The sequence below is a fragment of the Dermochelys coriacea genome, chromosome 8 (genome assembly GCF_009764565.3).
Source record: "Dermochelys coriacea isolate rDerCor1 chromosome 8, rDerCor1.pri.v4, whole genome shotgun sequence".
Classification (NCBI taxonomy): Eukaryota; Metazoa; Chordata; order Testudines; family Dermochelyidae; genus Dermochelys; species Dermochelys coriacea.
Genome location: NC_050075.1, coordinates 55,352,296 through 55,424,384, shown reverse-complemented (window position 1 = coordinate 55,424,384; position 72,089 = coordinate 55,352,296). Strand labels below are relative to the sequence as shown.

At 42.7% G+C, this 72,089-nt stretch overlaps 1 protein-coding gene across 3 annotated transcripts; it reads right to left on the bottom strand.

The window, feature by feature from the left end:
- Nucleotides 1-36,985: 36,985 nt before the first annotated feature.
- Nucleotides 36,986-71,855, bottom strand: TSEN15 (tRNA splicing endonuclease subunit 15). Of its 3 annotated transcripts, none has more exons than XM_038414497.2 (4): nucleotides 71,711-71,855; nucleotides 69,043-69,124; nucleotides 67,942-68,077; nucleotides 36,986-44,118 (listed from the first exon to the last, which is right to left on the bottom strand). In XM_038414497.2, exons 1-4 carry the CDS (start codon nucleotides 71,810-71,812, stop codon nucleotides 43,974-43,976), a joined length of 465 nt encoding a protein of 154 aa, XP_038270425.1. In that variant the 5' UTR covers nucleotides 71,813-71,855; the 3' UTR covers nucleotides 36,986-43,973. The 3 variants fall into 3 exon arrangements, with proteins under 3 accessions (XP_038270425.1, XP_043346427.1, XP_043346426.1); XM_043490492.1 differs by lacking the exon at nucleotides 36,986-44,118 and adding an exon at nucleotides 47,990-49,242; XM_043490491.1 differs by lacking the exon at nucleotides 36,986-44,118 and adding an exon at nucleotides 64,936-65,840.
- Between the last annotated feature and the right edge of the window lie 234 nt (nucleotides 71,856-72,089).

The following is a 72,089-nucleotide window of genomic DNA, read 5'->3' as shown; positions in this document are numbered from 1 at the left end:
TCTCCGTAGCTGTAGCATCTTGGGTGGAATGCTCATCCTGAATCACTTACAGAATGTCTACACTGTAGTGTAAGCCCAGGATTAATAGAACTCAAGTTAGCAGACCCTAGGTTTGTTAACCTAGGGCTTGTGTCTACACTCATTTGTAACCCCAGGTTAGGAAATATTGAACCCCCAACCTGAGGGTCCAGCATCTACACTGCATTATGTGGGATTGAGTCCAACCACCCATGTCCTAGACTTCTTAGCACCCTCCCAAAATGTGGCTGCTCTTGCCCTTTGTTCATGGTACAGTGTGGAAAAACTTGACTGTCCACCAACTTGACTATCCTGAGGACAAAGAAAGTCAGCCCTTGGGATTGTGGGATACCCTTGGCAGACTCAGCGCATAAGTCCCACGGAGCAGTCTATGCTGCAAAGCAATAGGGCTTGAATGTTGGGTCCCAGCTTGACTCAGGCTCGGACCCTCCACCTTTGTGCAGTCCTGGACCCTGGCTTAGCACGATTTTTGTGTAGACAGAAGGGTGGTTAGGCTTGAGTCTGAGTTCAAACCCTGGACTTACATTGCAATGTAGACATAGCCTAAATTAGCCAGATATACTTAATGCATGTGCTGCAGACAAATGATGTAGGTAAGCTGTAGTGAGCCATTGCTGCAGCATGGTGCACAGGATTTCTGTGCTGCTGGAGGTGCAATCTTTCAAGTTGTATGTAAATTCAAAGGCTCTGGACAAGTTTGGACATAAATGGCACCTTTTTATGCCGGCTCTCAGTTAGGATGAAAGACTACTTTGTCAAAAGATATACTGCTGGCAATACTCTATATTCATTAGAACTTAACAGTAATCACAGTACTAATAAATATGCCAGGGAAGAGGTTCTGGGAAGGTGACCTTTGTGTACTGCCGTCTGCAGTGTACATGCTATACACTTTAGCCAGCAAACATCTACCTCAAACCTGGAGATGTTTTGCCCTCATGCAAGCAGGAGAAGAGCACCCAAAAGTTCTACTTTAAACTCTAGGCACTAGCACATCAATATTTTAACTGCTTATTTCATTGCTCAAAACTAAGCAGGTCGGTATCCCATTTCTCTGAAAAGGAGAAATTTGTCAGTGAAGCATGACTGTAAGGTTAGCATGTGCATGTTGCTCCAGTCTGAGTACTCAGGTTAGATCACAATGTTGTGTACATTAGTGCATGCCAGAGACCAGCCTAGGCAGTACACATGTGTTGATCAAAGGTGATTATTTTGGAATATTTCTGGGATTTCCAGGATACATTTCTGAAAAAGGAACACGGTGTCCAGACTACTACGTAATGGAGACTATTTTTGTATAGCATCCTCCATATAAAATGCCTCACTTGAGAACCAGGTATAATGCATTCATAGAACTGGATTCTGTGGGCCTGAGTTTATTCCCCCCTCCACCCCCATTTCTGGTGATGCACGTCAGGAGAAACTACACCAGGGGTCGGCAACCTTTCAGAAGTGCTGTGCCAAGTCTTCATTTATTAACTCTAATGTAAGGTTTTGCATGCCAGTAATATATTTTAACGTTTTTAGAAGGTGTCTCTCTATAATATATAACTAAACTATTGTTGTATGTAAAGTAAATAAGGTTTTAAAATGTTTAAGAAGCTTCATTTAAAATTAAATTAAAATGCAGATCTTACACTTTATGTGATCCTTGTCCTTGCTTTTCCTTGCTGAGTTTTCCAATGTTTGGCATGTATTTATAGATTCATAGATACTAAGGTCAGAAGGGACCATTCTGATCATCTAGTCAGACCTCCTGCACAGCTCAGGCCACAGAATCTCACCCACCCACTCCTACGAAAAACTTCACCTATGTCTGAGCTATTGAAGTCCTCAAATCGTGGTTTAAAGACTTTAAGGAGCAGAGAAGCCTCCCTCAAGTCACCCATGCCCCATGCTACAGAGGAAGGCGAAAAACCTCCAGGCCCTCTCCAATCTGCCCTGGAGGAAAATTCCTTCCCGACCCCAAATATGGCGATCAGCTAAACCCTGAGCATATGGGCAAGATTCACCAGCCAGATACTACAGAAAATTCTTTCCTGGGTAACTCGGATCCCATCCATCTAATATCCCATCTCAGGGGATTAGTCCTATTTACCCTGAATATTTAAAGATCAATTACTTACCAAAATCCCATTATCCCATCATACCATCTCCTCCATAAACTTATCGAGTAGAATCTTAAAACCAGATAGATCTTTTGCCCCCACTGCTTCCCTTGGAAGGCTATTCCAAAACTTCACTCCTCTGATGGTTAGAAACCTTCGTCTAATTTCAAGTCTAAACTTCCTGGTGGCAAGTTTATACCTATTTGTTCTTGTGTCCACATTGGTGCTGAGCTTAAATAATTCCTCTCCCTCTCCTGTATTTATCCCTCTGATATATTTATAGAGAGCAACCATATCTCCCCTCAACCTTCTTTTAGTTAGGCTAAACAAGCCAAGCTCCTTAAGTCTCCTTTCATAAGACAAGTTTTCCATTCCTCAGACCATCCTAGTAGCCCTTCTCTGTACCTGCTCCAGTTTGAATTCATGCTTTTTAAACATGGGAGACCAGAACTGCATACAGTATTCTAGGTGAGGTCTCACCAGTGCCTTGTATAACGGTACTAAAACCTCCTTATCCCTACTGGAAATGCCTCTCCTGATGCATCCCAAAACCGCATTAGCTTTTTTCACAGCCATATCACATTGGCAGCTCATAGTCATCCTATGATCAACCAATACTCCAAGGTCCTTCTCCTCTTCCGTTACTTCTAATTGATGCGTCCCCAACTTATAACTAAAATTCTTGTTATTAATCCCTAAATGCATAACCTTACACTTCTCACTATTAAATTTCATCCTATTACTATTACTCCAGTTTACAAGGTCATCCAAATCCTCCTGTATGATATCCCGATCCTTCTCTGAATTGGCAATACCTCCCAGCTTTGTATCATCTGCAAACTTTATGAGCACACTCCCACTTTTTGTGCCAAGGTCAGTAATAAAAAGATTAAATAAGATTGGTCCCAAAACCGATCCCTGAGGAACTCCACTGGTAACCTCCCTCCAACCTGACAGTTCGCCTTTCAGTAGGACCCGTCTATAAGTTCTTCAGTCCAATCCACTTCCCTAACTAATTTCCTTAATTTTTAAAAGTCAGCCCTTTTGAAATCAAAAGCTCTAGTTGCAGATTTATTTTTGTTAATCCTTCCATTTAGTTTGAACTGAATTAGCTCATGATCACTTGAGCCAAGATTGTCCCCTACAACCATTTCTTCTATGAGGTCCTCGCTACTCACCAAAATTAAATCTAAAATGGCATCCGCTCTAGTTGGTTCAGCAACTACTTGATGAAGGAATCCATCTGCTATCGCATCTAGGAAAATCTGAGCCCTATTATTATTACTAGCACTGGTCCTCCAGTCTATATCTGGGAAGTTAAAGTCTCCCATGATCATGCAGTTTCCATTAGTATTTACTTTATTAAAAACATTAAAAAGGGCTCTATCCATATCCAAATTAGATCCCGGAGGTCTATAGCACACCGCAAGCACTATCGTAGGAGAGGCTCTACTAGTTATCTTCCCCAATGTAATTTTTGCCCAGACGGACTCTGTCTTATCCATTGCATCGCTTCTTATTTCTTTACATTCTACCTCATCATTGATATACAATGCTACTCCACCACCTTTACCTTTATTTCTGTCTTTCCTAAACAGCACATACCCTTCAATACCTGTAGCCCAGTCATGACTACTATTCCACCATGTTTTTGTTATCCCCGATAATATCTGGTTTCATTCCTGCACCAGTAGCTCTAGTTCCTCCATTTTGTTACCTAGGCTCCTCGCATTGGTGTACAAACATCTTAATTTTTGCTGTTTGGCCTCGCTCGCATTTTGCACCCTATTAGGCACAGTCATTCTACAGCCAGTATAACTATTAGACTAGTATCCACACCGCCCTCGCTCCTTATATACATTCTCCTACGCACGGCTGTATCCTTCTTACTTTGTCGTCTTCCCTCTCAATGCTAAAATCTGGCATGGAGATTAACTGGACATCTCCCAACCATCTCCCCCAAATTACTAGTTTAAAGATCTCTTTATCAGTTGTGCCAGCATCCATCCTAGAAGTCTATTTCCTTCCCTACTCAGATGAAGTCCATCCCGAGAGAACAGTCCTCTGTCTGTGAATGCCTCCCAGTGGCCATACATCCCAAAGCCCTCCTTATAGCACCACTGCCTAAGCCATATGTTGACAGTCATAATCTTGTACACCTTGTTGCCCTTCTCTAGGAACAGGAAGAATCCCACTAAAGATCACCTGAGCCTCAATTTCCTTAAGCGTCTTCCCCAGCCTAGCATAATCTCCCTTAATACTTTCCAGCGAGAATCTAGCCGTATCATTTGTTCCCACATGAAGGATAATTAGGGATTTTTTCCCGTCCCTTTAGGATCCTTTTCAACCTCAGTCTACATCCCGTATCTTAGCACCCGGAAGTCAGCACACTTCTATTCTCAGGATCAGCTCTAGTTACAGGCCTGTCTATTCTTCTCAATAAAGAGTCCCCTATCACATAGACCTGTCTTTTCCTGGTGACAGTGCTATTCTCCAGTCTCCCCCCTGTTTCCTCTGGCTGCAAGTTCTTTCCATTCCTATTTTCCCTTATAATCCTCTTCAACCCATCCTGTATCCTCCTGGGGCTCATATTTGGTGTAGTCTCCCTTGACTCTTCCGCTTTTCCTATAGGACTAGCCTCTGTCCTCTTCTTCCTTACCCTTCCACCTTCAACAAGTACCTCCTGAGCCCCTTCTTCATTTTCCAACTCTGCAAACCTGTTCCTAAGCTCTATTTCTCCTTCACTAGCCCGTCTTTTCCTCTGCCTGGTCCTTTTAGTCACATGCTTGCACTGACCACTTTCCCCCCAGTCTCCCCTCAAAATTCCCAGCCCTGCTTCCATCTGTGAGTCTGAGCTTTTCCCTTCAGATACCTCATATCTTTGCTCCATCTGCTCAAACCCCTTCCTAAACTCAACCAGACTTTCCACCTGCATCTCCAAACCTCGGATCTTTTCCTCCATCAGCTCTATCAGATGGCATTTCATGCAGAAAAAACTCTTACGAGGTCCCCCCTCCAGGATCATGTACATACCACAGCTTCTGCATCCCATCCTCAATGTGTTTTCCACTACAGGAGTCACTCCCACTGCTGCCTCTGTATCTGTCATCGCCTTCCCACCTAAATCCTGTAATCTGGGAGACACAAGCCACACCAAAAAGACCACCCCCCCAGCAAAAGCAAACCCCAAAGAAGCACAATACAAACTCCCACTCAAACTCCCCTGTTTAGAGCTCTGTTTGCTAGCTCCTGTGCCGCTGCAGCTGTCTGGCTATTTGGATAGTTTAAGCTGCACACAGACTTCTGAGTGATCAGTTGTTAATCGGTTCCGAGAGGCACAGAGGACAGATTTCATGTATGAAAATACCGGTTCACACAGGTAGGTGGATCCAAATGCTGAAAGCATTGCAAATGCAATTTTCTTCAAACAGTTAAATTTCACTGGCAGGGACGTCCAGCAAGTCAGAATAGAGGCCCCAAGATCTCTCTCGGTAGTTTTAAGTGCACTCCGCAGATCTCCAAAGTTTGATGCCCACCATTCTGAGCTTTTAAACTGAATGAGCTGCATTTCGAAGTGTTCAACACCCATCCACTGAAATACAGACAAGTCCAAGTCACTTTTGTTGAACTTTTCAGGTTTAATTAGAAAAGAAAGCATTGGGCCAAATCGCTGGAAATCTTGAAATCTGTCAGAAAATTCTGATTCCAGTTCTTGCATGTACATTCCAATCTCATCGACACTGACGTGCAACGTGTCGATGGCTCTTTTATGTGTTGGAAGTAGCAGAAAGACAAAGTTTGAATATCCCGAGAAAAAACTGCTAGTTTTACAACAAATGTCTTCCAGGTTTCATAAAGATCCATAACGGTTTGCCCTGCACTCTGGAGATGGAGGTTGAGTTCGTTTAGGTGAGCGGAGATGTTAGTTAGAAACATGAGCTTACACAGCCATTTGTCATCATCCAGTTTGGGGTAGTTTTGTCCTTTTACCGACAAAAACACCTTGATTGCATCAAAACAGTTTACAAAGCGCACCAAAACCTTGCCACGACTTAGCTACCAAATGTTGCTCTGAAGTGAAATGAATGGACAGCTAACTTTGCTTTCTTAGGAGCTGACATTTTGTCAAATGTACCCCTCAACTTACAGTGAGGAAAAAAATCGCGACAGACGGCATGCACAATGTCAAATGCAATGTGCTATTCCATGTGACATGATAGTGATGTAGGCAGCAAATCAGGACTTAAAAATATCCCAGTACAGTAGCGCTGGAGCAATTTTTAAGGTGGGGGTGCTGAGCTGCTCCCCTCCTTGCCCCAGGCTGGGGCCAGTGGGCCACAGCTGGGGTGGCTGCAGAGCCCCAGGCCAGTGGCCGGGACCCCAGGATGGCAGCAGAGCATCCGGGGCCAGTGGCTGGGACCCAGGGCCGGCAGCAGGCTGAGTGGGGGGCTGGCAGATGGGATCCCAGGTGGCAGGGGGCCGGCAGTAGGACCACAGGCCGGCAGCAGAGCCCCCGGGACCAGTGGCCAGGACCCGGGCAGTGTGACTACCACTCAAAATCATCTCGCATGCCACCTTTGGTATGCGTACCATAGGTTGCTGACCCATGAACTACACCAATATCAATAGTTACAACATGTGAGAGGAAAATCATAGAATATCAGAGTTGGAAGGGACCTCAGGAGGTTATCTAGTCCAACCCCCTGCTCTAAGCAGGCCCAATCCCCAATTTTTGTTCTAGAGGCCCCTTCAAGGATTGAACTCACAACCCTGGGTTCAGCAGGCCAATTCTCAAACCACTGAGCTATCCCTCACCCAGTTAAATCATGCCCTTGACTTCTATACTGGTACAAAGGTGGGATTAAAAGCCAACAACAATAGGTGGAGTAGAGAAAAAATTAAAAGAAGGGCAAGTCTTAAGCCATTAAAGATGTAAGCAAGGATTTATTGCAGACCAATTACAATGGAGGTTGAATAGAAGGAAGCTGAATCAAGCAGCATTTGGAGCTCATCATGGGCTATTGTTAACAGGAAATATTAAGCAGAGATGGAGCTTAATATAGAACAAAAGCCTTAGTTATTTCAGCTGTAATAATTGGTTTTTTAAAAGTTACGTTAACTTAGGATGTTTTTCACTCATTTATTTCCCCCCCTTGACTTGGACACTAATACACAAGTCAACATTATATTTGTGTTCACCATAGTCTATTTCTAGTCAATCCTGCAGTCCCTACTCAGTCAATGGGACTTTTCTCTGACTGCACTGTATTATTATTATTAATTTATTATCAACCTCATTTTTTTCAGAATCTCATGCTATAGCCCAACAGTATCTCACTATCGGTTGCTTTTTATGGACCTTCTCAGCAAAATGCAATGATTTTGTTACAAGAGAATGGTTATTTAAAAAAAGTCACTAGACTTTCAAAAGTATTTTTTACAAAACTAAATTTTGACTCAAATTTGACATTTTAGTAGCACAACTACAATCCAAGGCTTCGGTATCTTAAAAGCACGAACCTCCTTCAGTTATCTGAGAACTGCAAAATGTCTATAAAGACTGTAGGATAAGTACCTAAAGACTCAATGGTTTGGATGTAAAAAGGCCATTTGCCCTCGATGCTGAACCCTGGCTCTGATTTGTTGATCCAAGTTGCTTTGTGTGTCTCTCAGAATGTCTAGTTGTCTTTTAAATTCCATCACTTGCGCTATCTGCTTCAATGGCTTTTTACTTGGTAAATTATTCCATAGGTTTACTGTTCTTCCAGGGAAATATCTTAGCCCAAATTAAACAGTAACATTCAGAGGTGGGAACCAGCCTCGGAGCAGCATCTAATCCCTGGTGTGTGCACCCTGAAATGGACTATGCTCTTATTTGCATAGTCCTGGCTTCAGCTTTTCTCATTCACACAGACCTATCCAGTCTCATACTTGTCTCATGCAGGAGAGGCTGACTCATGATGAGACTGCATTATCTGACTATGGCTGTGGGCACTGGTTGTCCTAATTTATTATTTCTATATCATGCTTTAAGTTTGCATGGCACTTTACTGAGATAATAAAGACCTAGTCCCTACCCCAAGGATCTTACAACTTAGAGCCCTGAATTTTTTGCAAAGATTTGTCACCTGTACACTGAACTTGAAACATACGTATAATCCCATCTAACTCAATGGGTCTACTCATGTATAACTGTGACTGTTTGTTTGGGGGAACAGTCTATTTACAACTTATGACTTTAGGAACTCTGTATAAGCCTCAGTGTGTACTGAATCAGCCATTTGGTGATAAGGACTCTGTCACATATCTCGCACCTTGTCTGGAAGCAGCAACAGGGCAATCAAAGAAGTTGTTGTATGCAGTGTTGTTGTAGCTGTGTCGGTCCCAGGATATTAGAATGATGAGGTGGGTGAGGTAATATCTCTTATTGGACCAACTCCTGTTTGGTGAGAGAGACAAGCTTTCGAGCTTACACAGAGCTCTTCTTCTGTGAAAGCTCGAAAGCTTGTCTCTCTCACCGACAGAAGTAGGTCCAAATCAAAGAAGTTGTTAACCTGGAATGACTTTATTTATTATTTGCAATTCATTGGCAAGGCATATTGGCCAAGCTGAAGGAAAATGGCTTCTTCCCAGGTGTTTTTTGCAGGTAGAGAGATGAGAGCAGTGGAAATTCCCCAGAAGAAAAGACGGAACAAAGAATCAAGGTGTTAGAACTGGCTTTTAGAAACAGACTCTGGGAGGTTCAGGGAACACAAAGGGACTGTTTTCTGAGGGGGAACCTGCTGACTGCCTGGGCTGAACAAACTAAGGGAAGCTTGTTGCAGCAGCAGGGCAGGAGAAGAGGAGGGTCTTGGAATCTTGAAAAGTACTGAGTGAAACCCAGTGGACTCTTGGAGTAGTGAGGAAGTAATGGGAGGGTTTTGCATATAAGTTCTGTTATTTTTGTGTGGATCCGTAAGTCTCTCCCTGTGCTTTCTCTTGGAATAAAGTTGTGTGTATTTTAATAAGTTACTCTGCAAAGCCTCTCAGTTCCTTGATGTAATTGCCATGTGTTCCCCCCGAACAGTTAAATTGTAACCTGGAGTGCTCTGGGAAAGGCTGCGTTTAAGCTACTGGGGACTCAGACTTGGGAAAGGGGGTTCAGCATTGGTCTTGGGGCCCGGGACAGCAGTATCACAAGGTCTCACTTCTGAGAAGGGGTGCTAGACAGAAAATCTGGCCCCTGGGAGTGAGCCTGAGAGGCCAGAGCAAGTGCCTGGATACTGCTCAGACTCAGTGGGCTTAGAGGCATGCATGTTGCAGGATCTAATGGGTTGGGGCCCAATACAGCAGCCTTGTCAGCATCCAGCTTGGGGAGCTCCACCAGGTCTGTCACAGTCAATCACATGTATAACTTTTTCCAGGATCAGGGCATAGGAGTATACAATCTGATTGGTTGGTGCATCGCTGTGACCTCCTTAAGCTAAAGAGATGGATGAGGGTTTGGGTAGTGGGGGTAGAAAAACAAAGACACTGGGTCAGGCTAGGAAGGGAAATAGGGAAAGGCTGGAGAATAAGGTGATGACTTTTACAATCATGTTTAAAAGGGGCTCTTTAAAAGGACAGGTTGGGAGTTAAAAACAAACAACAAACTCCCAAAGGGCCCAATTGTACAGACACAGTAGAGGGCTGGAAGTTTGGCTGTTGACTTGAATGGGAGCAGAATTGGGCCTTAAAGTGAGAACTGATCAATATCACAAATGTAGTACAAAATGGGTGCTGGGGCATAATCCCCTGCAGAAAGGGCAGCTAAGCTTCTGGGGACTGGGAAAGGATAATCAGAAGATGGGTGGGGGGAGGAGAAAGGAAGGAATAAGTGAACATCTCTTCCATCCTATTCTGAATATTTCAGGGTTGTGGCCTTGGTTTTCATATCTTTTCTTTCCATTAGGGGCTATTTTTCATAGCTGAAAACTCTATATGAGCCACACTCTTTATAGTAGTAAGACACACAAGGGCTTGAGTTAGGAAGCCAGTAATGTGCTGCTTGGGGGGCCTGAACTCACTAGGCTGAATGCAGCTGAGTAACATGCTACTATTAAGCTTGTTGAGGCTTATTGCTATATTAGGATTTTGAATGACATTAATCTTTTATTCCAGTTCCTCTTTCTGCTTCATTTACCATAGCAGTCTGTACAAGACTCCTGTATTCAGCCCTCTAAAGTGTTCTCATTTTACCCCTCACTGTAAAACATTTGAAATGCTTTGCATGAAAGATACTATGTGTTAAAAAAATTGAATATTGAGGTACCTGATAACCTCAAAGGATAGCCAAGTGTGTTGTGCTGATCTGTAATTCAGGGCTGTTTTACCCTAACAAACTGCAGGCTTATAAAAGGGCTCTTTCCTTCACACTACATAAAATTCTGTTGTCATAGTTACTGTCCTGGGAGAAAGATGTCGTGCCAAAGGCAAAATTGGCTTTGGTAAGTAGTGGGAACATGCCCAGAGGGTAGACAGATGCCTTACTGTTATACTTGATTAAGTTTTCTGAGTTCTGCCTTGATCTAGTTATGTCAGTGCTAGCAAAGTTATGTTAATGTGTCGTAATCTCGAGGTGAAATCAATACTGATGGATGTTTTTGATGAATATGGGATATAACCACTCCCCCTCTCTGAGAGTCTCTGTCCATGGCCATCGTAATAGCAACTGCTCTCCCCGAAACTGACTCGTCTGATTTTCAGGAATCTGTTCCCTCTCTTTTTTCATGCTTATTATGGGGTATGCAAAGCCCTGCTTTTCATTTGCTCGCTGCTGTGATATCTGAGGCTACAGACACCAAACAGATGAAAAACTGCTCCTCTCCTCCAGTTACTGAGCAGGCCGGGCGCAGGCTGCTCTTCCCAGGAAGCACTATTGACTCATTTTAAGTGGGTGACAAGTCACCACACATAAGGCAAAATCCTTATGATTCAAGCCATTGATTAGGCTTCATAAAATAGGTTGGGAGGCCAAGGAGAAATCTGACCAATGAAGGCCCCCAAAGGATGCTTTTGCTGAATGTATGGTAGCAATGTCAGGACTCTCAGTTAAGAGTCTAGGATAGGCACCTCTGGCAACTGTCCAATATGGTGTCTCAAAATCAGTGGTAGAAGCCCCATTTCTTGACATATTTAAGATAAGTCTGGAAAAACTATTAGCAAATGTCCAGTGGGGAAAATCCCTTCACTGACAGATGTTTAGATTTAGCGAAATACTAAAGCAGGGCATCTATTGATAACTTTTAAAAAATATATCCTAAATTATGCTGTTGTGCTTAACATAACTCGCTACCAGAAAGCCAGGTAAGTCAAAATCTCAAAGCTCCAGCTACTCCCAACTTTTACAGTCTCTTAACTCTTCCCCTTTTCAAATGCATGATGGCCTAACACGGCTCTTTCATATTTAGATTCTATTATCCCCATTGCTCTAGCTAAAGTACTTACATGGCTCCATTGCTATCTCTCTGAGTGCCCCACAATCTCCAAGGCATTTTCCTCACAACATCCCTATGAGCAGAACAGTGCTATTATCCCCATTTTAGAGATGGGAAACTGAGGCATAGAGATACTGTGACTTGCCTGAGGACACATAGGAAGCCTGGGATGCAGCTGTGAATTGAATCCAGTTTTTCTGAGTCTCAGGGTAGTGCCCTAATCACTGAACTAACCTTCTTTTCCTCCTCACTACTGGAATGATAAAAACATGGAATGAACATGCCTTATGCATTTTAATAATGAACTTGAGGGAAAAGTTGACTGAAGTCCTGTCTTCCAAGCAGGTACCATACTGATCATCATCTGCTAGGAAAAGGCCACTACTGTAAGTAGAACACTGTATCCCTGGTAACTTAGAGTTCAGCTCTTAATACACGAAAAAGGCCATGCTCACAATCTACTTTCTGTAGGGCTAATTTTGTTTTGCACAATGTATATTTCATTTTCTTATACACACTTATGGTTTTTAATGACTAATGCCGATGGTGTTTTCAGGCAGGTAATAACCAAACTGATGGGGCACTGGTGTAAGTGAGGGTCCTTAACCCAGCTGCTTATCACCTGACAGCATGCCATCTCCTTTGGTCATGATTGCTTAAATAGGCATGGCCTCAGCACAGTCTAGAAGAGCTTGATCAACTCCCAGGGGAATCCAATGGAAAGAATCCCAGGGACTTCAATGGGAGTTGGATCAAGTTCATCCAGAGCACCTTGCTTATGCATAGGCTATCTGAGTTCAAAGAGGCATGGTCCAATGAACTGAGCATGGGACCAAGTGCTGGGAACCTTCTGAGTTCTTATCCTAGCTCTGAAACCAATTCATTATCTCTGTTTCCATAGACAAGTCTCTGGCCCTCTGTGTCTGTTTTCCCATCTGTAAAATGGGACTGTTGTTAGAATTAATTAGATAATGTGTGTAATATGCTTTGAACATAAGAGAGCTATACACATGCTAAGTATTCTCATAACTAGGGTAATGCCACCATGCAAGAATGTTACTATCAGCAACACGACCAGGCACTGTAGCTGAAAATGAGGGATTGCCTGAGAGCATCATGGTGAATACTAATGATAGACTAAGGACTGGTTTAAATAAAAATAAAGCAGAGCTCCTGCATCCAGGGAGGATGTGTATGTGCGCGCACATGTGGGAATGTGTGCATCAAAATGTCATGGTTAGGATAAACCCCTTTGATTATTGTTTGTCTGGCAACACTGAGCAAGATGATAGAGGAGTGCCAGAGGGCCTTGAGAAGTTTAATAGGGAGGAAGGTTGCAGTTATTGTATATGCATCTGAAGGGTGTAAACACAAAGGAGCTGCATGGGATACACTGAGGAATCATGAAATGAAGTTAAGCAAAGGGAAATGGGAACCCTATTGTTAGTCACACTTAAAACTGGACTGGATGAAACACTATATGGAACAATCCTGCATTGACAAGGAGATAGCCTACATAACCAGATCAAAAGGCCTGAAGGATCACCCACTCCATCTACGCTTATCTACACTACTTCACCGTTTGGACTACGAGGGTGTGAATAGCAGTGATTCCCAAAGTGCTGCACTGTAACTCCCCCATCCAGATGCTGTGGGCTAGAACTAAAAGGTTCCTAGTTTGTGTTAACATAGTTCTCTTCAAACAGGACTACATTTAGTGCAAACTAGGAACTTTTTAGTTCATGCTTGCAGTGTCTGCATGGGGGAGGTGCAGTGCAGCACTTTTTGGTATTTGCACCCGTGTAGTCCGAACTGTGGGCCAGTGTGCTGTCTTTGGCTATGTCTACAAAGTGTGTAATAGAATGATTGGATAAATTCTGCTGAATATCTGCAATATCCAAACCATACAGAAGTCATACACTACTGACAGCAATTGACTATCCTGAGAAAATCTTTCAGTAACATTTTGTGGCTTTTGAGTACACCTCGCGTTTAAGCACAATGTTGGGCCTAATCCAGTTTCCTTTAAAACTGAATAGAGTTGGGGTCCTTCTGATATATCCTTGTTGACTTATTTTTTAGGTTGGACTGAAGTTAGGAAGAGTTGCCATCACTTCCAGATTAAGGCAGCATAGGGCTGTTTATCCATGTATTAGTATAATAATGCTGTTGAAAACTGGAGGTAGATCAGCTTCATTAGCATGAAGTGCCATTTACAAAAATAGAAGTCTTTAAATATCTCTGCAGAGGGAGCTAAATTCAGTAGTAACAACAGATTGGCCCCCCAAAGCATAGCAGTTTGTCTTCTGAGAAGAGAAAGTAAATGCAACAAAAGCGGAGGATCAGTTCCTCAGTTAGGTCAATTCATTGCTACATGGGCGTGAAAGTGAACACTGGGAACACTGCCCCCATAGGGAATGGAGGGGAAACTGGATTTAGGGACTGCCAGTGCTATTATGTGGAGAATGCTAGCTGCTAGTATGAATTATAGAAGTAGCATCCGATGAAGTGAGCTGTAGCTCACGAAAGCTTATGCTCAAATAAATTTATTAGTCTCTAAGGTGCCACAAGTCCTCCTTTTCTTTTTGTGAATACAGACTAACACGGCTGCTACTCTGAAAGAAGTAGAAGTAGCTCACGAAAGCTTATGCTCAAATAAATTTGTTAGTCTCTAAGGTGCCACAAGTACTCCTTTTCTTTTTGAGAAGTAGAACAGCTGGTTGAAAAATGAAACTCCATTTCTGTCTCCCCATCCCCAAAATATCTAAATTTCAGCTTTTCATTTAACTCCTTTTTCCAAATCATTTCCCTAAGTCCAACTACCCCAAATCTAATCAAATACGATTGAAAACATTATGGATTTATTTTTCATGAAAACCCAGTTTTTGTTAAACAAACTGAACTTTGATGCTTTTTTAAAAAAAATTACAATTTTTTATGAAACTTCACTTTTAAAAAGGTCAAAATTTATTCATTTAAAAAAATTAACTTGGAAAATTGTGACCAGCTTTAACAAACTGTTAAGGGCCAATCCTACTCCCATTGACATCAGTGGATGTGAGTTTAGATGGCAAAGGGAGAGATGGTATTATAAAGGGGAAAATGGTAGCCCAGCATGAAGAGAGGGAGGGGAATGGCTTGCAACATTGCCCTGAGTAGCCTATCATGATGCTCTTCACCAAAATGGGAGGGGCAAAGCAATTCAAATAACCAGGTTCCTTTCATAACGATAAGTCTCACTTGACCAAGGATTTAATGCTAGGAGAAGACCCAAACTCTTCATCTATCTTTACCCAAACAGGAAGTCTAATTTCGGTTACCAGACTGGAGACTTTTACATGGTTGCATCAGGCACTTGATTATTTTAGTCTGGGGCAAAGTACATTATGAAAGATGACTAGATAATCATTTGTTTCAGCAATAATTTAGATGCTCGCAAACTCTTTCATAATGTTGGAAGACTTTTGCTAATCACCCCTGTATTGAAATTGAAGACAACACTATGTGGAGGAATAAAGGATTTCCTATCTTAACATTCTAAAGATAAGAATGTACTAGGAGCTGGAATTCTGTAACATCAGATTCTGGTTAAAAGAGACAAGAGAACAGTTATAAGGTTAAACAGTTTTATAATAGGCAAAGTTGATATTGTTGCTTGTGGTTATATTCCCCAACACTTCCCATTATATGACCCTGTTCAACTGCATATAGCTTTGCCAGACATTAACTGATTGGATTGGAATGTTCCATGCCAGGTGTCTGCCTCAGGCTGGACTTTTTTGGCAAGCTTTTCAGCTAAAAAGGCTCAGACATATCTGAGAACAAAAGCAGGGGAAAAATAAAGATTTTTTTGGTCCATGTTAAATTCTTAAAACATTTGCATTTGGAAACTCTGAAGTGCCTATAAGTTTTGGAGCAGGGACTTGAATTTTGGCAGGGGAGGGTCACGTTGGTATCAGCATTTGCCTTTTGCCATATTTGAAAAATTCACCCAAATGTGACCAGATTATAAATCCCTCAAAAATTCAATTCGTACATGCTAAGTGAAGAATTTGGCAGCTACATTATCAGAAGATTTCACTTGTATTGAGCATGCCCCAACCCACTCCTGCCAGACCAGGTAGTACTTTTCCTGAAATGGCTCCTCCTGCCTGCCAGATGCCACTGTAGCAATGCGCACAGGAACCGAGAGTAGGGAGACACTCCCCTGTGTTCTCAGTGCCCTCTCAGTTGATGCCCAGGCAATGAGGAGGAGAAAGCAGCCACAAAGAATGCAAGGGGTGCGAAATGGAGGGCGAGGGCTTGAGGAGCCAGGAGGGGGTGGGGGTGGGGGTGGAGGAGAGGGGGCTGGATTAGAGCAGAGGGGAATAGTCATGGTAGGAGCAGAAGGGTCTAAACACTGGGTTTCACAGCTGTTTGTTAAGTATGTGTCTCATTCACACCATCTCTAGTCCACACAGAGGATAACAGCCTACTACTGCTGCCAGGGACATCTTTAGTTTTTAGTGCTAGAGGTAAGTGTTGTGGCTCGAAAGGCTCTATATCTGCTGATGATCCAAGTTTGTACTCAACATGGTTCCATGTGATGGAATTTGTTTTAGTTTGTTTTTTAATTAGGAAATTACATCCAAAATAAACTACATTAAAAGAAGGCTAAGGTTGCAAAGTCAAGCACTTTGCCCATGTAACCTTAATCCAGACCCTTGTAATTAAAGGCTGTATGATAATGCATATGCCTATGATCACATACTATTTTTCCCCAGGACTCAGGTCTCTTTCAGTGAATGGATAAGTGTTAAATTTCTTGTTATTCTCCTCATTCTATATGTAACCCAATGCATTATTTACTGCACACCATCCAAACCCTGCAGTGAATACAAAATTATTAATTTCTTCCTGGTTGTTTCTGTGGTGCCCTCACCGGACTATCCAACTGTTTCATAAACATTTAACTCTTATCTGCACAGTGGCACTGGGAGGTTAGATGGTGATATTATCCACATTTTACTGCTGGGGAAGTGAGGCACAGAGATTAAGGCCAAAAGCTTTCACTAATTTTGGCCACCCAATTTGAGACTTTTCAGACTTGGCAATTAAGCATCACTTTACTAGTTCAAGGTGCTGTAGAAAAGCTACCTAAACTATGCATATTAGCATCCCTATTAGTTAAGGAGTATTATTCCCAATTAAGAAGACAAAACTGAGGAGGCTCAGAGTGGTCAAGTGACTTGTCTAAGGCTAATATACATTCCTACACCATCTTCAAATTAAATGCACCATATCATTAAAACCTTTTGCTTATATGTTTATTCACCAAGCCATCTTCAGAGCAAACAAAGACCTCAGACTGCTCAGAATGGCATTTTGTTTCCTTCTGTTGCTCTCACTTGAAAGTATGTGTATTTTTTTTTGTGTCCATTTAAAAAACTTGAATAGATGGGCACTTTTATGAAGGGGAGACTGTTGTATCACAACTGGCATGGAGAAATAGCAGCTTTTGGAATACTATTCTATCATACAGCATCTTGTCAGTGGATCATCAGCAGGGATGGAACCCCCAATCTGCAGCTTCAAGGCACCTTCTCTCCCATTTGAACTAAAGTAGTAAAACCAGTAGATTCTTATCCTGTGTGGACTCAAAATCCCTCCCTATTTATTTGAACAGAAATCTCTGTACCCCAACTCACTTAGCTGGGGTGTTAAATTTCTACTATAAATCACAACTCCCAGAAATGTCTTTATAAATATATACTATCTCCATTTTGTTTTTTTAATTCTCTGAAAAGTGAGGGAAGCGGAGAGTGAGTTGGCTGTTTCTTTCCTGGCTGGTAAAAGTTTTATATTCCAAAAGCCATCCTAACTTGCACTTTGTTCTCTGTGTATTGCTGATGCCATTTAAAGACCTTTCTAGTTACATTATTTTCAGTCTGACACAGAGAGAGTTAACATCATGCCTGTTTTTTTTGCAGGCTTAAAGATTTTGCTAGGATCTGTTATCCCTCCCACTCTAAGAAATCTGCAGTGAGGTTACATCACTAAAGCCTTTTATGTCCCCACTGAGGCAAGCCCTAGTTCCTTTCATCTTTCCTTCTGTCAAAACTGTCCAGTGTAATATTCTATTTCCCTGCTCTGTGCTCCTCCAAGGTACGTAAGATGGTCTAAAGGGAGGGGAAAGTACCACCTACTTTGAGATGGGCCCAAACCAAAACCCATATCTGAACAGTGAACACTCCCAAATCTAGGATTTATGAAAACAGAACTGGAACCAAATCTGAATTTTGCAAAGGATACGTGTGTTATTTTTATGTATATATTCTAAAATAAACTGACCAAAAATCTGAATCCAAACTCCCCTGAACCATGGAGGCTTAATCTGATCTGATTTTTTGAGACTTGGATTCATCTCTAAAAACAATGTAACTTGCTTTAATACCTCCTACAGTAGCAAGCTGTTTCTCTTTTTCCAGTGTCTCCAGATGGCAATGAAACCTTCAGGGATTGTTTTTTATTTGTTGTTTGTTTTTGAATAATTTCCCACACTTCTTCCCTAATCAGTATGTTTCTGTGTCTTTCCACTTAAAAATATATTCTCTCTAGTTCTCATTTTTAGGCCATCGTTCTGAATGTGCCTGCACATGTGTGTCATTTATTATTAATGTCACTGCTGAAGTTATCTGAGGTTTTCTGGATCTGTCCTCATTCCTCCTATTCCCACTATAATTTTCAAATATGCAAAGTCTCTGAGTCAGTATTATGATCTCAGTTGCATGCATGTAGAACCAACCCCAAGAACGACTTATTTTAGTGCTAACCTCTTTCCCTTTGGAAAATATTTTAGTGATTTAATTATCAATCTAATGCATTTCATGTCTATATTTTTAGAATTTTTTATTCATTTTAGGCTCCTTATTCTTAAAAGATATGTAATCCCATATCTTTGACAATGGGTTCAATGGGGTTTGTCTCAACTAGGGATGAACGTGAATCAAAACCCAGATTCTAGCATTTTTGAAATTTAGGAAAAATAGGAGTCAGCGCTGAATTCTGGGAGTTAGGACAGTCTCTGATCTCTGCATCTGGTCCAGGTGCATTATTAATTAGCAGTGGTAACCATTCCATAGTTAAGATTGAAGCTACCTTCCCATTTAAAAATCCATTTTTAACCCTCTTCCAAACAGAAATGTTCCTCCAATCTCTCATGCTACATTTCATTCAGGCTGGAAATGTTCTCAGAAGTTTGGTAAAAAAAAAAAAATAAAAATGAGAAAAGCCTTTTTTTCAAAGTGAGTTCAGGTAAATTTTCAAACCACCATAATTTAAAAATGTCTCCTTTCTGATTTATCTCCTAAACGGCTTGGCCTGGAAACTCTCACTTGTTTTTTGGCCTTGTTGAGAAGTGCTTGTCAGTGATTTTAGGGTGTTAATGGTAAAATTACAAAGATTATTTGGAGAATCCAAATCTCTTGGTTCTGGGAAAAACAACAACCAGGGCTGGACATCTTGTAAGAATGGGCTTCATTGCAACATTTCAGGTAATTCCTGCTTCCAGTCTGACTGGAAATAGTGCAAGAACAACCTTCCTCATGGTATGTCAGTGCTTAGGGTCTGTCCCAGACAGTGTAAAGCCCACAAGAAAAGGTAACGTTTTTCACGGGTGCTTGAACCTCCAAAATGTGATTAAGTTAGAGACTTTGGTTAAGGTTCAGGAACTGAGTCTTATTTGATCTGAATCACTTTGCCTCTCCCTGTTCCTTATTCATTTCAGGGGCAAGATGTGCCTTCTAGCAGTTAAACCACAGGACTGAAGATCCGTTATTCTGGATTCTAATATCATCTGTCACTGATGCACTGCATATCCTTGAGCAAGTCACATAATTTCTCTGAGTCTCTGCTACCCATTTGTAGAGATGTAACAGGGCAAAACGCTTGCTCTTCTGAGGAGCACTTTGGGGTCCTTGGCTGGAAGATGCCTTAGCAGTATCAAGTATAACTTCCTAAGAATCTGGGGTGAAATCCTGGCTCTATTCAAATTACTGGCAAAACTCTGACTGACTTCAATGGGGCCAGGATTTCACCCTTGGTTTTTATGTAGAACATAATCTCCCCTTCACTTGTAAAAGCAAGTATAAAAGAGTTGCTCATAAATATCCTCCTTCCCTCCATATTCCACCTTCTGCTGTTTTGTGGCATGTTATCTATCTTAGGAGAGATAATCCTTTCCTGGAATAGCCCACTAATATTTTTTTAAGCACTGAGTTGGCTCTGATTTTTTTGTATGTATATCTTGATTTTAGTAAGGCTTTTGACACAGTTCCACATGATACTCTCATAAGGAAACTAAGATAATGTGGTCAAAATGAAATTACTATTTTTGTTGTTCCTGTGTGTATCTGTTTGCTCTGTGTGCTGCATTGATGCCCAGTGCGGGGAAGGGGAATGTTAGCTCTCAGGGCAGGCTGGGAGACGTAGGCATCACCTAGCTGTGTCTGGGCCTTAGAATCCCATATCATTGGAGCATCTGAGAAAGCATGGGCATCTATCAACCAATGACTCAGAGGGATAAAGATTTCCCCATCTCTCAGCAGGGAAGCTGAGCAACATTTCCTGGCTTGAGAACAAAGGATGGGAGGTGTGAGGTGGGGAATAAGAGTTGGATGCTGGAAGGAGTCAGGGCTCTCACCTGGAGTCTGACCAAGGAGGTCAGACTGAAAGAGACAGAGAGCTTGAACAGTGGGGTTTACTATAATGGCTGGGCTCTGGGCTAACCAGAATGTTCTGTGCTTTAACCTTCAGTTCTCTGTGCTAGCCTAAGGACTTCCAAGGCTGTGGTCCAGCTGACTAATAAACAATGCTGCCAAACAATAGGGTTTTAGTGTCACTGCAAGTGCAAATGCTTGTCGAAGTGTATTAATCACTGAAGAGTGTACGAGTCTCCACCAGGAGCCTATATCAGTTGTACTCGTTGAACAGAGCTCATCATGTGAAGCAGGAGTGCTGAAGACCCAGAGATGCAGTTTAAGGAGGTGGTGAAGTCACATGGCTTACTCTGGAGGAAGAATGAGACCTCTAGGAAGTATGGCACACTGAAGGGGTTCCTCCTAGAGACTGTTCCAAAGCTGAGGTCATAGCACCAGTCCCATGGATCTGTGACAGTGGGTGCACAACTGGTTGAAAGACCATAACCAAAGCATATTATCCGTTGTTCACTATCAAACTGGGAGGGTATATCTAGTGAGGTCCTTTAGGAGTCAGTCCTGGGTCTGAATTACTTCGATAATGAAGTGGAGAGTATGCTTATAAAATTTGCAGAAGACACTAAGCTGGGAGGGATTGCTAGCACTTCCCCTCCCAGCTTGAATTTCATGTTGTTGATTTCAGACCAAATCAACACATGAAATTCAATAAAAACAAAGGCATATTACTTCACTTAGGAACACAAAATCAAACGCACAACTACAAAATATAGAATAACTGGCTAGGAGCTTGTATTGCAGAATAGGATATGGGGTTTTAGTGGATCACAAATTGAATGAGTCAAGAATGTGATGCAGTTGCAAAAAGGCTAATATTCTGGGGTGTATTAACAGGAGCATTTTATGTAAGACATGGGAGGCAATTGTCACATTCTTCTTGGCACTGGTCAGGCCTCTGTACTGTACCCAATTCTGAGTGCCACACTTTAGGAAAGATGTGGGCAATGGAGAGAGCTCAGAGAAGAGCAACAAAAATAATAAAGTGTAGAAAGCCTGACCTATGAGGAAAGGTTAAAAAAAAACCTGGGCATGTTTAGTCTTAAGAAAACTGTGTGGGGAACCTGATAAGTCTTCAGATATGTTAAGGGCTGTTTAAGGAGGATGCTCAATTGTTCTCCATCTCCACTGAAGGTAGGAGAAGAAGTAATGGACTTAATCTGCAGCAAGGGAGAGTTAGGTTAAATATTAGGGAAAACTTTCTAATTAGAAGGGTCTTTAAGCTCTGGAATAGGCTTCCAAGGGATGCTGCAGAATCCCAATCATTGGACGTTTAAGAACAGTTTGGACAAACATCTGTCAGGGTTAGTCTATGTTTACGTGATTCTACCTCAGTGCAGGGGACTGGACTTGATGACTTCTTGAGGTCCCTTCTGTCCCTATGCTTGATTTAGGGCTTTGGAGCTCCATGCTTCTAATTCCTCCATACGCAGATCTTTATGAAGGCATCCTTCCTTCCCCCTGCCTTTCTGCACCAACCCTCTGTTTGCTCCCTCATTGCTTGGGAACCTTCCAGAGCAACTCTGACAGAATTCTCTAGGGCTGGGGTTCCACGATCTTTGGGGTTGGAGCCAAGAAAAGCTGTTCACTGAATCATTGTTCCTGATGTATTAACTACTGCTGAATCCCATCTGCATCTCTCCTAACATAGCTGGAGGACTTGGGGAGGTGAATGTCAGATGATGGTAAGAAAGCTTAATGCATAATTCATATATATACCATTGGGAAGGAAGGCAGAGCCAAATCTCTCAAAGCCATAATGTTTGTTTCTTGGTTTTAACTACAATCAGCAGCTTGCAAGCCACTGTGTAGTGTCACGTTTCCATGGAGAAGAACAGAGGGACAGTCCCTTTGTGTTCCCTCTTCTGCAGATCCCAGGGATCTACAGGGGATGGCTCTTCTGTGGTCTTCCTCACCCTTTTCAATCTCGGGGTAGAGTGTACAAGGTTGCCTTTGTAGTATGTGTACTTTTTTCATGAGCACCTCCCTGGGAGTGAGACCCTCTGACCAAGCAGTCCTAAGCAATCCTGTCACTATGGGAAGTGTATGTTTAAGCAGGGTATACTTAACGTATATTAAAAGTCAAATGCTTTTTCATAATGCAGTGCAGAGGTGGCATTCTCAGAGCTGTTTGCAGCACTGTGCTGGGGACCAAGGAGAGATGGGTTGGGAACCTGAATGTGTGGTTTAAAATTAAAAAAAAAATGGTGGCTATTTTTTTGGCTGTTATTGAATAGACATGGTCTAGCAGGTGCCAAATATTAGCATGCCCAAATGAAAGATCAAGTATATGGGGATAGGAACAAGTGTGAGTAAGGAAAACTACAAAGAAGCAGCTGCAAAGAGGCAAGTAAAATATAAGTTACTGTAGGAGTGCTCCCAGCAAGAGGATTAAAACTAAGCAAACTAATCTAGGAGGCAGGGTAGAAAACTCAGAATGATCAAATAATGTGACTCCAAGGAATTCTGTGCAACATCTTTGTGTCGGAGAAAAGAATGATTGATTATTCAAATGTCCTAGCAGTTATAAGAATCAACAGGAGTTTTGCCTGAGAGAGGAATGCAGGATTTAACTCTGTGGGAATAAAGGAACACACCCAAATATCACTATCCCAAATGGAATTTCTATATTCTGAAAGGTGAGAAGAGCCAGAGACTCAAGTTCATTAGGGACCTTGCTATTGTCAGTTTGTTGTACATGAGAAACCTCAGATTTTGTGATTTATTCATAGATTATAAACCCAGAAGGGAACATTGTGACAGTCTAGTCTGACCTCTTGTATAACATAAGCCATAGAACTGCCCCAAAATAAGTCAGAGAGCACATCTTTTAGAAAAACAGCCAATCTTGATTTAAAAAATTCAGTGATGGAGAATCCACCACAATTCTTGGTAAATTGTTCCAATGGTTAATTACTCAGCATTAAAAATGTACACCTTATTTCCATTCTGAATTTGTCTTAACTTCTAGCCATTGGATCATGTTATACCTTTCTCTGCTAGATTGAAGAGCCTATTATTAAACATTTGTTCCTCACATAGGTACTTAGAGACTGTAATAAAGTCACCCCTTAACCTTCTTAGATTGAGCTCCTTGAGTCTATCACTATAAGACATGTTTTCTAACCCTTTAATCATTCTTGTGGCTCTTCTCTGAACCCTCTCCTGTTTATCAACAACATTCTTCTTGTGGGCAGCAGAACTGGACACAGTATTCCAGCAGCAGTCATACCAGTGCCAATTATTGAGGTAAAATAACCTCTCTCTATGCCTACTTGATATTCCACAGTTTATGCATCACAGGATTTCAATAGTTCTTTTGGCCACAGCATCTCACTGGAAGCTCACTGGGAGCAGAATTCCTAAAGTGTGGCGCTCACATTCAGCTGATTATCCACCACAGTCCCCAAATCTTTTTCAGAGTCACTGCTGCCCAGGATAAAGTTCCCAATCCTATAAGTATTGGCTATGTTCTTTGTTCCCAGATGTATAGATTTACATTCAACCGAATCAAAATGCATATTGTTTGCTTGTACCCAGTTTACCAGGCAGTCTAGATCGTTCTGAATCAGTGACCTGTCCTCTTCATTATTTACCATTCCCCCAATTTTTGTGTCATCTGCAAACTTTATCAGTGGTTTTTTTCTTTCAGGTTAAATAAATAGCATAGAGCCAAGAATAGATCCCTGCACAATCCTACTAGAAACACATCCACTCAATGACTATTCCCGTTTACAGTTACATTTTTAGACCTACATTTTAGACCTGATAGTCACTTTTTAATCCATTTAGTCTGTGCCATGTTAATTTTATATGCTAGTTTTTAATCAAAATGTCATGCAGCACCAAGTCAAATGCTTTACAGAACTCTAAATATATTACTCCAACAGTTACCTTCATCAACCAAACTTGTAATCTTGTCAATAAAAAAACAATCAAGTTAGTTTGACAGATCTATTTTCCATAAACCCATGTTGATTTGTGCTAATGACATTACCCTCTTTTAATTCTTTATTCTTTGAGTCCTGTATCAGCTGCTCCATTAACTTGCCCAGGATCAATGTCAGGCTGACAGTCTTATAAGTACCCAGGTCATCCTGTTTACCCTGTTTTAATAATTGGCACATTAGCTTTCTTTCAGGCTTCTGGAACTTCCCCCGTGCTCCAAGACTTATTGAAAATCAACATGAATGGTTCAGAGAGCTCCTCACCCAGCTCTTTTAAAACTTTTGCATGCATGTTATCTAGACCTGCTGATTTTAAAGTGTCTAACTTTAGTAGCTTCGTTGAACATCCTCCAGAGATACTCGTGGAATTGAAAGAGTGTTACCACCATATGATGAGACTGCATCATCTGTGTTTTTTCAACTCTAGAAATGAAATATTTATCAAATACCTCTGTCTTTTTTGCATCATTATTGATAATTCTACCATTTCCATCTAGTAATGGACCAATACCATCATTAGGATTCTTTTTGTTCCTAATATATCTTTAAAAAACTTTTTATTGTCCTTAACTCTGCTGGCCATTAGACATTTCCTTGTGTCCCTTGGCTTCCCTTAGCAATTTCTTACAATTCCTAATTTTATTTATATTCATTACTATCAACTTCTCATTTTTTCCAAATTATTTTTTACAGCTGCTTTTGCTTCCCCTCTAAACCATGTTGTTTTTTTAGTGCAGCCTTCTTCCTCAGTTGTGGGATTGTGGCTTTTGGGGCATCCAATTCTTAAGAGGTATTCTTAAGTGATTCACAATGATCATCCACATTTTTCTGATTATATTCTTCCTCCCACCTGATATGGCTCATAATTGTTTTCAGCTTTGTGAAATTGGCCCTATTAAAGCACTATGTATGTGTGTGTTTGTGTATAATATTACATATTACTAGTCCGGACTTTATTCTGCTTGTACATTATAAATGTGATCAAGTCTTGATCACTTGTAGCTAAGCTACCATTAACTTTTTAACTTGATCAGTTCCTCTTTGTCTGTTAGGACAACGTCTAATATAGAATTTCCCCGGATTGGCTGCAACACTTTGAGTTAAGAAATTGTTATCTATAATGTTTAGAAATTCCAACGATGCTTTGGTATTGGCAACATGAGACCTCCAGAATACATCACTCAAATTTAAGTCCCCCATGATCAGAGAGTTTTGTTATTTTTGTTTTGTTGTCTCCCCCTCCCCCCCCCCGCAATGTTGTATATAGGCAGCGGTCGTTTTGTTCCCTAGTGAGATTTGGTGCCCTGTAGCAGACACCAGCTAGTGCCCCATCTTGTACTCTATCTGTTAGGAGATTGATCCATAAGCATTCAGGATCACTCTCTTTCAAGTTATCAGTGACTCGGAAACAGGTAATGCCATTTTTGACATGGCGAGCCACTCGCTCTCCTCTTTTGTCCACTGATCCTTCCTAAATAGGTTATAACCTTTGATTTTAACATTCCACGTGTGTGAATCATTCCACCAGGTTTCAGTAGTACCAAATAGATTGGGGTGGCTAACCTGTGGCTCTGGAGCCATATGTGGCTCTTAAGAAGTTAATATGCGGCTCCTTGTATAGGCACCGACCCCGGGGCTGGAGCGACAGGCGCCAACTTTCCAATGTGCCGGGGGGTGCTCACTGCTCAACCCCTGCCCCCATTCCACCCCTTCCCCCCCTCCCTTGAGCCTGCCATGCCCTCGCTCCTTCCCTTCTCCCCCAGAGCCTCCTGCATGCCACGAAACAGCTGATCAGGAGGTGCAGGGAGGGAGGGAGAAGCACCGATTGGCGGGACTGCTGGTGGGTGGGAGGTGCTGGGAGCAGGGACGAGGAGCTGATGTGGGGCTGCTGATATATTACTGTGGCTCTTTGACAAAGAACATTGGTAAATTCTGGCTCCTTCTCAGGCTCAGGTTGGCCACCCCTGAAGTAGATTGAATTTATGCTCATAAATAAGCAATGCCAATTCCTCTCATTTGTTACATCAATGTTAGGAACCTGGGTATAGGCAATTCAATGATTTCTTCTCTTCATGTCCTTTGGTTCCTTGATTTATTTTGTTTTCAACATCTGAATTTTCTGCTGAGTGCTCATATCTTCCCTCATTTTACCCTCCTCCTCCTGACTACTCTAGCCAGACTATCCCATGGAGATTGGTTGCCCTACTGAGGAGGAGGTGGCCATCCAAAGCATACAGCTCCCTCTCCCCAGAGAAGGTGGACCAAAACCAAAGGTGGTACCACAAAACTAAAGCTCTACACCACTCACTTAGCCAGCAGTTCATTTCCAGAATCTTCTGCCTTCCTTTGCTTGTGGGACAAAAGCATCTCAGAGAAGATGGCTTGGGTGGGCAGCAGTACAAGGCCCTAAGATAGAGAGAAATGAATGTCTATGCATTCAGAGGAAATCTTTTCCTCCTTATATGGAGCATAGGCCCTTAAATTCATCAGAAGTAATGCAGTTCCACTGAATGGGAGAGTGTGGGCAGACCATTGAGTGGGCAGGCAGGGGTGAGGACCTCCTCTGTGTACTGCACCTTACCATGGGTTGGGGATGGCTGTGAGAGGGCATGGTTAGTGAGTCCATGAACTGCCTGCAGCCACTGCCAAAAGCCCTCTGTCAGGTGAGCATAATTGGAGGAGGCTGAGGCTATAGTATGACCAAGTAGTTGCTTATAGGTGCTCTGTAAACTGGGAGAAGGATTCTGTCCTCCCCACCACCTGTATCCATCAGGTCAACAGCACAAAACCCATGAACTTAGGCTGTGCCTGGCCGTCACTCCTGGATGTCTCCACCAAACAGAAGTCTGGAATGATACACTAGCAGGGGAAGTTCATGGCGTCTTTTGCAGCCTGGAGTCTACTCAGGATAATTGGTCTATTCATTACATAATTCCATCAGTCACTGGTGCTGTAGGCTTTTACTAAGACAAGGTGGATTTCAGGTTAGCTATAGAATGAATAACATAGTGCTTAAAAAAAAGAGAGAGAAGATTTGGCATCTCTACCAGTCTGAAGGAATTACGCAAAGAGCTAGTATCACTGCCACCAAGTTGTGCTGTGGTTTAGCTAGTACCTCTGGAGTAATTTCAAATCCTGCCTTATGATTGCCAAAGGAAATGAGCTGGGTTCCATCCTAACCCTCTTTTCCCCAGTTGATCAGTCTCACATATCTATCACATGATTTCTCAAGTGGCTAATAGATGCTCAAGAGATGTCCAGGTTGGAATAATTGGAAGCATGAGAGCTCAGCCTTGAAATAGTAAGGGATGTTGCACTGGGAGTCTCGCTGAAGTCAGAGTGCATCTGCCGAGCATCACTTGGAATAGCTTGTTAAATAGTTTTGGTTTGTTTTTAATCTTTTTTGTGAAATCAAAAAATGTCATTGAAATCAAATTGTTTTTGCAAAAAAAAAAATTTGGGCAACTATATTTGTGATGGACAACGTTCTTTGGTCAAAATTTCAACCAGCTCCGCTCCCAGCATGCAATACCAGTCTGTCTCTCTATCTTTCTGTTTTCCATGTGGAACATAGGACTTTCTCCTTCCATCTTTATCAGTCTCCTGCTGCAGTCTTTGATTCTTCCCTTGTAATTTTGATCACTTTCAATTCTGTTTCTATTGTGTATTTCCATGTTATCCTTGGCCTACCTCGTTACCTCTTGCTGTAGGGGTTCCAGTCTAACTCTTATCTTGTTATGTTATTCATAGGACCCTACCAAATTCACGGCCATGAAAAACACATCACAAACTGTGAAATCTGGTCTTTTGTGTGCTTTTAGCCTATACTATACAGATTTCACAGCGGAAACAAGTGTTTCTCAAATTGGGGATCCTGACCCAAAAGGGTTATTTTAGGGGAATCGTGGTATTGTCACCCTTACTTCTGGGCTGCCTTCAGAACTGGGTGGCCAGAGAGCAATGGCCATTGGACGGGCGCCCAGCTCTGAAGCCAATGCCCTGCCAGCAGCAGTGCAGAAGTAAGGGTGGCAATAGCAAACTATGCCACTCTTGCTGGTGGCTCTGCCTTCAGAGCTGGGATCCCGGCCAGCAGCTGCTGCTCTCCAGCTGCCCAGCTCTGAAGGCAACACCGCCACCAGCAGCAGCACAGAAGTAAGGGTAGCAGTACCAGAACCCCCCCTACAGTAACCTTGAGATTCCCTCCCACGCCCGTTCCCCCCCCCCCACCACCACTCCTGCTTGGATCAGGATCCCTACAGTTACAACACTGTGAAATTTCAGATTTAAATAGCTGAAATCATAAAATCTATGATTTTTTTAAATCCTATGACCGTGAAACTGATCAAAATAGACCATGAATTTGGTAAGGCCCGAGCTATTCAGGACTTTCCTCCATGTATATCTTAGCCAGCTCCATTTTTTATCCATAATTTCCTGTCCTATTGGTACAATACCAATGGTGAGATTTTAAAGCAAGCAACCCAGAAATGTAAAATTTCATGACTTGAAGGTTTGCAGCTGGGCCTTCAGTTTTAGCTCATCCACAACACTCCCACTTGTCGTTCATGTAGAATTCCAAATGACAGGCACAAGTCAATAGCATAAAACACCTGCCTGATTTATTCACATACTTCAGCAATTCATCTCCCTTTAAAAACAACCCCCTAATACCAACATACCTGCCTATGAGTGGGAACTTGATTCCTTCATCCTTGCCACCAAAAAAGAGGAGTGTGTGTGTGTGTGTGTGTGTGAAAGAGAGAGTGAGTGTGTAGCTATTACCTCTACCCTAGTCATAGAGGTCCCTCTGCAGACTCTGGCTTGCCATGCACTGAGCCATGCTGAATAGCCACTCACTGTTATGCTGCTATTTTAGGTTTCAGAGTAGCAGCCGTGTTAGTCTGTATCCGCAAAAAGAAAAGGAGAACTTGTGGCACCTTAGAGACTAGCAAATTTATTTGAGCATAAGCTTTCGTGAGCTACAGCTCACTTCATCGGATGTATACAATGGAAAATACAGTGGGGAGATTTTATATACACAGAGAACATGAAAGAATGGGTATTACCATATAGACTGTAACAAGAGACCTGCGTATATAAAATCTGTGTATATAAAATCTCCCCACTGTATTTCCACTGTATCATTTGATGAAGTGAGCTGTAGCTCACGAAAGCTTATGCTCAAATAAAGTTATTAGTCTCTAAGGTGCTACAAGTACTCCTTTTCTCTCTGCTATTTTAGGCTCTTCTTGTAAATCCAGGGAGTACGACATCTTTGCATCTTGATTTCCTTCATGGAGTCCAGAGAGGGATGGCTTTGACTGCCTGTTTAGTAAATGCTTTGGGAAAATGTTCTGTCTGCCAAGTGATTTAGTTGATGGTGGATGCCCCTTTGGAGGAGTTTATGCCTCTTCCGTCTCCTCTTATTACAACGATCTTAACAGTGGGAGATGAAGCAATTGTAAACTTTCAGCCCAAAAGATGAAGTCAAACTTGGCCTTGAGGGTGAATTTTTCTGGAAAATTCAAGCAAATACAGTTTGGCTCCTTTTGAGAACAAGAAGGGAGCGGGGAGGAGTGGAATTACTTTCCCCCTTTAAAAAAACAATCTTGTGGATTAAAAATTCAGTGCTGAAGTGGCTAGGAATATAAACATGATGTTTTGCATGGAAATAATCCTAACTAAGAATGATTTTACGTGTTTCAGAGAAAATTGGTTTTGATTTGACAATTAGAGCCTCTGAAAGAAAAAAAATCACTCTGCCTATGCATAGAACACATTTGCATGGAGTTCTCTCATTTGTGTGGTCAGAAGGGATTTGCCTGTGTGGATGGGGGATTTGAAGAACCCCACACTTACCCTCACAAGTTTTGGCGATGTGGGAAAGGAGGGAAGAGAGGAAGATGGCAAAATGGTACCTTGGAACAAAATGATATAGTTCCAGTATCCAATACCAGGACTAGTGTTTAAAAAACCAAAACCCCTTCTACATACCACTGAAAAGTTTGGGAAGAAGGACTACTTAGCTTTCCTATGTTGTAGATCACTAGTTTCTATCCCACAAGCTGGCATGTCTTAAAATGGATACTGGTTCTTTAGCGTTTTCATTCTCTTCCTGTGTGCTTGAGTAATATCTGTAGATCTGTGCAAAGTAAGTTTTGGATAGCATGAGTTTAGATAACCTTTTTGCCATTTCACATTGTATGGATTTTATTTTGAACATTGCTCAGTTTAAGATTGCAGTTTAATCAAACTCAACAAAAAACTATTTTGTGGCAGTGGTCGCATATTTTCCACCCCAAACCATACATGGGTCCAACTTTGTTTAAACCTTGGCTTAGGTTCCTTCAAATGAAACTTGCTGAAAAGGTGTGTTTGTTTTGTGTTTTCTTGGAACCTCTGTAAACCTGGCCTAGGTTCCAGGTCTATGAAAAGCTGAAACCAGGTCAGTTTTCTCTGGACTTGGATTTCATCATGAGTTTTGCACAGCTTTCATCCAGATGTAAGTAAGCTTGCTAGTTGTCATCCTGCTCCCTGGTAGATACATTCTCCACATAGTTTGATGCAACTGGGTGTTTTATGAAGAAAGAGCTAGGACTGCAAAAGCATTAATGTTGCTAGTAAGGACTGAGGTGTATTGATGGAGTTGCAAGAGGAAAATTAGGGCCAGCTTTGTATTTTTTTTTATTTTATTTTCTTCTCAGGGGATATTTAGTGTAAATGAGAGCTTTCCATTAAATGCATGTGTCTAGCAATCTTATTACAGACCAGAAGGATTCTATGCCAAAACCAGATACACTTTCTTCATGTTATAGTCAACACATCCAATAACACATTGCTCTCAAGATTATTATATTGTGCAGGGGTTTAATGAAGATGTATAGACATCATCCTTGCTGTAATAAATAGGGACGCCACTGTGAACAACGGCACTGCCATTTCACATGAATGGAATTGTGCTTGCTTATAACAAATGTGGAATTTGGCCCCAAACATCTATACACCCTCTTGCTTACAGCACATAAGTGGCTCTTTTTTTGGAAGATTTTTAAGGGAAGGGGGTACCTATTGGAAAGAATTCACTGTCTTGGCTATTTGTTTAGAGGATCCCACAGGATCGAAGAGGTGATATGTGCTTTGCTGGATAAAAGGATCTTTTGTGGAGCTTAGCTGTAAAGCTTGCCAAGGCCTCCCTTGCTGCATACTCTGTATCCCTCGCAGAGATGCTGCAATGGAAAAATCTACGTGGGACAGTAGAGAGTTTGGAGGACTCTAAACATTACACAGGTTTGTTTTATACATTCTAAGACGTGGAAGAGTCTCCTGTACTCAGTGTCCTGAACACTGTGTTATTCAGCCTAAGATAGGCATGTTCCGCTGTTCCAAGCTTCAACAAGGCTTTGGTTCTTGAGATTACATGATTGCATTATTTAAAATTAAGCAGTGATTGGAAGTCACTACTCCACTCACTCTGTAGTGACATCTGTGAAATGGTAATATTAGTCCAGCTCTGAGAGGGAGAGACCCTCATTCATCACAGAAGTCAAGAATTGAAGGGAAATATGGCTTGTCTACACAGAGACGTAGTGCACAGCAAGCCAGCATGCATGTATGTTTGCACTAGCTGGCTGCACACTAAGTCAGCATATAGACCTGGCTTGCCATGCACTAAGTCTCTGTGTAGACAAGCCCATAGACACTCTCAAAGCTGGTCTCAATCAGGTTTGAGGCACATTAGCAAGGTGGGGGTGGGGAAGCTTGCCATGCTGCTGCCCTTGTTGTATCTGTTCTGTGGATGAACACAAGTCTTTAGTATGCTGGACTGTCAGTCTTGCATGTTTCAAAAGCAAACATCACTTAAAGCTGCAGATTTCAAAGTTATAGGACTCTTACACTCATCTAGTCTGGCTTCTTGCATTACACAGGCTGTAGAATTTCCCCTAGTGAGTCACCATTTCATCAGGATTGGGACAGACCCCGCATCCTGCTGTGTAGACCATGGCCTGACCATAGCACCTGAGCCTGTTCAGCCTCCAGCCAGAGCATGATATACTAGAATCTATTCAGGATTTTAGAAGGCACAGGACTAAACTTAAAAGCAACCTGTAGAATGAAGCAAACACATTCCATTCTGAAAACTAGTAACCATGACTCAACATCTTTTTAATATGAACAGGGACAGTAATTCTATAGCTACATTCCAACAACAGAGAAAGAAGGGAAACAATCACTTCACAGCATAATACCGCTTTTTTCATTTTTGTGTATATATTGGAGATTCCAAAAAATTAAATTAGATTGGAAAATAGACTTTTACAACATGCCAAAACCCCCACAAGTTGGCTCTTGTGCTCTGTTAGCAGAAAGCGCCCTCTGGTGTTGATACGGGGTCAGTACTGTGCAGTTTGATGTAATGAGTTCTTGTTGCTCTGAAAAATCTCGGCAGGTATGCTTGATTTGACTATTTGTAGACCATGTAGTATTAGAACTACCATGTAGTATTAAAGCAAAAACTACCAGACACCATGTGTGGAACAAACTCCAATAGAGATAAGCAATCCTCTGAAGATAACAGACTGGCTTTCTACTCTTGGGTCTTTTGCTTCTAAGCCAAGTGTAAACTGTATTGAGGCAGCTGGCATTTTCAGTGGGGCCTCAAGGTGGTAGGCACCAACCTCTCACTTGATTTCAATGGGAAATGACATCAGTCCAGGGCAATCGTGGTTTCAACGAAGGCCCACAGTTGGAAGGAGCAGAAAATTCATAGATACTAAGGTCAGAAGGGACCATTCTGATCATCTAGTCCGACCTCCTGCACAACGCAGGCCACAGAATCTCACCCACCCACTCCTACGAAAAACCTCACCTATGTCTGAGCTATTGAAGTCTTTAAACCATGATTTGAGGACTTCAAGGAGCAGAGAAGCCTCCCTCAAGTCAACCATGCCCCATGCTACAGAGGAAGGCGAAAAACCTCCAGGTCCTCTCCAATCTGCCCTGGAGGAAAATTCCTTCCCGACCCCAAATATGGCAATCAGCTAACCCCTGAGCATATGGGCAAGATTCACCAGCCAGATACTACAGAAATTCTTTCCTGGGTAACTCGGATCCATCCATCTAATATCCCATTTCAGGGGATTAGTCCTATTTACCCTGAATATTTAAAGATCAATTACTTACCAAAATCCCATTATCCCATCATACCATCTCCTCCATAAACTTATCGAGTAGAATCTTAAACCAGATAGCTCTTTTGCCCCATGCTTCCCTTGGAAGGCTATTCCAAAACTTCACTCCTCATGGTTAAAAACCTTCGTCTGATTTCAAGTCTAAACTTCCTGGTGGCAAGTTTATACCCATTTGTTCTTGTGTCCACATTGGTGCTGAGCTGAAATAATTCCTCTCCCTCTCCTGTATTTATCCTCCGATATATTTATAGAGAGCAACCATATCTCCCCTCAACCTTCTTTTAGTTAGGCTAAACAAGCCAAGCTCCTTAAGTCTCCTTTCATAAGACAAGTTTTCCATTCCTCGGATCATCCTCTTAGCCCTTCTCTGTACCTGCTCCAGTTTGAATTCATCCTTTTTAAACATGGGAGACCAGAACTGCACACAGTATTCTAGGTGAGGTCTCACCAGTGCCTTGTATAATGGTTCTAAAACCTCCTTATCCCTACTGGAAATGCCTCTCCTGATGCATCCCAAAACCGCATTAGCTTTTTCACAGCCATATCACATTGGCAGCTCATAGTCATCTTATGATCAACCAATACTCCAAGGTCCTTCTCCTCTTCCGTTACTTCTAATTGCATCCCCAACTTATAACTAAAATTCTTGTTATTAATCCCTAAATGCATAACCTTACACTTCTCACTATTAAATTTCATCCTATTACTATTACTCCAGTTTACAAGGTCATCCAGATCCTCCTGTATAATATCCCGATCCTTCTCTGAATTGGCAATACCTCCCAGCTTTGTATCATCTGCAAACTTTATTAGCACACTCCCACTTTTTGTGCCAAGGTCAGTAATAAAAAGATTAAATAAGATTGGTCCCAAAACCGATCCCTGAGGAACTCCACTGGTAACCTCCCTCCAACCTGACAGTTCACCTTTCAGTAGGACCCATTGCAGTCTCCCCTTCAACCAATTCCTTATCCACCTTTTGATGTTCATATTGATCCCATCTTCTCCAATTTAACTAATAATTCCCCATGTGGCACGGTATCAAATGCCTTACTGAAATCTAGGTAAATTAGATCCACTGCCTTTCCTTTATCTAAAAAATCTGTTACTTTTCAAAAAGATTAGGCTGGTTTGGCACGATCTACCTTTTGTAAAACCATGTTTGTCCCATTTACCATTGACTTCAATGTCCTTAACTAATTTCTCCTTCAAAATTTTTTCCAGGACCTTGCATACTACAGATGTCAAACTAACTGGCCTGTGTTACCTGGATCACTTTTTTTTCCTTTCCTAAAAATAGGAACTATATTAGCAATTCTCCAATCATTCGGTACTACTCCTGAGTTTACAGATTCATTAAAAATTCTTGCTAATGGGCTTGCAATTTCAGGTGCCAATTCCTTTAATATTCTTGGATGAAGATTATCTGGGCTCCCCGATTTAGTCCCATTAAGCTGTTTGAGTTTTGCTTCTACCTCAGATATGGCAATATCTACCTCCATATCCTCATTCCCATTTGTCATGCTACCATTATCCCTAAGATCCTCTTTAGCGTTATTAAAGACTGAGGCAAAGTATTTGTTTAGATATTGGGCCATGCCTAGATTATCTTTAACTTCCACTCCATCCTCAGTGTTTAGTGGCCCCACTTCTTCTTTCTTAGTTTTCTTCTTATTTATATGGCTATATGGCTATAGAATCTTTTACTATTGGTTTAATTCCCTTTGCAAGGTCCAACTCTACTCGACTTTTAGCCTGTCTCACTTTATCCCTACATGTTCTGACCTCAATTAGGTAGCTTTCGTTGCTGATCCCTCCCATCTTCCACTCCCTGTATGCTTTCTGCTTCTTCTTAATCACCTCTCTAAGATGCTTGCTCATCCAGCTTGGTCTACAACTCCTTCCTATGAATTTTTCCCCTTTCTTGGGATACAGGCTTCCGATAGCTTCTGCAGCTTTGATTTAAAGTAATCCCAGGCCTCCTCTACCTTTAGATCCATAAATTCTTCAGTCCAATCCACTTCCCTACCTAATTTCCTTAATTTTTGAAAGTCAGCCCTTTTGAAATCAAAACCCTAGTTGCAGATTTATTTTTGTTAATCCTTCCATTTAGTTTGAACTGAATTAGCTCATGATCACTTGAGCCAAGATTGTCCCCTACAACCCTTTCTTCTATGAGGTCCTCTACTCACCAAAATTAAAACTAAAATGGCATCCCCTCTAGTCGGTTCAGCAACTACTGATGAAGGAATCCATCTGCTATCGCATCTAGGAAAATCTGAGCCCTATTATTATTACTAGCACTGGTCCTCCAGTCTATATCTGGAAAGTTAAAGTCTCCCATGATCACACAGTTTCCATTAGTATCTACTTTATTAAAAACATTAAAAAGGGCTCTATCCATATCCAAATTAGATCCCGGAGGTCTATAGCACACCCCAAGCACTATCGTTACAATATCATGGATGATCGTGGCCTTTTTAGTGAATGGGCATTCCAGAGGGAGCAGCAGAAGGGGAGGCAAGTTGGAAAGTAAGAAGCCTAAAGCGATATAATGGCTGGTGAGGAAAGGTATGGTTAAAGATGAGGGCAGAGAGGGGAGGGAATAAAGAGAGGAAAGGTGTTAAGGAAAATTACTCCAAAGAGAAGGGGTGGGAGGGTGGAGGATGGGGAGGCAGGAACAGTTGGAATGGAGCAAGGAGACAGGGAAATCCGGAAGGTTAGTGAGCTGAACACCATGGCCAGATGAGCAGGGAAGGAGTAGGAGGCTGACTGATGATGATTAATTAGGTGGCAAATGAACAAGGCAATAAATTACATAAATTAACTGTAGAGTTCACACTAAACATCATGTAGATAACCAGGAGTTATGCAATTCATCCATTCAGCTGAGAAGCACATGGGCTGTCATTTAGCATGGCTCAAGTTATTGTTTGCCATCTGCATTCCTCAGGCATGGGGCCAGCCCAGCCAAAGTGGGGAGGCTCTGAGAAACAGGGGAGATAAAGGGAAAAGACATCCTGGGGCTGGGAAATTTTGAAATACCAGGTGCAGTTACATGCGTTTTAAAAGATGTAAGTAAATACATCGCTGGCATTTTACCTGAGTTTCTGTACTCTGGTAACTGGCCAGCATGGTGAGGGAGTTTGTTAAAATGTCATTCGGGGGCTCCTATGTGCTCTTCCTTACCCCTGCAATCCTGCTCCACACTGCTTCACCACCTGGGACCTTCTGTGGTGATGAGGCAAGGCCAGGAGTTGCCCCTAAGTCTAAACCAAACTCATCTAACCACGGAAGCCCCACCAGTGCCTGAGTCCATCTCCTATTGATGCTCATGGAAAGCCCATGCACTTAGTGATTCTAGCTTTGACTATCTTAAAACATGCACCATAGGATATTTCCTTCCCTATACACAGGAACAGTTGGCTCCCCTTTACAACTGGATTGGCCAGTCCGGAGCCTCCTATTCCATAGAATCATAGGAGGGTGTCCCTTGAGTCATTATATCCTTATAACTTTGAGTCTTGACATTATGCACATGATATATACACACATAGACCAAGGCATTACACTTTGGTGACTTCACGTGGAGCAGCACAAATTACAAATCCACATGCAAACATTTTTGCTTGCTCAGCATTTAGAAGAGATTGTGTAGTTGTTAGGCAGCTTGCTGTCTGCTCCAGGGCATATTTCTCAACCACATGTAGCAAGTGCAGCCCCGCTGTGCATTTAAATAAAAAGGTAGAAAAATAGGGCTGTCTATTAATTGCAGTTAACTCACACAATTAACCCCAAAAAATTGACTGTGATTAAATAAATTAACCGTGATTAATTGCAGTTTTAATCGCATTGTTAAAGAATAGAATACCAATTGAAATTTATTAAATATTTTGGATGTTTTTCTGTATTATCAAATAATTGATTTCAGTTACAATACAGAATACAAAGTATACACTGCTCACTTTATTTTATTTTTGATTATCATTTTTACAGTGCAAATATTTGTAATCAAAATAATATTCTTCAATTCACCTCATAAAGAGATTGCACTACAGTACTTATATCGTGAAAGTGAAAATTACAAATGTAGATTTTTGTTACATAAGTGCACTCAAAAACAAACAATGCAAAACTTTAGAGCCTACAAGTCCACTCAGTCCTACTTTCTCGTTCAACCAATCGCTAAGACAAACAGGTTTTTTTTTTTTTTTTTTTTTTTTTTTTTTTGTTTTTTTATTTACATTTATAGGAGATAATACTGCTCACTTATTTACAATGTCACCAGAAAGTGAGAACAGGCATTTGCAAGGGACTTTTGTAGTTGGCACTGCAAGGTATTTACATACCAGATATGCTAAACATTCGTGTGCCCCTTCAAGCTTCGGCCACCATTCCAGAGGACATGCTTCCTGCTCATGATGCTCGTTAAAAAATGTGTTAATTAAATTTGTGACTGAATTCCTTGGGGGAGAATTGTATGTCTCTGGCTCTATTTTACCCATATTCTGCCATATATCTCATGTTATAGTAGTCTCAGATGACTCAGATGTTCATTTTAAGAACACTTTCACTGCATATTTGACAAAATGCAAAGAAAGTACCAATGTGAGCTTTCTAAAGATAGCTACAACACTCGACCCAAGGTTTAAGAATCTTAAGTGCATTCCAAAATCTAAGAGGGATGAGGTGTGGAGCATGCTTTCAGAAGTCTTAAAAGAGCAACACTCTGATGCGGAAACTACAGAATCCAAACCACCAAAAAAAGAAAATCAATTTTCAGCTTGTGGCATCTGACTCAGATGATGAAAATGAACACTACTTTGGATCGTTATTGAGCAGAATCTGTCAGCATGGACGCACGTCCTCTGGAATGGTGGATGAAGCATGAAGAGACATATGAATCTTTAGCGCATCTGGCTTGTAAATATCTTGCGACACCCGGCTGCAACAGTGCCATGGGAACACCTGTTCTCACTTTCAGGTGACAATGTGAACAAGAAGCAGGCAGCATTATCTCCTGAAAATGTACACAAACGTGTTTGTCTGTGTGATTGGCTGAACAAGAAATAGGACTGAATGGACTTGTAGTCTCTAAAGATTTACAGATGTTTTATTTTTGAATGCAGTTTTTTTTGTACATAATTCTACAATTGTAAATTCAACTTTCATGATACAGAGATTGCAGTACAGTACTTAGGTGAATTGAAAAATTTTTTTTTTTTTTTTTACAGTGCAAGTATTTGTAATCAATAATAAATACAAAGTGAGCACTGTACACTTTGTATTCTGTTATAATTGAAATCAGTATATTTGAAAATGTAGAAAATATCCAGAAATATTTAAATGGTATTCTATTATTGTTTAACAGTGCAATTAATCACAATTAATTTTAATCGCACAATTAATCATGATTTTTTTACTTGCTAGACAGCCATTGTAGAAAACAAATAGCATTTTCACATAAGTTGCTGTACACAAGACAGCTGCATTCCATAGTCATGTAAAGTACACAATTTGGGAGGTGAAGCCAACAACTCCTGAAAGAACCAGACACTCCCTAAACCAGAATCGATACTTACATTAATGGACATCTGATTACAATGACAAACCTGAAGAAAAATTATAACATCTCACAGTTCTGAGTAGGCCTGAATACACACATCCCCCTGAAGAGAGGCATGAATTGATACAATAATTTAGTGAAAAAGTGTACTTTTGCTCCAGAACATCTCTATACATTAAAAGTAGCTGGTTAAACTGTACTTAGTCTATAAAAGTAGTTTTTAAGAGAGCAAGGTGTAGACTGTGAAACTTATCTTGATGCCTATTAAAGGTGAACTTGAAAAGCTGCTGACCCAAACTAGCGCTCAAGGTTCAGAGTTTCTTGTGCAGCTATAGATATTCTCTCACTTACAGTAAAGCAAGTAATGAAACATTTTAATGCAGCATGTATAAACAATGTTTTGGGACTTTAAAATACTAATGGCCTGATCCTCAGCAACTGTCAGTCAATGCTGTTTGAGGGGCAGTCTTGTCATTCTGTATTGGTACAGTACCAATGGGGTCCAGGTCTGCAATGGGGCTGCATATGACATCAATGCAGATAGACTTTCAGTGGCGCTAAACCAAATAAGGATCTAAACTTATTTTTTTCTAAATGACCCTTTGCTTACCTTTAAGCCAGGGTTGGGGAACTTTTTTTTTCTATCAGGGGCCACTGACCCACAGAAAAAAAATCGGTCGCAGGCCACATAAAGCCCCGCAGGATGGGGGTTCAGAGGCTCCGGGTTTCCCCTAGGCTCAAGGGTGGGGACAGAAAGGAGGGGTTCAGGGCGCAAGAGAGGACTACAGTCTGGAGCAGAGGGTTGGGGTGCAGATGAGGGCTCTGGCTGGGGATGCAGGCTCTGGTGTGGGGCTGGGGACAGGAGTTTGGGGTGCAGGAGAAGGCTCCAGGCTGGGGTCAAGGGGTTTGGAGTGTGGGAGTGGGTTCAGGGCTGGGGGTTGGGGTGCAGGAGGTTCAGGATATGAGTTCCAGGAGACGGTTTGGGTGCGGGAGGGGGCTGGGGCAGGGGGTTGGGGTATGGGAGTTAGGGTGCAGGAGGGGGTTCTGACTTTGGGCAGGGGGGGTTCAGGGTGCAGGCTCCGGCTGGGTGGTACTTACCTCAGGTGGCTACCGTTTGGGGGGTGCAGTGGGGCTAAGGCAGGCTCCCTGCCTGATGCGGCTCTGCACTGCTCCCAAAAGCGGCCGCCATGTCCAACCCCTAGGCAGAGGCCAAGGGGCTGTGTGCGGCATGTGCTGCCTGTGCATGCAGCTCCCATTGGCCACCATTCTGGGCCAATGGGAGCTGTGGAGCTGGTGCTGGGGGCTGCAGGGCCATGCCAGGAGCTGACCTGACTTCTGGCAACCCAGCACTTGCGGCTCCAGCCCTGCGGGGGGGGGGAGGGGCAGCGCATGCCAGGGCTTCTGGCCTGAGGCGCGGAGACTTGCTGCAGGCTGGATGAAATGAAGCAGTGGGCTGGATCCAGACCACAGGCCGGAGATTCCCCACCCCTGCTTTAACTGTTATATGGAGAATGGAAAGTACAGCGATGTTTAAGAAAAAAACCCATTAACTCGGAAATGCAAAAGCAAGCTCTATATAGAGAGTCTGGATAAAGACCTCTACAGTCATGCTTTAACAGACATGAAACATCTTTTGGTTTTGATTTTTTTGGTGGTGGGGGGTAGTAACTACTGAGGTCAAAGAAATACAGTTTGTTGCTCTAAGTCAATTTCTGGAGCTGGGTACTTTTCTATATACAGAAAGAATTATGCTTCGTTTAATAATTTTTAGCTAAAGAAAAAAAGTCATGCTAATGTATCAGTTCTGCAGCAAACAACAAAATACAAATGCTTCCCTGAGAGCAGGGCAAAGGCAAGAGAAATTGCTATGGCATTAGTAGCATACAGCACAAGTATAAATTCTGCATTGTATAGAGTATTTTACAAGCTTCTTTACATAAAACTAAAACTTTTTTTCAGTACATACCTACACTGGGGTTTAAGTATTTTACTGCTTATATGAGGGCAGTTTAGCTGGTGGTATGTAGCCAAATGAAGTGTGAGATGTACTTTATGGACTAAACAGCAGAGTTCATAAAATATGGGTGTCATGGCCAGATTCAGCATATCAGGAATCAATACAGAGCTACCTTTTAAGGCATTATGGCTTCAGTCCAAAAAGAGACAGATTGCTTTTTCCTCATGAGCGGAGCAAGCTTTAGAATGATAGAAATTCTTCTCTCTCAATTTCCACATGACTAAACACAGGAGCTTTTCTGTAAGGAGAGGTCAGAAGAGACTGTATAAAAAGCAACCATTTTGTTTGTGTGTGTGAAAACGTACGTAAAGGCACATAATATAATCCCCAGACACATTGCCTGGCTATGCGCTCTGTTCAGTTACCCAAACAGATCAGGACACTTACCCATCTGTTTTATCCCATCCTCCTAATTCAGTTTGAAACAGGCAATGGTTAATAGCAAAGGAGCAAACCTTTAAGTATGAGAAGTAGGTATTCATGTGCTACAGGAAGCTGCTCTAAATTGCTGTAACTCCAGTAACGCCAATGGAATTACATTGATTTCCACCTTATGAGGATCTGGCCCTAAAACGCTGTGTAGTAAGAATGCACATAAGTGATGGATATTACAACCAGGGACAGGATTAAATTTATATTTGCACTTAGTACCACTTTATAGCCAAGGTTTACATTAAAGATTGTGAGGTGCTCTGATACTGTACAATATACAGGTATCTTGGATAGACAGACAAGTAGTAGTAGCTCCATTTTAGAAGTTGGAGTTGCAGAGTTTAAGGCTCTTATTCAATTAAGGACTTAAGCATGTACTTAAGTCTATCTCTACACAGCAGAGCATGTGCTGAAGTGCACCTAAGTCCCATTGACTTCAGTAGGGCTTCAGCACCTGTTTAAGTGCTTTGCTAAATTGGGACCTAACTGCAGTGCCCAGGGTCGCACAGCAAGACCTTGGTGAAGGCAGGGCTAGTATCATACTGTACATATTGCCACCTGCTTTTCTCACTAGACGCTGCTGTCCCAGCCTGTTTGACTACATGAAACTAAAAATCTTTAACTCTGAAATCACCAAGGATTTCTAGTCTGTCCTATCGAGGAGCGACTAAAGATTTTAACTATCATTTCATTCTGAGCCTGAAATTGGATCCTCCTCTGTTCCTGAACCGAACAAAAATAGGCCTTTTGCTTGAAATTTTCCATATGTGATCCTTGACCCTAGGTGAATTTTTACATGTACTTTAAAAGCCATTTCTGAGATATGGAACTTACATTAGAAAGCCAAAAATTCCAAGTTAAAGTTAAACTTAAAGAAAACTATTGAATGAAAGCATGGAAAATTCCCATGGCAGTACCACCAACAATTTAAACTTTGTTCCCCTTCCCCTATAACCAGATGAAATATCATTCAGGCAACTAGTTTAACTCATAGAGGCTACATTGGAGAGAGAAATAATGTGGGTTACACTCACATTAGGGGCCCTATTGTACTAGGTGCTGTTTAAACACATAGAAGGACATGGTCCCTACCCCCAGGAGGTAATGGTCAGACTGTGTTGAGAGTGGCTGACTGGTGCACAAATTGGTACATCAGCTGCAGCAGTCTATGTGGTATAGAAAAAAATGTGTAATTAGTAGCTCCTAGGCATTGTCTTCAGTTTCAAAAGACTCTAAAGATTAGCCAATTAAAAATAGGTAATAGAACCCATATTTAAAATGGGGTAACTGAGGCAAGAGAATAAGGAGCCCTTCACACACAAAAATTTACTATGTTGAGAGATCATGTTATAACACAAGAGGTCTCTGAATTTTTCATCAAATGGTTTGTTCTTGGACTGTATAGATAGGGCTGGACACAGTTAACACCACGTTACTGAACCCTGGATCTTCATCCTGCTTCCCCTCCCGTTTTCATTCACATGGGTAACAAACAGTGTTTAACTTTGTGGTATAATAAGCTAGTCCTCCAAGTATCTACTGACATGTACATTTGCTTACGTAGATTGGACCTTAGTGACTGGCCACTAGGGTTACATTGCACGAGTGGCTGAACCTTATCTTGGGCCAGTGGTTCTCAACCTAGTTATCACTGTGGGCCGCATCCAGTACTATCTGTATGCCCTGAAGATGTCACATGGGCTGCAGCTGTGTGCTGACTGGGTCACAAGCAGCCCACGGGCCGCAGGTTGAGAACCACTGTCTTGGGCTTTAATCACTGGACCATGCCTCTTTCTAGTAGCCTTGGGAATTATCATAGTCATGTCATTTTTCCAGTTGTAAAACGTTTAAACGAAAAGAAAATATTCCTGGACAAAACCTACTCTATTTTGCTCTACATATAGCAGTAAGAGACCCAAAAGTGAAGGAGTAGGTGAAATTTATATTTTAAATGATCTTGGTGCCATGAGTAGGACAAACTACTGCCTTTTTAACTTACGCAGAAGTGTATGTTTGAAGACCTTTACTCCAACCACACTACACTAAAGAACAGCTTATTTATTTCAATTTTACCTTTAAAATTATGCCATAGGTCTGACTGTTAAGTCTGTTACATTCCCACAAGAGTAGGAGTGTGTGTGAAGAAGGGGACAGTTTTGAACACTTCTGCTCCCCCCAACAAAGACAGGAGGAAGGAGTAACTTGCCTTGTTACAAAAGTCAGGCCTTGAAACATGTTACAAACCATTTTACTTTGAGGCATGCTGCAGAATAGTCCCGAGTTCTGCAGAGCAAGTGAAGATTTTTCATGCAGCAGTTAGCCATTGTACTTTCTAATTTACATACACAAATTACTGACTTTGTTTAGATTTGAAAATAAGGGGCCAGAAACAGTTCATCTTTGTCTTAAAGTCATCTCAAAAGTTTCCTTCTTTTCTTTCTCCACTGTTATTGTCCATGTCTTCAGTATCATCAGGAGGGTCTGGCATTATGAAACCGATCTGTCAGCTTATAATAGACTACTGTGGAATCTGACTCAACTATAGCCAGGATAACAGACAGTGGGGAATCTGTTTCATCTTGTGGAATACATGCTTTCTTCATGATCTCTCTGAGCCTGAAAGAAAGACAGTCAGTTAGGAATCTATTCACAATCATTTCAACATAGCATCAAGCTAAAACTGCAATATCACTTATTTCCCAGGATGTATAGGGTTGAGGACATCCAGCAGTAAATCGTGAACACTTCTGCTGTCTGGTGAATTCTCTACCTTTAAAAGACCTTCCCACAGATGTACTGCAGTGTCAATACTGCTCATTGCCTAATCTATACCACCATCCTGCTTAGAGAACCCATTTCTCCCTGCAGCAAAAAGCTGAAAGCTAAGAGAACAGAAAAGAGGAACAGTGGGAACAAAGTATTACATTTTCAACATAGCGCTCTCTCTTTCACCAGCTGTGTTTACGCTTTTCTCTTTACAAAGCTTTCAGAGCCTATAGTATTTCATTTAACTTATCCTTAAAGTTACTAGAGCCATGATCCATTATAAACAGTCATTTTTATGCTGTAAAGCACGACTATTTGCCTTCACTACACACGCATGTTCAACACCATGATTAGCATTAGTTCACGGTAAGCGACAAAGTCCTATGATCCAGTCCCACTAGTCAGCCCTGTTAAGGGTTATATTTCTGGAGTTAACGAAATGCATTTAAATGTCTGAGAAAAAGTTAGCCTTCGTTTTGATTTTAAAATTCTCCAGTTGCACAGACCCTGCTGGAACTGAATTGTCAAATATTAACAGGTATGGCACTCACCTTATATACAGTACAGTATATACAGCTGACTACATTGCCCCACCTTATTAACCATTTATAGTATGGTAGCCCCAAGGGGCCCCATCCAAAATTGGGGGCCAAATTGTGCCAGACATGGTACACACACAAGACAGCCCCTGAACTGAAAAGCTTCAATCTAAATAGATGAGATGGACGAAGTATTAAATGGAGCATTATCTCCATCTTGCACATGGATGAACTGAAGCACAGAGAAATTGAGTGAGTCTGTGACAGAGCCAGAAAATGAAGTAAGATCTCCTGCCACCCAACCCAGTCTATTATCCTCAAAGGTAGCTTTCAGGGAGAGGAAGACAAATAGTTAACTAACACTCGCTGAAAACTACTTTCCTGCTTCCTATTTTTTAAATCCAGGACAATACAGAGAAGAAATGCTTCCATCTCAGTTCATTTTAGGAATAATATGTCGACTATTTACTTGTCTACTAATTGAATCAAGGGTCCCCAACAAAAAAAAAAAAAAAAAAAAAAAGGAAGATAAATTTAGGATCCAAAAAACACAGCACAAATATACAGGGTTTTAAGAGAGACTATTTAGTCCAAGAGTGTTGAGGATGTTAGAGTGGTGACATGTAACAAGTAAGAGTGCATAATGGCTTAAATCAGCAGTTCTCAAACTGTGGATCAGGACCCCCAAAGTGTGTGTCAACCCCATTTGCAATAAAGTTTGAGAACCCCTGGCTTAAATGATTGATGTGGCAACATCTGTATACGACCATCACTGAAAACCATTGTGTTTTCTAATAAGCCTCGTGTGGAGAGTTTGTCCAGGATATTGCTACAGAGCCTACCTGTCCCTACAGTATGCATACTCGCCCCCTCCCCCCCCATCACTTGATGTACCTTTGAGTCACCCCCACAAGAGATGTAGATCCTGCAAGTCAGACACTGGCTCAAAATGAGTGTTTCCAATGCACCTGTTCTCAAGCTCTAATTATCTTCCTCCACCCCATTTTAAAAATTAGAGGATCACAGAGGAATCAAATGGGAAGTGGCAGAGAATAAAGCAGCAGCCTGGAAGCCCAACTGATGTTTTAAGCACATGATCTTCCCAGTGCTCTATTAGCAGTCTCAGAGTTTTGCAGAAATCAGTCATACTTCAGTTTCACTAAAGAAGAAAACAAAGATTTCCTTGCAGGTTTTCAGTTGGGCCCCATTCACAGAAGGTGTCATGCAAAGGGAGGTCTACCAGCCATTTCACACAGCATAGACATTAAAACAATCATAAGCTATATTTTCACACTCCTATGTTACTATATATGCTGCTGGTGACAAAGCAGAGATCAAGCAAGCAAGGAGATGCTGTATGTGTAGAGCAGAAGGGGCTGCCTCCAAAATGCTTAAAGATAAAACACCTTAAATTAGCTCTCCTCCTACCCCAGTACTATTTTGATTGCCAAGTGGCTTTCAGTTTGGGATCTCCCTGCCAGGGTGCATGGTGGTGCAGCTGCACATCACTGGTCCAGGGACACCAGCTAAAGTGCCGATTTCGAGCACAGTTCAGCATGTAGGGAGAAAATATCTGCCCATCACTCTAGATTGAATTGCTCTTTTTTTTTTTTTTTAACCCAAAGGCAGCTCATTTATGATTTGAAGTGGGTTGGAACAGTGTGGAAATAAGTTCCACTATAAGCGATACCTTCAGAACTACAGGCTTCTACTCTTCTCTGGCCTTCCACAGCGTGATGAGCAATTTTCCATAAGACACACCAAACGGCCTTAAGTAGGGGTGACAAGTGTCCTTTTCACAGAAGCACACTGAATAATAAAGTGTGTGAGAGTGAGTGAAGAGTGTTCTAGAACTAAGGAAGGATACTATGGGGGCTCCCTGGCTTCTGCAACATTATAATTTTGCACATAACAGCAAGTGCCACATTCTCTCATCTTTGCTGCAGATATTTGTCCTAAAAGTAGTGCACAACTCATGAAACTGCCCTGCCAATTAAGAATTCAACAGCAGGTCAGAAGGTAGACAGAAGCCTAGTCTAAACTAGAGTTAGGGGGACACAAGGCAGCCTACATCAACCTATGTGTCTACACTAAAATTTCGCTCCTGACAACATAACTGCCTCACTACGCCAACTTAATAACTCCACCTCCATGAGAGGCACACAGTCAATGTTGATGTAGTTAGGTCAACACAGTGTAGACTGTGACATTGCACCCCATAATGCTTTATAGAAATATGCTTATGAGTGTAAATATGACATAACTGGGATATATTTTACGCTAGATTTGCCATGTAACATATCTTTGCAAAGGTTATGATCTACTGAATATATTCATCCTATTTGTAGGCATGTATCATTTTTATATCTGAAGTTATGAGCGTTGGCTCTATGCTTGTATTTAAAAAGTGTTTGCTGTAGGAAGACATAAGACAGATTTGGTCAACATAGTGTGAAGGGGTTATTCAAGTAATTGGGAGTACTTAACTAACAATGAACTTTGGAAGATGCCAATCCACATCTGAGCTTTCCTAGGAAACTTCAAACTAACATGTAAACAATGGCGTCGGCCTGTAAAGAACTGAATCATGCATGAACATGTGACTTGTCCAGGTGACTGCAAAACTCCATCTTGTTGAGAGGATTTTACACAGGAGAAGAGGGGTTTCCACCCACAAGAGAAAGACTATATAAGGCCCTGGAAGTCCCTCCATTTTGTCTTCAGCTGGTTCAATGGATGGCATCTTCACCCCCAAGAGATGCCTGAAAAAAACTGGAACAAAGGACAGTAACTACAGAGGTGTGAGTGATTGCTGGACCCAGACTCAGAAAGAGTCTAGTCTGTCAAAAAAGCTTATTGAAACATCTCTGAGGGTGAGATTTACCTGCATTTAGTTTCCTAATGTATTAGGCTTAGACTTGTGTGTTTTGTTTTATTTTGCTTGGTAATTTACTTTGTTCTGTCTGTTATCACTTGAAACCACTTAAATCCTACTTTTTATATTTAATAAAATCACTTTTTACTTATTAATTAACCCAGAGCAAGTATTAATACCTGAGGGAATAAACAGCTGTGCATATCTCTCTATCAGTGTTATAGAGGGCAAACAATTTATGAGCTTAGCCTCTATAAGCTTTATACAGAGTAAAACAGATTTATTTGGGGTTTGGATCCCATTGGGAACTGGGTATCTGGATGTTGGAGACAGGAGCACTTCTTAAGCGATTTTTAGTTAAGCCTGCAGCTTTTGGGGGACGTGGTTCAGACCTGGGTCTATGTTTGTAGCAGGCTAGCGTGTCTGGCACAACTGGGCAAGGTACTGAAGTTCCAAGCTCCCAGGGAAAATGGGCTTAGAGATAGTCTTAGACATCAGGTCGCAGTACCACGGTGGTTTCTATGACCCACCCGTCACACAGATACCAACTGTAATTGGCTTTCAGAAGCCGTCCTCCAATGCCCACACTTGACAGTACAGTGGTACAAGTGCTCCTGGTGAGGACACACACCGCCACACAAGGAGTGTAGTGTGAACATGCAAAAGCAATTTAACTATGGCGATGGCTGTATGCTGACAGAACTTAGGTTAACATAATTTGTAGTGCGCGGAGTCCTGTTAGAGAGAGAGAGAGAAACACCATCCCGGCAAGACTTATAGGGTGGTCTCCCTCCTGAGAATATACATTATGCAGGATGGTGGTAGATGGCTGCAAGAGGAATTTCAAGACCCATATAATTTAAACTCATACTCATTTTAAGAATAGCCCTGGGACTAGTTTGAAGCATGTGCTGTTGGTTGGAGTGGTCTTTACTTAGCTCCAAACACAGAAGGAGCTCCTTAATGTTTATTCTTGGGTAGTCTGAATCATTTAAAACTACATTAGACAATCCGTGGGCCTGTCACCATCCAACTCCATAGGGAGGATATTCCTCATCCTAACAGGCCTTAGTGTTAGCATTCCCACCCCCCACACCGATTGTCTAAGACCCCCTTTGCTCAATTTCATGACATTTTCAGCAACTGGGCCATTCTTCAACACAATCAATATTACCAGACAAACCATTTCAATCATGGCTTAAGATGCTCCAGGGGGGCCCATCGTTGGAACAGGTCGTTTTCCTAATGCAGACAGGGCCAAAGGAGCCTGTTGAATCTTGTGGAAGATACATCTAGTTGCTATACACTGTAATGCAATGCAGCACTGTTGGAGATTATCTGGAGGAGAGCTTTTAAAAGAAATAAGTCCCTGGAATTCAGGAAGTCTGCAGACGCATGTGTTTCCTGTTTCCCTTCAAGGCATCATTGTTGGGATCACATACAGCATTTTTTATTAAGTTCCTTTTCAGCCGTAGTCATTCATCAGAGCAGGTAGGAAGATAATCAGACTGCGATAGATGTTTATCTGGATTTGCACTGTGAATATACTGTACATCAGATCTGCAATGAACAAAGACTGATAAACACTGCACTATTTTTTTTTAATAATGTAGATACAACAAAAAAGGATTTTCTACTTCAAAAGGATCGTTGGCCCCAAGTAAAGAAATGCCAAAAACTGACGCAGCCTCTCTCCAGATGTCCTTTCTGCATTTTGGCCTTCTGAAATATTACTAGATATTTGTTTGCCAGATCTGGCAGAGCTAATAAACCTTCATTTCAATAAACTTAAGAGCCTATGAAAAGATAGCCGTATGAACTAATCCACTTATTCAAAGAATGTGACTACAGCTTAGATAATAGAAAAAGACAAACCACTACCTCCCCTGTTAAGGTTTCGCTGATATGAGGAGTTTCTGCTCCCATAAACATCTCTAACTGAAACCACTTGTATATAGATGGCCTCTTCTTCTAGGAAAAGTAGAATATTGCCAGCATGGGGGATAAAGGAGCTCAATTATCCACAGCATAGCCTATGGTGGTGCAGGCTTCCCCCTGTAGGTCTTCCAATGTGCCTCCAACTTCACCTGAAAAACCACACACGGGATTGAAAGCATAGCTCAGTACCTGTATCCAGTTCATTCTCGACTCCTAGCAGGGAAGATTCACAGATTTTAATGCCAGAACGGTCCATTATCATAACCTATTCAGACCTTTTGCACAATACAGGCCAGAGAACATCACCCAGTAACTTCATAGGGAGGAACTGTTTCCCATATTTTCATTTTGCTTATTTCCCATGTCCTTCTCCTCTGATGAAAAGAGCAAACAGTAGTCCCAACTTAATAGCCAGAAATACTCCTTCCCCAAGGATTGTTGATGGGTGCTCAAGATATACCCTCATCTCTCTCCAGGGCCTGGTAACATTAAACAATTCTTGAAGAATGGAAAATTAAATTCTGAAGTATTACTCTCTGCTCTACCTCATCAGAGCAGTTTCAACTGCCTCCATTTCTCAACATTCTCAGCAGCAGAGACCAGTCTTGTGAAGTACTGAGCAGCCTCAAAAGGTTGTTCCCAGTGAGACTGAAGGAAACCGAGGATGCTCAGCTCCTCAAGACGAGGGCCCAAACTTTAAAGCTAATGGTTTAATTCCTTAGCGCTGAATCCTGCATTGCTTATTTGGGTACCCCAAGAAATGATCCATCCCCCAGGACCAACAGGGCCCAGAATGTTGACTACTCTACTATTTTAATCTGAACCAGTGCCAAAAGGCTGTCTTCATTTCCACTGTATTCCTGATTCCCCCTTCCTCATGCATCAGTCATCATGCAGATTGTGTGTTATAATATCCAGTCTTTCTATCTTTACTGATCAACTAAGTATACATCAGTATCAATGGTACAATGCTGATGGCATGCACTGTGTATAGCTGGTCATTACCTACAGCTATTATTTCTCATTGTTATCTTCTTCAAAGGACATAAGAGTTAACAGACCCCGTGCACTGAGCCTCACAGCCTTCAGATGTCCTGGCTGTTTTGGACCAAACTCTCCACCCAAAAATAAAGCTCACTTACTTTTGGACACACAAGTTACTTGCATAATGACAGATGTTGCAAAGGAACACAGAAATTCCTACTCATTAAAGTTAACATAACAGTCTGACAGAAGTTGTAAAAGTCAGTCACTTCTCTCCAATAGAGCTGCAGAAGCACCTTTTGTCAACCTCATTTTTAAACTTTAAAAAGCTCAATATAATCCACTACCAGATATTAATAAGGTGTAGTTAAAAGTTCAAAGCCAACAGAGCTGTGGTTAACCTGCAGCAAGAGGGAAGCTGAATTTTTTGCTCTTTGTGAGCAACTTTAGCTGGTGCCTGTTGTCGTCACTGTTGACATGTCAGCATTAAAAACTTCAAACATCAGGCTTGAATACCAAGAAACTTAACTCAAGATGGGGACATCCTGTGATGGTTTTTGAAGAAGTTAGAATCATAGATCATGACTTCTGTTTTGCTCTGAAGCATGCATTGTCCTAATAAACGCCACTTATTAGTGAATGCAGTCTTGTAAATGAAGCACATATACAATAGCAAAATCATTACAGTGTTTTACACCGTCTTGCCAAAATGAAATTGTGGACTACAATACATAATTAACTTGGTGCCTGAGGCTCCAGAATAGCCCTGTTCATCCAGAGGTTCAGCGACAACAGATACCCTTACACATGCCACCTTCAAGGGATTCATGCCAGTGACTGCCTAGTAAAACTGAAAGGCAGTTGGAGCCCCAAGAGAGCTTATAGAACAATCAAGCATTTGTGCTGCCGAGAGCACAGTGAGAAGTCTGCTGAGCTAAAATATCCTGCAAGTTTCTTCTTTTTTTTTTTTAAGTGAGGAAAAAAGTCATTGAATGTTAAAACAGAGGCTGCTAAGGTTTGGGGTTTCACCAGCAACAGATCTCAATTTCAGTAGAAGCACTGGGATGGGAAAAATCCAGGGACAGAAAAACTAGGAGAACCTGAAGCACTGCAAGAGTGAAGATGTACTGAAAATTCACTCTCATGCAAATAATCCCACAAAGCAATAAAGATAATCCCACAAATGACATCAGTGTTTCTTGTAAAAGAGGTGTTTCCCCTCTTCTTAGATTTAAAGGTACCAAATTTTCAGGGTAACTTGAACTCTGCTTCTAAAATTCATGCCTGTGATTTTGCATGCTCATAGCAAACCAGATCCTACTCCTATTGAGGTCAGCATGACCAGAATTAGGCCTTAATTTTGCACACAAAACCCCCATCAAGTACACTTTCAATCTACTTTGTACAAGATTAACTGGATTTCATCATGAAAAAGATATTCCTATATAAAACACACATTTAATAGTTTACATTTCTAAACCACCTAGCCAGGCAGAGGATTTTAGGGTATGTATAAACTGCAGTAAAACACCCACAACTGGCTCATGCCAGCTGACTCAGGTTAAGGAGCTGTTTAATTGTGGTGTAGATGTTCGGGCCTGAGCTGCAGCCCGAGTTCTAGGATCCCACGAGGTGGGAAGGTCCCAGAGCTTGGGCTGCAATGTAGACATACCCTTAAAGCTTTGATCTAAGCCCAACACCTGTGAAGTAGATATTCTCTCCATTTTATAGAACCATCAACTGAGGTTACATGGCAGACGCAGGAGTACTGCCCAGATCTCAATTCCCAATCATGATATAGCCCACAGGCCATACACTCCTGCTTAACAGTTTACCCAAAACAACCACTCATGCTACAATCCAGTCCTTTAATCATTAACCCATCCGATGAAGTGAGCTGTAGCTCACGAAAGCTTATGCTCTAATAAATTTGTTAGTCTCTAAAGTGCCACAAGTACTCCTTTTCTTTTTTCCAAAAGAAAGAGACACCACTGATTTTTTTCAATTCCACATTTGTGTGAAAATATTTTACCTATTGTTATTACAAGTAAGAGATAAAATCCTCATCACTGAGGTTAGACAAAAGCATTTCCCCAGCTCGCGTATGTGACAGCACTTTGCATTCAGCACAGTTTCTCCGGTCGCATGGGTCTTTCGCACACTAGGAAAACATGGTAGTAAAATTACAAATAGCAGGGGAGGCTCACGTGTCATCACACGACAGATACTAGGTCTCTTCATTTAATGCACTTCTGGAATACTCATAGACGTGACAGCGATGGGAACGATTCTTAATAAAAGGGGCAGGTATAATGCCTGAGACTATTTTTAAACTCATTTAATGCTAATTAGATTTCAAGTTAACAGTGTCCTTTTGGAGGGCAGGGTGAAGTGTGCATGCTCTCTTTTTGGAGGAGAGAGCCAGAGAAAGAAGCAGTAGATGCCAGGCAACTGAAGAATTGGTTAGCTGCCCAAGCCATATTCAGGGAAATCCTCAAACGAGCAGGACAGACCTTACAGGAATCTGGACATGGGCAGCCAGTGCAACAAGACAAAGAGGGAGGTGAAAAAGTTTATTTCTATTAAAAATTCTCTTTGCAAAAAATGTCTGAAAAGCAAAGACAAAACAATGAGTGCTGTGAGCAGTTTGTAATATATGGCACAGGGCTCCAATTAGCTGAAATGAGCTATAATCTTTCCATACCATGGAAGCTGAAGGTTTTGAAAATATACTTTATAGCTCCTGGATGAATAATTCAGCAGAAACTTGACCAAACTGAACAGCTTCCTCCCCCTCCAAGCATGTGAAGAGGCAAGTCAGGGCTGGAGAATTAATGTATGTTAGTCTCTGTACACAGAAATCAGCACTTCACCCAAACTTGTGCTGGAAACAAGAGTCCCCTTACTCACGACAACCAACAAAAAAGTGTTCTACAGTATTGCAGTCCGTGCAGCACAGCATCCAGCCAGGCAAGCAAGTATTACACCAAACACTGCTCCCAGATGACTGCCTTGAAACTGGAGAGATGGACAGACCTTGGGCCAGTGTGTGTGTGAAAAGTCAGCCCTTCCAGTTCCAAGTACTATGCGGTTGATCTAGCTTTAGCTTTAGTTTTCAAATTTGGGTAGAATGAGGCAACAGTGGAAGGTTAAATTCACATATGATAAAAATAGTCACTGTCCTTATTGCACATGATAAAAAGTCACTCTCCTTATTTTGGCAGAGGATCCTGCAGGGGAGTCTACAAGTCTGGTTTTAACATTTCATATTTAAGACTAATTGACCTCAGAGACCTCCCTCTCCCACTCTAAGAAATAACTAGACTTCTGCAAACTATATTAGACTATAGCAACTTTGAACACATGAACACAAGCGAATTGAGTGGTATAAACAGTAATTACGGACTTGTTAAAAATACGTTTCTATTTTGATGCTAACCAACTTACCAGTTTCAGGAAGTTTAATATTTGAAGTCGCTTAAGTTACAATATATGCCTTTTTAAGAATAATCTTACAAGTGAGCAATTTGCAACTAATTGATACTAGTGGCTGGAGGAACTACTGACAATTACAGTTGTGAAGAGAATGTTTAATTTCACTTACAAGGTAAAAGTGAACCAGAAAAATGATAGTGCTATTGTTTCTGAGCAAAAATTGCTACAGCTCACTAGAAGAAAACATGTTGCCTAATTACAAATTGGACAAATATTTAAAAGGGATATCAACCCACTTCTGGCCCCCAAAGTTTGTACAAAGTGTCTGTTGACATAAGACCAATAAACACTTTCAAAAAATATTTGTCAAAACATAAAGTTATGTTTAAACAAATAAACCCTCCAAACAGTGTGATACTAACAACCTGAGAGTGAAACTGGCTTCATTGATTTCAGTCCTGCAAATACTTACGCTAACGCATCCGATGAAGTGAGCTGTAGCTCACGAAACCTTATGCTCAAATAAAGGTGTTAGTCTCTAAGGTGCCACAAGTACTCCTTTTCTTCATGCCAGTAGTTTCATTGACTTCACAGGACTATCTTTGCTTAAGTGATTTACTGGGCTGGGGCCTTAATTCTGGAACACTTTAAGAACATAAGAACAGCTATACTTGGTCAGACCAAAGGTCCATCTAGACCAGTATCCTGTCTTCCGACAGTGGTCAATGCCAGGTGCCCCACAGGGAATGAACAGAACAGGTAATCATCAAGTGATCCATCCCATTGCACATTCCCAGCTTCTGGCAAACAGAGGCTAGGGACACCATCCCTATCCATCCTGGCTAATAGCCACTGATGGACCTAACCTCCATGAACATATCCAGTTCTTTTTTAAACCCTGTTATAGTCTTGGCCGTCACAACATCTTCTGGCAAGGAGTTCCACAGTTGACCTTGCGTTGTGTGAAGAAATACTTCCTTTTATTTGTTTTAAACCTGCTGCCCATTAATTTCATTTGGTGATGCCTAGTTCTAGTGTTCTGAGAAGGAGTAAACAACACTTCCTTATTTACTTTCTTCACACCAGTCATGATTTTATAGACCTCTATCACCCCTTAGTCATCTCTTTTCCAAGCTGAAAAGTCTCAGTCTTATTAATCTCTCCTCATACGGCAGCCATTCCATACCCCAATCATTTTTGTTGCCCTTTTCCAAACCTTTTCCAAGTCCAATATATCTTTTTTGAGATGGGGCGACCACATCTGCACACAGTATTCAAGATATGGGCATACCATGGATTGACATAGAGGCAATATGATATTTTCTGTCTTATCATCTATCCCTTTCTTAATGATTCCCAACATTCTGTTTACTTTTTTGACTGCTGCTGTACATTGAGTGGATGTTTTCAGAGAACTATCCACAATGACTCCAAGATCATTCTTGAGTGGTACCAGCTAATTTAGACCTCATCATTTTATATGTATAGTTGGGATTATGTTTTCCAATGTGCATTACTTTGCATTTAACAACACTGAACTTCATCTGCCGTTTTGTTGCCCAGTTACGCAGTTTTGTGAGATCTTTTTGTAGCGCTCTGCAATCTGCCTGGTACTTAACTATCTTGAGTAGTTTTGAAGCATCTGCAAATTTTGCCACCTCACTGTTTACCCCTTTTTCCAGATCATTTATGAATATGTTAAATAGGACTGGGGCCAGTACAGACCCCTGGGAGACATCGCTATTTACCTCTCTCCATTCTGAAAATGGACCATTTATTCCTAATCCATGAGAGAACCTTCCCTCTTATCCCAGGACTGCTTACTTTGCTTAAGAGCCTTTGTCAAAGGCTTTCTGAAAATCTAAATACACTATATCCACTGGATCCCCCTTGTCCACATGCTTGTTGACCCCCTCAAAGAATTCTAGTAGATTGGCGAGGCATGATTTCCTTTACAAAAACCATGTTGACTATTCCCCAACAAATTATGTTCATTTATGTGTCTGACAATATTATTCCTTATTATAGTTTCAAGCAGTTTGCTTGGTACTGAAGTCAGGCTTATAGGCCTGTAATTCCTGGGATCACCTCTGGAGCCCTTTTAAAAAATTGGCGTCACATTAGCTACTCTCCAGTCATTTGGTACAGAAGCTGATTTATATGATAGCTTACAGACGACAGTTAGTAGTGCTGCAATTTCACATTTGAGTTCCTTCAGAAATCTTGGGTGAATACCATGTGGGCCTGGTGAATTATTACTGTTTAGTTTATCAATTTGTTCCAAAACCTCCTCTAATGACACCTCAATCTGGGTCAATTCCTCAGATTTGTCATCTAAAAAGAATGGCTCAAGTTGGGAATCTGAAGACTGAGGTAAAGAATTCATTTTGTTTTTCCTGCAATGGCCTTATCGTCCTTGAGTGCTCCTTTATCATCTCGATCATCCAGTGGCCCCACTGGTTGTTTAGCAGGCTTCCTGCTTCTGATGTACTTAAATTTTTTGCTATTACTTTTTGAGTCTTTGGCTAGCTGTTCTTCAAATTCTTTTTTGGCCTTCCTAACTATATTTTTATACTTCATTTGCCAGAGTTTATGTTCCTTTCTATTTTCCTCATTAGGATTTAACTTCCACTTTTTAAAGGATGCCTTTTTACCTCTCACTGCTTCTTTTGCTTTGTTGTTTAGCCACGGTGGTGCTTTTTTGGTTCTCTTACTATGTTTTTTAATTTGGGATATACATTTAAGTTGAGCCTTTATTATGGTGTCTTTAAAATGTTTCCATGCAGCTTGCAGGGATTTTACGTTTGGTACTGTACCTTTTAATTTCTGTTTAACTAACCTCCTCATTTTTGTGTAGTTCCCCTTTCTGAAATTAAATGCTATAGTGTTGGGCCGCTGTGGTGTTTTCTCCGCCACAGGGATGTTAAATTTAATTTGACAATTAAACACTCGGACATAGTATGCTGGTGGACACAGCTGTCGGTCTGCGGTAAATAGGGAACATGGCAGAGCCAAGGGACCACATGGGCTAAAATCCACAGGTTCTTCTCAGGGTATGTCTACATTACAAAATTAGGTCGAATTTACAGAAGTCGGTTTTCTAGAAAACGTTTTTATACAGTCAATTGTGCGTGTCCCCACACAAATGCTCTAAGTGCATGTAGTCGGCAGAGTGTGTCCACAGTACTGAGGCAATCGTCGACTTCCGGAGCATTGCACTGTGGGTAGCTATCCCACAGTTCCTGCAGTCTCCACTGCCCATTTGAATTCTGGATAGAAATCCAGTGCCTGATGGGGCTAAAACATTGTCGCAGGTGGTTCTGAGTACATATCGTCAGGCCCCTCTTCCCTCCCTCCTTCCGTGAAAGCAAGGACAATCGTTTTGTGCCGTTTTTCTTGAGTTACCTGTGCAGATGCCATACCAAGGCAAGCATGGAGCCCGCTCAGCTAACTGTCATCGTACATCTCCTGTGTGCTGGCAGACATGGTATTGCATTGCTACACAGCAGCAGTTTATTGCCTTTTGGCTGCAGACAATGCAGTATGACTGGTAGCCGTCGTCAACTTAGTCCTGGGTGCTCTTTTAACCAACCTCGATGAGGTCAGAGGCGCCGAGGCAAACTTGGGAGTGACTCAGCCAGGTCATTTCCCTTTTAAGTTTCATCTCATGGCGATTGAGTCCTACCAGCAGTGCACTGTCTTTTAATCAGCAGCCAGCAGAAGACGATGGCCAGCAGTCATACTACACTGTCTTCTGCCAGGCACCCAGGAGATGACGATGGCTAGCAGTTGTACTGCACAGTCTGCTGCCAGCAAGATGTATAAAGATAGATGAAGTGGCTCAAAACAAGAAATAGACCAGATTTGTTTGTATTCATTTTCTCCTCCCTCCCTCCATGAAATCAACAGCCTGCTAAACCCAGTTTTGAGTTCTATCCTTTAGGTGGCCATTCAGTTTCTCGCAAAGCCATCTCCCCTTTATTGATTTTAATTCCCTGTAAGCCACGTCGTCAGTCATTCCTCCCTTCGTCAGGGCAATGGCAGACAATCATTCCGTGCCTTTTTTCTGTGCAGACGCCATACCATGACAAGCATGGAGCCCGCTCAGATCACTTTGACAATGAGGAACACATTAAACACCACACGCATTATCCAGCAGTATATGCAGCACCAGAACCTGGCAAAGTGAAACCGCGTGAGTAGGCGACGTCAGCGCGGTGACAAGATTGTTGAGAACATGGACACAGACTTCTCTCAAAGCACAGGCCCTGCCAATGTGGGCATCATGGTGCTAATAGGGCAGGTTCATGCAGTGGAACGCCAATTCTGGGCTCGGGAATCAAGCACAGACTGGTGGAACCGCATAGCGTTGCAGGTCTGGGACGATTCCCAGTGGCTGCGAAACTTTTGCATGCGTAAGGGCACTTTCATGGAACTTTGTGACTTGCTTTCCCCTGCTCTGAAATGCATGAATACCACGATGAGAGCAGCCCTCACAGTTGAGAAGCGAGTGGCAATAGCCATGTGGAAGCTTGCAACGCCAGACAGCTACCGGTCAGTCGGGAATCAATTTGAAGTGGGCAAATCTACTATGGGAGTTGCTGTGATGCAAGTAGCCAATGCAATCAAAGATCTGCTGATATCAAGGATAGTGACCCTGGGAAATGTGCAGGTCATAGCAGATGGCTTTGCTGCAATGGGATTCCCTAACTTTGGTGGGGCCATAGATGGAACCCATATCCCTATCTTGGCACCAGAGCACCAAGCCAGCAAGTACGTAAACCGCCAGGGATACTTTTCAATAGTGCTGCAAGCGCTGGTGGATCACAAAGGACGTTTCACCAACATCAACGTGGTATGGCTGGGAAAGATACATGACGCTCGCATCTTCAGGAACTCTGGTCTGTTTCAAAAGCTGCAGGAAGGGACTTTATTCCCAGACCAGAAAATAACCGTTGGGGATGTTGAAATGCCTATAGTTATCCTTGGGGACTCTGCCTACCCCTTAATGCCATGGCTCACGAAGCCATACACAGGTAGCCTGGACAGTAGTCAGGAGCTGTTCAACTACAGGCTGAGCAAGTGCAGAATGGTGGTAGAATGTGCATTTGGACGTTTAACCAAGTCAGTAAACTGTGCCAGCATGCTTTTAGACCTCAGCGAAATCAATATTCCCACTGTTATTACTGCTTGCTGTGCGCTCCACAATATCTGTGAGAGTAAGGGGGAGATGTTTATGGCGGGGTGGGAGGTTGAGGCAAATCACCTGGCTGCTGGTTACGCGCAGCCAGACACCAGGGCGATTAGAAGAGCATAGGAGGGTGCGGTGCATATCAGAGAAGCTTTGAAAACCAGTTTCATGACTGGCCAGGCTACGGTGTGAAAGTTCTGTTGGTTTCTCCTTGATGAAACCCCCCACCCCTTGGTTCACTCTACTTCCCTGTAAGCTAACCTCCCTCCCCTCTTCCCTTCAATCACCACTTGCAGAAGCAATAAAGTCATTGTTGCTGCACATTCATGCATTCTTTATTAATTCATCACACAAATAGGGGGATAACTAGTAAGGTAGCCCAGGAGGGGTGGTGGAGGAGGGAAGGACAAGGCCACACAGCACTTTAAAAGTTTAAAACTTATTGAATGCCAGCCTTCTGTTGCTTGAGCAATCCTCTGGGGTGGAGTGGCTAGGGCCCCCCCCCCACCGCGTTCTTAGGCGTCTGGGTGAGGAGGCTATAGAACTTGGGGAGGAGGGCGGTTGGTTACACAGGGGCTCTAGCGGCCGTCTATGCTCCTGCTGCCTTTCCTGCAGCTCAACTATACGCTGGAGCATATTACTTTGATCCTCCAGCAGCCTCAGCATCGAGTTCTGCCTCCTCTCACCACGCTGCTGCCACCTTTCAGCTTCAGCCCTCTCTTCAGCCCGCCACCTCTTCTCCCGGACATTTTGTGCTTTCCTGCACTCTGACATTGTCTGCCTCCACGCATTCATCTGTGGTCTGTCAGTGTGGGAATACAGCATGAGCTCAGAGAATATTTCATCACGAATGTGTTTTTTTCGCCTTCTGATCTTTGCTAGCCTCTGGGAAGGAGAAGATCCTGTGATCCTTGAGACACATGCAGCTGGTGGAGAAAAAAAAAAAAAGGGACACTGGTATTTAAAAAGACATTTTATAGAACAATGGGTACACTCTTTCACAGTAAACCTTGCTGTTAACATTTCAAACATAGCACATGTGCTTGCATTCCAAAGTCGCATTTTGCCTCCCCCCAGCGCATGGCTAGCCCCTCCCCTCTCCCCCTTCCCCATGGCTAACAGCGGGGAACATTTCTGTTCAGCCACAGGCAAACAGCCCAGCAGCAACGGGCACCTCTGAATGTCCCCTTAAGAAAAGCATCCTATTTCAACTAGGTGACCATGAATGGTATCACTCTCCTGAGGATAACACAGAAAGATAAAGAACAGATGTTGTTTGAACGCCAGCAAACATACACTGCAATGCTTTGTTCTACAATGATTCCCAAATACGTGCTACTGGCCTGGAGTGGTAAAGTGTCCTACCATGGTGGACGGAATAAGGCTGCCCTCCCCAGAAAACTTTTGTAAAGGCTTTGGGAGTACATCCAGGAGAGCCACGAATGCCAGGGCAAATTAATCATTAAACATGCTTACCTTTTAAAATAGTATTCATGGTTTAAAAGCACACTCACCGGAGGTCCCTTCTCCGCCTGGCGGGTCCGGGAGGCAGCCTTGGGTGGGTTCGGGGGATACTGGCTCCAGGTCCAGGGTGAGAAATAGTTCCTGGCTGTCGGGAAAACTGGTTTCTCCAGTTTCTCCATCATAGAAGCGGCATGTTTTGGACTCTGACCCGGAGTGGCCGTTCGCCTCTCTGGTTTTCTGGTAGCATGAAGGACAGAGACCATACAAGGGACCCGAAGCAGTGCCGCATGAAACTTAAGGAGCTGAGGCAAGCCTACCAGAAAACCAGAGAGGCGAACGGCCGCTCCGGGTCAGAGTCCAAAACATGCCACTTCTATGATGAGCTGCATGCCATTTTAGAGGGTTCAGCCACCACTACCCCAGCCGTGTTGTTTTGACTCCTTCAGTGGAGATGGAGGCAACACGAAAGCAGGTTTTGGGGACGAGGAAGATGATAGCTCACAGCAAGCAAGCGGAGAAACCAGTTTTCCCGACATCCAGGAACTGTTTCTCACACTGGACCTGGAGCCAGTATCCCCCGAACCCACCCAAGGCTGCCTCCCAGACCCGCCAGGCGGAGAAGGGACCTCTGGTGAGTGTGCTTTTAAACCAGGAATACTATTTTAAAAGGTAAGCATGTTTAATGATTAATTTGCCCTGGCATTCGTGGCTCTCCTGGATGTACTCCCAAAGCCTTTACAAAAATTTTCTGGGGAGGGCAGCCTTATTCCGTCCACTATGGTAGGACACTTTACCACTCCAGGCCAGTAGCACGTATTTGGGAATCATTGTAGAACAAAGCATTGCAGTGTATGTTTGCTGGCGTTCAAACAACATCTGTTCTTTATCTTTCTGTGTTATCCTCAGGAGAGTGATACCATTCATGGTCACCTAGTTGAAATAGGATGCTTTTCTTAAGGGGACATTCAGAGGTGCCCATTGCTGCTGGGCTGTTTGCCTGTGGCTGAACAGAAATGTTCCCCGCTGTTAGCCATGGGGAAGGGGGAGAGGGGAGGGGCTAGCCATGCGCTGGGGGGAGGCAAAATGCGACTTTGGAATGCAAGCACATGTGCTATGTTTGAAATGTTAACAGCAAGGTTTACTGTGAAAGAGTGTACCCATTGTTCTATAAAATGTCTTTTTAAATACCAGTGTCCCTTTTTTTTTTTCCTCCACCAGCTTCATGTGTCTCAAGGATCACAGGATCTTCTCCTTCCCAGAGGCTAGTAAAGATCAGAAGGCGAAAAAAACACATTCGTGATGAAATATTCTCTGAGCTCATGCTGTATTTCTACACTGACAGACCACAGATGAATGCGTGGAGGCAGACAATGTCAGAGTGCAGGAAAGCACAAAATGTCCGGGAGAAGAGGTGGCGGGCTGAAGAGAGGGCTGAAGCTGAAAGGTGGCAGCAGCGTGGTGAGAGGAGGCAGAACTCGATGCTGAGGCTGCTGGAGGATCAAAGTAATATGCTCCAGCGTATAGTTGAGCTGCAGGAAAGGCAGCAGGAGCACAGACGGCCGCTAGAGCCCCTGTGTAACCAACCGCCCTCCTCCCCAAGTTCTATAGCCTCCTCACCCAGACGCCTAAGAACGCGGTGGGGGGGGGCCCCTAGCCACTCCACCCCAGAGGATTGCTCAAGCAACAGAAGGCTGGCATTCAATAAGTTTTAAACTTTTAAAGTGCTGTGTGGCCTTGTCCTTCCCTCCTCCACCACCCCTCCTGGGCTACCTTAGTAGTTATCCCCCTATTTGTGTGATGAATTAATAAAGAATGCATGAATGTGCAGCAACAATGACTTTATTGCTTCTGCAAGTGGTGATCGAAGGGAAGAGGGGAGAGAGGTTAGCTTACAGGGAAGTAGAGTGAACCAAGGGATGGGGGGTTTCATCAAGGAGAAACCAACAGAACTTTCACACCGTAGCCTGGCCAGTCATGAAACTGGTTTTCAAAGCTTCTCTGATGCGCACCGCACCCTTCTATGCTCTTCTAACTGACCTGGTGTCTGGCTGCGCGTAACCAGCAGCCAGGCGATTTGCCTCAACCTCCCACTCCACCATAAATGTCTCCCCCTTACTCTCACAGATATTGTGGAGCACACTGCAAGCAGTAATAACAGTGGGAATATTGATTTCGCTGAGGTCTAACCAAGTCAGTAAACTGTGCCAGCATGCTTTTAAACATCCAAATGCACATTCTACCACCATTCTGCATTTGCTCAGCCTGTAGTTGAACAACTCCTGACTATTGTCCAGGCTACCTGTGTATGGCTTCGTGAGCCATGGCATTAAGGGGTAGGCAGAGTCCCCAAGGATAACTATAGGCATTTCAACATCCCCAACGGTTATTTTCTGGTCTGGGAATAAAGTCCCTTCCTGCAGCTTTTGAAACAGACCAGAGTTCCTGAAGATGCGAGCGTCATGTATCTTTCCCAGCCATACCACGTTGATGTTGGTGAAACGTCCCTTGTGATCCACCAGCGCTTGCAGCACTATTGAAAAGTATCCCTTGCGGTTTATGTACTTGCCGGCTTGGTGCTCTGGTGCCAAGATAGGGATATGGGTTCCATCTATGGCCCCACCAAAGTTAGGGAATCCCATTGCAGCAAAGCCATCTGCTATGACCTGCACATTTCCCAGGGTCACTATCCTTGATATCAGCAGATCTTTGATTGCGTTAGCTACTTGCATCACAGCAGCCCCCAGAGTAGATTTGGCCACTTCAAATTGATTCCTGACTGACTGGTAGCTGTCTGCGTTGCAAGCTTCCACAGGGCTATTGCCACTAGCTTCTCAACTGTGAGGGCTGCTCTCATCTTGGTATTCATGCGCTTCAGGGCAGGGGAAAGCAAGTCACAAAGTTCCATGAAAGTGCCCTTACGCATGCAAAAGTTTCGCAGCCACTGGGAATCGTCCCAGACCTGCAACACTATGCGGTCCCACCAGTCTGTGCTTGTTTCCCGAGCCCAGAATCGGCGTTCCACTGCATGAACCTGCCCCATTAGCACGATGCCCACATTGGCAGGGCCCGGGCTTTGAGAGAAGTCTGTGTCCATGTCCTCATCACTCTAGTCACTGCGCTGACGTCGCCTACTCACCTGGTTTTGCTTTGTCAGGTTCTGGTGCTGCATATACTGCTGGATAATGCGTGTGGTGTTTAATGTGCTCCTAATTGCCAAAGTGATCTGAGCGGGCTCCATGCTTGCCGTGGTATGGCGTCTGCACAGAAAAAAAGGCGCGGAATGATTATTGCCGTTGCTCTGACGGAGGGAGGGGCGACTGATGACATGGCTTACAGGGAATTAAAATCAACAAAGGGGGTGGCTTTACATCAAGGAGAAACAAAAACAACTGTCACACAGAATGGACCCCTCAAGGATTGAACTCAAAACCTTGGGTTTAGCAGGCCAATGCTCAACCCACTAAGCTATCCCCCCCCTCTGGTATTTCAGGCAGGATTGAATCTCCATTACAGTTTTTAAGGTGCCCGTGACAGACCTCACCAAAACGATTGTTGGCCGTTGATTTCACAGAGGGAGGGAGGGAAGGAGGGAGGGAGAAGCAAATGAGTACAGAACAAATCTGGTCTATTTCTTGTTTTGATCCACTCTATCTTTTACATCTTTGGTTGGCAGCAGACGGTGCAGTAGAGATAGCATAGTGGGTTGAGCATTGGCCTGCTAAACCCAGGGTTTTGAGTTCAATCCTTGAGGGGGCCATCCACCTCTCCTGGCTGCTCGGCAGAAGATGGTGCAATAGAACTGCTAGCCATCCTCAACTCCTGCCTGCTCACCATAAGATGGTACAATAGGATTGCATGCAGGACTAAAGAGAATGACCTGGTTGAGTCACTCCTAATTTAGTCCCTGTGCCCATGTCTGCCCAGGCACTCCTGACCGACCTTACCGAGGCAGCCAGGAGCACCTCGGACACGATGATGGTGGTTTTCAGGCCTATTGCACGTCTGCTGCCACAAGGCAATGGGTTGCTGCTGCTGTGTAGCAATGCAGTACCACGTCTGCCAGCACCCAGGAGACATACAGCGACAGTGAGCTGAGCGGGCTCCATGCTTACCGTAGTATGGCGTCTGCACAGGTAACTCAGGATAAAAGGCGCGAAACGATTGTCTGTCATTGCTTTCACGGAGGGAGGGAGGGCCTGACGACATGTACCCAGAACCACCCACGACAATGTTTTTTGCCCCATCAGGCATTGGTATCTCAACCCAGAATTCCAATGGGCGGCGGAGACTGCGGGAACTGTGGGATAGCTATCCACAGTGCAACACTCCGGAAGTCGACTCTAGCCTCGATACTGTGGAAGCACTTCGCCGAGTTAATGAACTTAGAGCATTTTGTGTGGGGACACACACAATCGACTATATAAAAACGATTTCTAAAAAACGACTTCTATAAATTCGACCTAATTTCGTAGTGTAGACATACCCTAAGTAAGCGAACATCAGCTATTTGCTACCTTCTTTTTATTTAGCTTATGATTTCCAGGCTTAGTTAGCAATAGTGCCAGTACATTTTAATCAACAATTTAAACCATAGTTTCAACACTAACACAAGACAAGGTTAGCTCAATAAACTGACAGGCAGAACAAGGGATCAGCATTATTGCAACCTGCTGCATTTCCAACTGGCTCTACAATTCATTTTATCATTTTGCCTATAGAAAAGTCATTTTCAAAGAGTGACATTTGGATACTTACAGATTAATTATTTACAGCCCTTACACACTGCATTACCTTTTGCCCCATGTACCCCAGAAACGATCCTCTGGATTCTCACTGCTCAGTGTCAGCAAGAGGAGGCAGGCCTTCTCACTGGTAAGATGTGCCTGTGAAATTCCATCCCCAAGGATGCACTTGTTGGACTCTCCCTGTGGCTGTTTACAGAACTCAGGTCATTCTATCTGGCCCCTTTTGATGGTGACCATTGAGACAACAGTCACTGTATACAGGAGACATCAAGAATCATGTATCTACATTGTGTTCAGCAGTATCCATACCATTCTCCTGCCACATATCAGCAATGGCTATTAAACCAGCATTAGGGTCAGGCATATGTACAGCTTTAATGGAGTCATCTGAAAGTGGAGAACTGTATTCAGCCAGAACACATTTTAGTGACAACATACTCTATATATTTACTCAACAGCAAAAACTGGTCACAAACTGTACTTTTAATCAATGTAATGCATTCATTCTAACAGTCAACCATCCTTCCAGTAAAAGATTTCATCCACGCTGATGTCAGAAACAGAGCAAACAGTTCCACCACAGTATAAACAAATTCAGAGTCCATGAATGAAAAGTCCGATGGGATACAAAGATGGGTTACAAATGTTGTGCTGTATCTCCCAGCAATAAAATACATGTTAGGACACAGAATTGCTGGCACCTGCCCACCCACAGGGAGGAAAAGGTTTCCAGTTCCAGTAGAAACCCACCAACACGAAGGAAACAAGAAACCGCATGCAGAAGCAACTTCAGTGAGAAAAGCCAATATCCTAGTTTGCTACCCAACTACCCACACCCATTTTGGGTCTACCTCCAACCCCCAAACCATGAGAGAAATCCCTCCCCACAATAAATGGTCAACACCTTCACAAGAAGCAGAAAAATAGCAAATACTTCATCTTCTAGCTTTTCTTTCAATAGCTTTGCAATTATGCAACAGAGCAGCAAATCATGCCATCTGACAATACCGTTTTGTGATATTTCCTTTTAAAACCATATCCATACTAGCCAAATGACTGGTCTGTTGAATAGCAATTAAAAAATCTTATTAATTTACAACTAGAAAACTTCCAACCATATGACTAGTTGCCATAGTACAAATTTCCTGCCATATGTTTATTGCTGCTGAAAAGATACCCACAGGATAACCTACCACATATTTACTATTGGGATGCAAGATTGTTTGCTTCAGACAAGTCCGTCATCTATAAAATCACTGGAAAATGTAAACGTGCCAAAAAAGACATTCACAGAGCATGCACATAAATGAAGTTCACTGTACATCAAGTGCAATTAACTGTATGATCTGTTAGCAGCTCTCCTGACATCACAGTAATAAATGATCAAAGTGACAGTTAGAGCCGTGCAAATCTGAGAATATCCGCTTTATATCTGTGGACCATGTTTGCAGATTGCAGACGGTTGCGGATCTAAATTTTATCAAATCTGAAGCTATCCACTTTATATCTGTGGACTGTGTATGCAGATCAGATGCGGATACAAATTTTGTACCCACACAGGGCTCTAGATAAACAGTTCCTTAGAGGTGTCTTAGGATAGGATGTCAGGCATGGGGGGTAGAGGAAGAGAAAGAAGATAGCCATTATCAGATGGGAAGAATACTATACATTTTACCTAACCATTAGAACACACCCAAAATGTAAACAAAGTTTGATTTGAACAGAATTTCTTTTTAAAGTAACCCTGAAAACACTTTCCATTACAAAACCCATGTCATTAGAAAAGCACATCTTTCTTGTTTCTCCCTCCTTGAGCACCACAAGAAATTGTACATATAGCTGTGAAAGTAAGGGTTTATAGAGCACTTTCCTAGATAAATCTAATGCAAAAGCGTAGCTCTGAAAATGCGGTCATATACAATTGTTTCAATCTGAAAATTTGCTTCTACGGGCATCAAAGTGGCCAGGATTATATTTAAATTTAAAAAAAAAAAAAAAAAAAAAAAAAAAAAAAGAGAGAGTCCATTCCTGTGATTCAGTATCTAACAAAAGCAGTAGAAAATAAGCATTTATCATCATCTTCAAGGTACTTGAAAATAATTATCTGTATAAACTCCATTACAGGTGATTACCATGAATACTTCAGATAGGACTTTAAATAGTACAAAACATTTTTTGAGTGGACACACAGCCAATTGCTGTTGAAATCGTTACATTGCAGGGTCATTTCAAGTGAGGAAAAAGCAAAAGAAATTGATCAGGCTAAAGGAAAAAAATCCCACCCTCATAATGTTCCTAAAACTAGAAATAACTCAGCTCATGTGTTCAAATTTGTTTTTCCTCTGTCTCCCCCCCCCCCCCCATAATCATCTTTTTGTTTGGCAGAGAATGTTTTTCTAAAGCTTTACAGGAGTTATCAGTTGCCCTATCAATATTTACATCCTCTATTTGTTTTTTCTTTCTGGTAATTCAGCACCGAATGCTCTGGGATCACTTGCTCACCTCTGATGAGTGAATGACATGTGAACAGGTGTTGGCACCACAATCTGTAAATTCTCAGCTTCTCTCTCATGCCCACGGAGACATATGAGCTGGAGTTCTGCTAGTCCAACACATGTCACTTCATGCCAGTTTCTGCCTGAAAATAAGAAAGGGACGAAAGCACAACACACAAGTCTCTCTCTGGTTGCATCATTAAGGAGGGTATAAATTTGGAAAGAAAGTCAACTTCTTGTGGTCTTTATTTTTCCCCCTATGTAAAATATTCCCCATGAGACACAAAGTTTTCCCAGTCAAGCACCAACTAACAGCCACAAGGGATTAAAGGCAAGGTCCCCAGCTGCAGTGGTTCTCAACCTTTCCAAACCACTGTACCCCTTTCAGGAGTCAGAGTTGTCTTGCATACCCCAAGTTTCACCTCACTTAAAAACTCGGGTTTCGGCTTCAGCCCCAGATGGCGGGTCTCAGGCTTCAGCTTTCTGCCCTGGGCCCCAGGAAGTCCAACACTGGCCCTGGCAACTCCATTAAAATGAACTTACTCACGGTTTGAGAACTGCTGATGTAGTATATAGAACAGTAACATGTCACTGTCTGTATGAAATTTTAGTTTGTACTGACTTTGCTAGTGCTTTTTACGTAGCCTGTTGTAAAAGTAGGCAAACATCTAAATGAGTTGATGTACCCCATAGAAGACCTCTGCGTACCCCAGGGGTACGTGTACCCCTGGTTGAGAATCACTGCTCTGCTCATCAATTACTAGGAGTGGACACCCTGATTGAATTGGTCTTGTCATCACTGGTTCTCCACTTGTAAGGTAATTCCCTTCTCTTCATGTGCCCGTATATTTATGCTTGTATCTGTAATTTTCACTCCAAGCATCTGAAGAAGTGTCTTTTTACCCACAAAAGCTTATGCCCAAATAAATCTGTTAGTCTTTAAGGTGCCACTGGACTCCTCGTTGTTTTTGTGGATACAGACTGACACGGCTATCCCTCTGATACTTGCTACTAGCATGTAGGTCTTCAAAAATCAGAGTACATATGTTAGTTTATTTGATGTCCCAGATTGCTCAGCCTCTCAAGAAAAATACTTTCATTGATTTACCTTCTAAGAGGTCCAAGTAAACTAAGAACGCAGCATATACTTGAGTGCTGTCAGCCACATCCAATGACATCATCTCTGTGAGCTGAAACCAACATGTAACAGCAATCAAAGAATGCAGAGCAGAAGTCAGATTGGTACAGACACATAAAACCTTTCAAAAGAGCATGAGAAAGTATGGAGCCTGTTTAAAGAACTGCTACTAAGAATCAGAAAGATTAAACACTAACAAACATATTTTAAGAGTTCAATATTTGTAAGTTACATTTCTGCTTGGCCCAGATAAAAAGGCATTAAAAGAATCTTGACTGTTTCTGGAACAGACCTGTTTTTGTGGAGTGTCATCTGTTTCTGCTACAGTACATAAAAAATGGCCATACTGAGTCAGACCAATGGTCCATCTGGCCCAATATGCTGTCTTCTGATAGTGGCCAGTGCCAGATGCTTCAGCAGGGCAATTATAGAGTGATTCATCCCCTATCATCCAGTCTCAACTTCTGACCATCAGAGGTGTAGGACACCCGGAGCATAGGGATGCATCCCCAACCATCTTGCCTTTAATGGACCTATCCTCCAAGAATTTATCTCATTCTTTTTTTAATCCAGTTATAGTTCTGACCTTCCGAACATCCCCTTTACAAGTTGTGCAAAGAAATACTTCTATTTATTTTAAACCTGCTGCCTATTAACTTCACTGGAAGACCCCTGGTTCTTACTTTACATGAAGGGGTAAACAACAAGCTAATACTCCTCAACAGCTCTGATGATAAAACGTAAGATAAGGTTTCTCCATATGCTAAACTCTTAAGAAGTTTCTTACATTAAAATCACATTAATCCATCAAGTTCCTCTTCCAACAAAGAGATTTAGCAGTTTTGACTATTCCAAGAAGGAGTACTAGTAACAGGAGACTCATTATTTATATAGCTCCATTGGTGTGCATGGGGCCTATGGTGCTTTACAGACATCCAAGACGACAAAGGTCAGTGTCCTAAGGAATTTACAATCAATGCTTTTCAGGGCAGAAATTATGCTCTTTTAAAAAGTTTCCTGTGAAACACCATTCAAATTAATAATATACAAATAAGTAATGAAAACAGATCAGATAAGGGGAAACAAAAATCTCTCCGTCTACCTAGTCATGCTACTATCTCTGTTTCTCTGTCTAGACTCTAGGTCAGGGGTGGGCAAACTATGGCCTACAGGCTGTATCTGGCCTGCCAGTCATTTTAATCCGGCCCTCAAGTTCCAGCTGGGGAGCGGGTTCTGGGGCTTGCCCCACTCCGGCACTCCAGCCAGGGAGCAGGGTCATAGGCTGCTCCACGCAGCTCCCAGAAGCAGTTGCACAGCACCACTCCAGCTCCTATGTGTAGGGGCAGCCAGGGGATTCCACTCTGCACACTTCCCTCACCCCAAGCGCCACCCCCACAGCTGCCATTGGACGGGAACCGCAGCCAATGGGAGCTGCAGGGGTGGCGCCTGCAGACGGGGCAGCACACAGAGCTGCCTGGCCGTGCCACCGTGTAGGAGCCACAGTGGGGACATGCCGCTGCTTCTGGGAGCCACTTGAGGTAAGCGCCTCCCGGAGCCTGCACCCCTGAGCCTCCCTCTGCATCCCAGCCCTGATCCGCCTCCCGCTCTCCAAACCCTTCGGTCCCAGCCCAAAGCACTCTCCTACACCCCACGCTCCTCATCCCCAGCCCCACCCCAGAGCCCTCATACACACACCCCTGCACCCTGAAATCCTCATTTCTGGGCCCACCCCAAAGCCTGCACCCCCAGCCAGAGCTCTCACCTGCTCCCGCACCCCAACCCCAATTTTGTGAGCATTCATGGCCCGCCATACAATTTCTATTGCCAGATGTGGCCCTCGAGCCAACAAGTTTGCCTACCCCTGCTCTCGATTTTGATCTGAATGCTCACCACGCAAATAAACTTCAGTTTGACAAGTTATTGCATTTGGGTACTCCTTTTCTCCTTTCTCCCTAAAGGAAGGTAGCTCGCAGGTTGTTTTTTGTTTGAGCAGGAGTTGTTGCTCTTTGCATCGGTCCCTGTCCACCCATCCCTCTCTAGCCACCCACCTCTTCCTCTCTCTCCATTTCTTAGATATGTTTGTTTCAATGGTGAGGCCGAGAGCGAGAGAAAAGATTAGTGGTGAAAAGCTGAGATTGAATGTGTCAGCTAGAAAGATTCCTTCAAGAACTCAAGCAAAACTTCTTGGGAAATTGGCAGAAACCCTCTATTCAATCTTAGTTTTCAAATAAGACTTTCAGCAGCCTAAGATAAATTAACAGGGGGAACGGGAGACAAGATCCACGCTAAAGATATTGTTGAAATAAGGGAAGATGGCTTATTTTATTTTGTCTCAGCTATAGACCTCAACTGTCAAACCAAAATAGGAAGCGATGACCCCAATAACTCACTTACCAGGGAGGAAGAGGGGGCCTGAGCCTGGGTCTGCTGGGACACGCGGGATCCAGCAGTCAGCAGCTGGGGAGCACCCAGTCCAGACAGCTCCGCTCTCCTTCAGGCGGGGGGCTCGTGTGGGCCCCACCGCTGCAGGAGCCGGACACCCCGGGCCGCAGGGACGGCAGGCAGCAGGCTCCGCTCGGCCCCTGTAAGGACCCCCCAGCCCGCATGGGAGCAGCTCGGGGCCCGCCCCCGCACTTACCTTCGGGTGAGTCGCCATCCAGTTCCCGCGGGGCGACCCCCGGGCTTCCCGCTCCGGCCCGCTCGGGGAAATGCCCGGAACAGCGCAGCCCGCCTCGTCCATGCAGCGCGGCTTCGCTCCGGGCGGCGCACTGCGCTAAGTGCTCCGGCCGGGGACAAGCCAGCGCGCGCTATAGTTCCGCCCCGGACGCTGCAGACCCACGGCCGCCGTGGCCAGCTGCTCCAGTGGAGCCTGTGAGCCAGGCCAGCTCAGGGCACGCTGCGCCCGGCTGCCAGTTCTGGAACCGGGTGTGCAGCTGCCCTAGGGATGCGAACCCTCCAGGTTTGTCCGGGAGTCTCCAGGAATTAAAACTTAATCTTTAATTAAAGATTATGTCATG

Bases quoted from the DNA above. Each gene is read 5' to 3' on its own strand.
- TSEN15 (XM_038414497.2), bottom strand. From the start codon at position 71,812: ATGGACGAGGCGGGCTGCGCTGTTCCGGGCATTTCCCCGAGCGGGCCG. The intron at 69,125-71,710 runs GTAAGTGCGGGG...TGTTGGTTTCAG, and splicing joins GGATGGCGACTCACCCGAAG to CTCACAGAGATGATGTCATT. The intron at 68,078-69,042 runs GTAAATCAATGA...TCTTATTTTCAG, and splicing joins TTACTTGGACCTCTTAGAAG to GCAGAAACTGGCATGAAGTG.